This window comes from Zonotrichia leucophrys, chromosome 27, assembly GCF_028769735.1.
Source record: "Zonotrichia leucophrys gambelii isolate GWCS_2022_RI chromosome 27, RI_Zleu_2.0, whole genome shotgun sequence".
NCBI classification, from domain to species: Eukaryota; Metazoa; Chordata; class Aves; order Passeriformes; family Passerellidae; genus Zonotrichia; species Zonotrichia leucophrys.
In genome coordinates this window covers 318,596-389,967 of record NC_088196.1, presented here as the reverse complement: position 1 = coordinate 389,967, position 71,372 = coordinate 318,596, and the positions used below count along the sequence as shown (strand labels likewise).

Here is a 71,372-nt window from a genome sequence, read left to right as displayed (position 1 = left end):
AAGTGCCCTCAGCTGCTCCTCGTGTGGCCCCTCCAGACCCTTCCCCACCCTTGTGTCCCTCCTTTGGACCCTGCCCTGGATTGAAAGATAATGTGTGTATTCTATTTGCCACCTCTCAGAGGTGGGGCAGTTATCTTCTATTCATTGGGCAGTTTTCTTTATCTCTTCCACACCCAATCTGTGAGAGACTGGGTGAAGAGCTCTGAAGATCTGAGATCTCTTCTGTCCATGGCCAGTGAGTGTCCCTGCACAGCTGATCAAATTCCATCATCCCATGGGGAGATGCTCTGCCCAGGGGAGGAGCCAAGCATTCCTACCTGGGTCCAGTCTGAGGTTTGGGACACCCCAGCAGCCTTTGCCCCCTGCATTGCCAGAGGAGCAGCTTTCTGCTGCCCTGCATGGCCAGAGGGAGCCCAGGCCCATCTCCAGCAGCGCTGGAGCTGCAGAGGAAAACTCCCCCCTTGTGCAGGATCCCTGCTGCAGCAGAGCCACAGCTGGCACTGCAGGAGGGCTGAGGCCCCATGGGCTGGGGCTGTGCTACCAGCCTGACACACAGGGGGTCAGGGCATGGTCTGACTCTGTCCATGGCTGTGGGGTTTTTTTGTACTATTGCATTTGTATTTTATTTTTCCTAATAAAGAACTTTTATTGCTACTCCCATGTCTTTGCCTGAGAGCCCCTAATTTCAAAATCATAACAATTCAGAGGGAGAGGGTTTACATTTTCCATTTCAGGGGAGGCTCCTGCCTTCCTTAGCAGACACCTGGCTTTTTAAACCAAGACAGACCCTCTCCAACAGTTTTAGATCTTTCTTACATTGTTGTGCCCAAAACTTCCCCTAGCACTCAAGGTGGGGCCCCCACAGCCCAGAGCAGAGCAGGACAATCCCCTCCCTGGCCTGGCCTCCCTGATGCCTCCCAGGACATGGATTTCCCTCCTGGCTCCAGGGCACTGCTGACTCAATGACCTTGCCATTGACCAGGAGCCCCAGGTCCCTTTCCCAGAGCTGCTCTCCAGCCTGTCATTCCACTGTCTGTACAGAGCAACCCTGGATGTGCCACACACTTCAGAGAGCAAAGCACTTCCCACCCTCTCAGCTTTTTGGGCCATGAATGACATACTCAGAGTTCACATTTCCTGGATTAGGCAAGACTATGCCAATGGCAAGGAGTGATGCCTCCAAATTACTTTAATGTGGAGAAGTGATTGAACAAAGCATTTCACATGAGCACTATCATTTTACCTGTCTCACATTCACTCTGGAATTGCTAAGCATGGTACATCAAATGCAATTTAATTTCAATTACAACTTCTCTGATAAAGCTTATGGCTTCTTTCTCCACCCCCCTTGCAGCACCCTCATGCAGTGCTCTCACAGCACAGGGCACGTGCAGAAAAAATAAAATTCAATATACTTCTAAATTTCTGGGGCACTAACCTAGGAGCTGTGCTGGATCATCGCCCTTCACACACTCATGGCATATTGAGTAAGTAGGAACATTTTTAAATGAACATTGCTCATAATATTAGGACTTAATAGATTCCCATGGGAAGGAGTCACAGTTCTGACTTCAGTGTGATACTTTGGAGGAATTAGAAGGCAGAACATTCCTGTATTTGACTGGCACTCAGCTTGGAAATCTGCAGAAAATTGTGCTGATTCCACTGAGGCTGTAGAATCATTGCAAAGTGTCTGTCTCGAAGACATAGAATGAGTATTTACCCATTCTACAAAAGGCATCTGCAAGACTTTGGAAGTCCAACGTCAGCTGGGAGAGTCAAGGAAAGAAAGAAGTGTTGGCATCTACCCAGATCCATGGCAGATGACCAGGGAGCTGAGAGCAAGAGGAGGGTGCAGGAGGGTGAGCAAGGGCAGGTGAAGAGGGAGAACTCAGGGGGACGGAAATTTGGTTATCTCTGTCACTCAGCTGACCCTCACATCCTTTCAGAGATGACAAGGGAGAGCATTGGAAAGGAAGCGTGTGGGGGCTATCTGGACACACAGGTTTGGCCATCAGGAGCTGCTTGGCTGAAAACTCTGCAGTCAGTGGCCAGGGCACGAGTGATGGCACTTGTGAGCCTCCTCCTGGGACCGCCTGCTGTCTCTGGCAGGGAGTGCTTTTGTCAAGTCAATTAGGGGCAGAAATACACTTTCTAATGCAGCAAAGGTCCTGGAGGCAGCTTCCTGTGGAGCAGAGCAGTTGTCACAGCTGGTCCCAGCTGCGGGGCTCTGCTCTGGTTTGGACCTGGCACTCCACCTGTTCCCCCCAGCACTGCTCTCATCTGATCCTTTGGATTTGATCTTTGCCTCTGGCAATTCCCTCTACCAGGAAGGAAACCACCAGCAGCCTGCCTGAGGCAAAGGGGTCTCTGTTACTGATAAGTAGGGTTTTATAAAAGAGAGGCCTTGTAAAATCGTGGTTCAGACTTGTTACTTTGGCTAAGTAAAAAAGGACTATGGGAAAGAGACTCAGCTGAATCCGGGATGGAAAAACATGTTACATAACCATCACACGTTCACATCGTGGTGTATGGTGGCTGGTTGAATTATGTTTGTCATTATTTAAAAGTATGTAGCTGATAACTGACTAATGGCTTAAAAAGACTGAGTTTTTGGAATAAAGCAGCTCTCCTTGGGCACCTGCCTGGGGACTCTGCATCACTAGGGACCCTCACCTCACAGGTCTCCACTCTGCTCGCAAGGGAGAAGGACCTCTGTCCCAGTGTACCCTGGGGGACAGCCCTGTGAGTGGAAGCTCCCCCATCACCACCAGGGCAGTGTTGGGCATCCAGTGGTGTTGGCTGGTTTGCAATGAGACATCCAGCAGCCACTGTGTGCAGTGGACACTGGAAAAGTCAGCTGTGGATTTTACCTGTTAGGCACCTGTCCCATCCTCACCTGCTCTGCAGTGTCGGGGGGAGGAGGGGACACACTCAGCTGTGTCCAGCTCTGCTTTGAGGAGGTGGCTCAGACTCTGCATTTCAGATACTCTGTCTGGAGCAGAACTGCCTTCAGCCACTGAACTAAAGTCATTGACCCTGAACTCAAGTAAGAACTTTGCTGTGTGGGTGACCACAGGCTGGAGCAAGTCACCCAGGGAGGGTGTGGAGTCTCCCTCACCAGAGACATTCCAGAACCCTCTGTGCCAATCCTGAGCCACATGTTCTGAATTTCCTTGGGCTGGACCAGATGACCCACTGTGGTCTCTTCCAACATAACTGATTCTGTGATTCCTTGGGCCCTCTGGTGTTGTCCAAATCCAGCCAGTCCAGGTGGATGAAGGATGCCCCCTCCTTGGTCTGTTGGTCCCAATGACCTGCTGGTTGCATCTTCCCTGCAAACACTCCATGGTCCTGCAGACCCTCACAGTCAGAAAACCTCTGCAAATCACTCTGGAACAAAAGCTGCTGCTTCCCAGTTCGCATGGGTGAGCCTCCTTTCTCCTGATGCTGGAGAAAAGGTACCAACACCAGAATCCCCCAGAAAAAGCTGGTATTGAAAGAGCAGAAATAGAGAAATGAATTCCTACATACTGAGATATGGACAGAGAGCAGCAAAGGCATCAAGTTACTTCTTTAAGATCACCTTTTTTGCTGGTAGGATCTGACTGAGATTTATTGACCACCAGGTAATACTGAAGAGTCCAGAGATGTACTGTGGCTCCCCAGCATTCCCCAGACCAGGGTTTGATCCCTGGTTGGCTTTCTTAATCTCCAGTGCTTCTTTGATTGAAGCAGCAAAGCTGGAAACCCAACACTACCATCCACCCCAAATTTCAGAGCCAATGATAATCCAAAGTATTTGTTGACACAGCCAGGCTGTCTCCTGCCATGGATCAGTGCCAGTGTCTCTGGCTGGTTTTGCCCCTGTCTGAGGTGTCCTGGTGTCACAGCTGAGCACAGGAATCTCACTCCAGCTTTCACTCATTCACGCTCTCTCTGTCCACTGCTTTTAAGTGGGAACTTAACACATTGCAGCGGGGACCTTGTCACAACACATTAGCAGAGTATGTCTGGATAATTCCCTTCCATCAGCTCAACTAGATCTCATTTTTCAGCAAGGTTTTAGGAAATTTTTATATGTCTTATCCAGAAAATAATTCTGACTTTCTGACAGCAGAGCTTTCTCACAGCAGAGCTTTCTCACAGCCCAGCCAGTCCTTTACTCTGCTTTTGGTCCATTCCTTAAGCCGATTTTTCTCCCCTATATCTGATAACTTTCTTTCTTCTTCTGTCTACAGCTCACTGAGGGTTTGATTTATCTGATCTAACAGATGTTGTTTGGGATGGGAAGGAGTTTAAGGTGACCAGTCCCAGTGAGGACACCTCCATAGTGAAAAATTGCAACCTTTCCCCACAAAGGAATACAAAAGTTAAAACAAAATGAACTGAATGAAAAGGTAAAATATGTCATTTCACTATACGAAATATATCAGTGTCTTTAGAAACCTCTCCCATGCTCAGTACCAGGATACCTTTAGGCCCTTTCCACTGTGAACCCATTTCCTTTGCTGTTGAATGGTGTTTTCCAGCCCCCAAATCATTTTGTGTTAAATATTCCCAGTTCTAGGCTGGTTAAATGGCAGCAGATATCCATAGATCACTCTGTCTCATCCCTACAGCCCGGTGATTACGTGGAAGATGGATGGGCTGGGTAATATCCACAGAGCAGCTATTAGGCTGTCTGGGGCTGCTCCAGGTCCTTTGGCTGGAATAATGAGGTTAATCACACAACCTCCTTTCCCCATGATTGCTTTGGTGGCTTAGGCTCCCCCCTCAGCTTCAGCACAGTAGCACACGCACAGCAGAGACTCCCCTGGGCGTGGCATGGGGGAGATCCAGGCTCTGGGCTTGTCCTGCTGTTGGGAAACAGGATGATTTTAGCTTCCTGACATGGATTTAGGGATGGAAACTGGTTGAGCCATTGCCCAGAATCCCACAGTCATACCCTGGTCTGCATTAAGCAGGGTTTCCCTTCCCAATCCATGACAAGAACTGCAGCCCTAGAAAGCTCATGGCAGAGTAAAACTTAGACACAGTCGAGTGCTAATGGAGATTCCCATGAAATAAAAGCAACCTGGAGGGACCAGAGCAGCACCCAGACGACACCATGGGGAAGAAGGGCTGATCACAATCAAGATGCACAGAACCCTTTTTCCCACCACTGAAGCCAAGTGCTACTGATCCCTGGCTAACAGAGTATCATGGTTTATCCTCTGAGCATGGGGGTTGGATGAGACAACCTTTGAAGGTCCCTTCCAACCCAAAACCATTCTGTGATTGTGTGAATAGATTGCAGAGCCTTACAAATAACTCTGTAATTTGTCCTCTCCCCCATGTGGGGAGGGATGGAGGTGCTTCAGAGAAGCAGCTCCCTGACCTACTGTCACCGACCTCTTTTCATAAAAATCCTTTCTTTAGGATTTTCCTTTCTGGGAAGCTGAGGCCCCAGAAGAAGAATGTAAACAATGGCTGTCTGCTGCTGTGGAATGCAACAGGTGCATCTGTGATTGGCCCATCTTGGATGTGTACAATTAATGGCCAATCAAGGACCGAGCTCTCCCTGGGACAGAGTCGGAGAGAGCTTCTTTGTTTATTCATTCTTTTTCTATTCTTAGCTTAGCTAGCCTTCTGAGAACTTTTCCTTCTATTCTTTTTAGTATAGCCAAAATGTAATATATATCATAAAATAATAAATCAAGCCTTCTGAACATGGAATCAACATTCTCGCCTCTCTCTTCATCCTGCAACCCTTGTGACCACTGTAACAACCTACCTCCCTTCAGCAGAGAGCAGGGTGTTCTCTGGGACTGCAGCCCCTGGAGCACACACAGGATTCAGCTGGGGAGGCAGTTCAGTGCCCTGGGCATGCAGCAGGACCAGCGCTGGCTCAGCATGTTGGCAGCATGACATAAATCATCACTTCTGCTGCCCTTGCTGCTCTGTGTGCTGGGAGTGCAGGACACACATTCCCTGTGCTTGTACCACGGGATAATGAACCTCTGCTCTATGCCCAGAGACACTGACAGATTGGAGACTCCTTTTGTCTTGACCTCCTTGCACATGGAGGAGCTGAGGATTCGGCCCTGGTGGAAGCCATTCTGACATAATTCGTTCAAGGACAAGGACACAGCCCTCCTCTTTCAAGAAGTTTTCCTTTGCTAAGGCATATTTTAGATCCTTTACCCAGCGTCTGAGGACACCAGGACCTTAGAGCATCGCTCAGAGGGTGGACTAGGCTCCCATATAAACCCCAGCATCCCAGAGTGGCTTTTATGCTCATCCTTGCATCCTTCTGGTGCAGAGGAGCAAAATGAACTTGTAGAGGACACCCTGACCTGACCTTGTCCTTGGGGGGAAAAGAGGCCTCTTGGCAAAGCCACAATTCACTCAATCCTGAACCTGTACAAGGTGCTGAGTGGGTGATGTTATCAGAGCTGGCATTGTCTGTCTGGGATTAGCTGTGAGAAAAATAAGCCAGCACCAGTAACCCCAGGAATGGAGGAGAAGCACAAATAACCTTCCTCGAGACTCTGGTGAGTGTCCTGAGCAGCCACTGCACTCCCAGCCTGAGCTGCCTCCCCACCCTCTCTCCTGCCTGGGCCACACAGCTCATTTTGGTTTAAAGGCCTTTTATCAGCTGACAAGCCTCAGAATGCTCCAGGCACTCTATAAGAACTGAGTTGCTCCCCGTGGCTTCCTGGAAGGAAATATTTGGGAGGTTTTGAGGGTGGCAGAAGTGACAGCTTCCCATGAAGCAGCCATAGCTCCTGTGATCTGCCCTTGGAAGTACCAAGGAAAATATCTCCTGGACCAGAACTTCTCAAAGGTTATTTCTGTGCCTCATTCAACCTGTTTTGGCACCTTTAGCTTCAGGGGAGCCTCTCACCTGATGCTCAATGCATCACCCCCACTGACTAGAAGGCCCCAGTTATTAAAAAGTCTACATTTCCATGTGATTTATTAAAAGGAAAAAAAAAATGCACTTTGGGGTTTTTTGGCCTCTTACGTTGGGTGTCTTTGGGTCACTTTGGGCCTGAATTTCCTGTGTGAATGGACAGTGACCATTCATGCAGGGTCAGGAGCTGGAGCGTGAACACAGACCAGTATTTTGGGACTCAGAGTATACCCAGAGTAAACCTCCGTGCCAAGAAAGCAAATAGAGCCAGTTCCTTCCTATGTAGGGGGAATTCACAGGCACAGGACACCTCTCATAGCAGCAGCCAAGCTTTCAAAGGCAAGCAGCTCACTCAGCCTTAGATGGACAAATTCTGCTCAGTGCCTTTGCTGAGCACACCCTCCAGCCAGAGGCAGCTCTGGGCAGACCAGAGCACTGATGTGCCAAGCTGGAGCCAAACCTTGTCAAATTAATTAATTTAGATGCTTATTCTCGAGTTAATTGGAATGTGGAGGCTTTAGCTGTGTTGAGTCATCCTGTGCAGCAACAAAATTCAAGTAGGAAAAGACCCACGAGGCCGTGTCCCTGCTCTGGAGTGGATGTGGCTGTGTTGGGAAGCTCCTGAGCTGGGCTGGGCTGGCAGACTGAGCCTGGCAGAGCTGACTGTGCCTTTCATCTGCTCCCAGGTGAAAGTGCTGCCAATGCACCTTCCTCTGGCACAGGAACAGAGGTGACTGCAGCTGTTTCCCCTTCCCTTCCTGCATGGAAGGTGTAACCCTGCCATTTTCTGTGGGGCTGCTTTCTGAGCTGCCTTTCTGGATAACTGGCAAAACACAAGCAGCAAGATTGATGGTGGGATTGAATTAGATGCTGTGGCTGAAGCTGCATATCCCAGCTCTGCTCCAGGGTCCCAAAACCCTGGAGCCTGTCAGCTGTGCAGCAGGCAGGAAAAATCAGGGGAGAAGGATGGGAGGGAAGAATGAGCTGCAGCAATCTGTCAGTGCAGCCCAGAGGGCTCTGCTGGCAGATGCAATTGCAGTGCTGGGAGGTTCTGGGATGGTGTTCCATCTCCCAGTGCAGCACGGCTAATGCCAGGTGGCTGGGATATGGTGAGGACTGTCCTTGCCCAGTGCAGAGCCCAGTCATGGCAGGGACTAGTGACCTCACATAGTCTGGAGCTGGCCCTGAATAACTGGGAAATCAGGCCTTCCTGCAGCCCTGCATCAGCATGCATGAGTCCAGTGGAAATCATTTCTGCCAGCAGGAATTCCCTGGTAGCGTGAGGTCAAACAGAAGCTTGAATGTGGGAGATGCCTCTGGCTTCCCATCCCAGACAGCTTGGGACCTACACAGGGGAATTGGAGGAGTCAGGCAGCAAGGAGGAGAGATTGAGAAGAGGGAGGTGCTGCTGTTCAGTGAGATAGGAAAGGAGGAAAAGCAGGATTTTTCTCCTCCCCTCTTCTTTTCTCATTTTTTCTTCTACATCCCACAAGGGACCTGCCCTGCTCTGTGGGCAGCTGGGCCCTGTCCCTGGTGCTCCACAGCAGTGACCCAGGCAGTGTCACAGCAATGCTCCCTGTGCCTGCAGGGACCATGAGCTGCCATGCACAAACTCCCCATTCACACATGGTGCCACCACAACACAGCCAAGGACATGTAAGGAAAGGTGAAATAGATCCCTTTCAGCAGAGCAGTTTTGTGATTTCATCTTTCCCCTGTAATAAACTGCAGCCCTTTGGCTGGCCCTTACTTAGTGGTTAATTATTCCTAAAGAAGGAAAAGTCCTGACTGAGCAATGTTGGAGTAAAATATGCATGAGGAATACAGTTAGCAAACTGCTAAAAGCTTAAACTCTCTGGGATAAAACATTACATATATATATATTAATAATATCTGGTCTTTTCATAGACTAAGAGACTTTATAGAAGAAGAGGGCAAACCCAAAGACATCCTAAATAAATGACTGCCCTTTGTCCCCAGCTGAAGCACTGAGGCCTTACAGGATCACAGTTAACATGTGCCTGGAGAAAAACATTTGAAAAAGGATTTTTACCTATGTGACCAAATTATTTTATGACTGCAACTATTAAACAAGGTACTCACACCACTTCCCACATTACCTGCACACTGGTAACAGCCAGAGAAACAGAGATCATGGAAAGCTTTTGGTCTCATCAAATGTCAGGAGATTATCTGTGAGATTATTTTACAGAGAAGATGTGACCCAAACACATAAAGAAAATGAGCTAAGAGGTCACAAAGTGAACAAGACTTTGCCATCCTTTGCCAGACTCTTGGCTGCATGGGCAATCCCTTTAGTGCCAGCACCATCCCAGCAGCAGTGAATGTTTTCCAAAGGCCATTTCAGGAAGATAGAGCAGCATCTCTCCTCAGACAGTGGCTGAGTCCAGTTTGAGGCTGCGTCACCATGAAAGCAGATGGAACTGGGGCCTTGTAGGAGCTCTGCCGGGAGACCAGCAGGCTGCCAGTCTCCATCACACTGAACGGCTGCTCCCAGTGCCAGCCACCTCCAACCCATCCACCGCCTGCCTTTCCTCCATTCCCAGCACAATGGCTCGAGCTGGCTGGTGCCTTCGCACCCACCAACCCTCCAATTAATGCACAAGGAAGGAGAAACCTTCAAAGAAATCCCAGCAACAGCTCTCACAGAAAAGGTTCAGACCAACCTGACCAATTGCCTGATCCAAGTCCTCTTCATCCCCTTCCGTGCATGGTCCTGCTTGGCCTGCCAAGTCCTGAGGACACCAGGTCACTTCATCTCTGCCCTTTGTGCCAGCGCAGAGATGTCTTTTATAGAATTCTACATTGCATTTGGAATTTTATTTCATTTTTATTTTGCTGCTTTTTGTTGTCTGTGTTGAGGCCCTGTGCGTCATCTCGTCTCAGTTTTATTTGATTGCCTTTTGGAGATGAGGAGATTAATATTTCATCAAACATACAGGGAATAAATAACCAGATTTGAAAGACATCCAGAACCTTTCCTGCCTTGATGGGCATTTGCAGACCTGAGGAGCAGGGAGGTATTTTTACCACAAGCTATTTCTGAGGACATCCCAATCCCTGCCACAATCTCTGCAGGACATTTCCACCACCCATTCCATGTCCATGTCCATGGTGCTGTGGGGTTATGCCAAAAGGTGTGAGTGCAACACTCTGGAGATGCCCATTCCTCTGTGGGACAGAGGGAGGGCTCAGCCTGGACAAAAGGAGGCTCAGGGGGGACCTTATGGCTCTCCACAAATCTGACAGGAGGGGGCAGCTGGTGGGGTCAGGCTCTTCTCCCAGGGAACAAGAGACAGGATAAGAGAAAATGGCCTCAAGCTCTGCTAGGGGAGGTCCAGGTTTGACATCAGGAGGAATTTCCTCATGGAAAGAACTATTAGGCATTGCAAGGGACTGCCCAGGGAGGTTGGGAGTCCCTTTCCCTGGAGGTGTCCAAGGAACACCAGGACATGGCACTCAGTGCTCTGGGTTTGGTAAAAAGGTGAGGATGGGGCACAGGTTGGACTCTGTGGTCTGGGAGGTATTTTCCAATGTTATGATTCCATTATCCATGCAAGAGCCTCTGTACATCCTTGTGCATGCATGGAACTCACATACATCTGTACAACACAGCAGAATGGTGATGGGTCCCTGTGCTTCCAGACACAGCCACAAAGAGGCTCAAAGCTGACAGGGCTGTGCATCTTTCTGTCACACACTGTGTGAGGACAGAGCCACTTTCTGCTGGGACTTTGGTGGGATCAGTTTCCAGAATAAAACCATGGAGTTTTTCCCAACCACAAACCACTGTGATCTGTTTGATGGGAAATGCCAACTGCTGATTGGAAAATTTCAGTTGACTTTACTTTGAATGAGAAAAATAATAATTATGACTTTTATTATGATCAGTTTAGCATTCTGCCTTGAGGTTTAATTAGCTGAAGAACAAAAGCTTTTGTGTTTCTGTTCTATTCAAAATTAACACATCCTCCCAAAAGCAATTTGAAAAACATGGCAAATGCTTTTGAGAAACTTGGAAAGCAAATGAGAAATTCAGTTTGATCCCAGATCTTTGTGGGTTTCCTTGAGTTTGCTTGTTTTAGTTTGCAGTTGCCATGTTTTTGTAAATGTGGGATCTCCTATCAATGCACACAGTGTGGGAAGAAGAAATGGCAGGAGGGAATTATCTGTAAATGAAGGAATCAGTCACTTGCTGCATGGAGCAATAATTCAGAGTGAACCCAGCTCCATGTGTCTGAGCTTTCCTTCTCCCAGCAGGACGCTACTTTGTCTTCCTGCATGGCCAACTTCTGCATCTCCAGCAGAGTTTGATGGGACAAACAGGGGTCTGAAGTGTCCAGAGGCCACCCAAGCATTTTGTAAGGCCTTCAAGACCAAGAAAATCTGCCAGCACAGCTCTAAGGTAATACTCACTAAATTAGGTTGGAAAAAATCTTTGATTTCCTTCCCTGCAATGTTACCAGTGAGGCTGTGGCTTCAGCTTTCCTGCTCTTCGTCTCAGAGCAGCTGTGAGACTTGCAGGGTTGAAGCAGGTGATAGAGTGGTCCAATACAACAGGGATACCCACATGTGAGGCATGATTATACTACGTGGTGGGCAGGAATGAGGGAAACTCAGTCCCACCAGCCACTTTCTTTTGTCAGGTGGAGTTTGAGAGTGTTTTCCCCTCATTGCAGGTCTAGGAGGAGGGAAAAGGACACAGGACAGAAAACCTGGAAACTAATTTTAAAAGCAGGGCAAAAAACAAGTCCCCTGGGAGAAACTTAATGTGTTGGGTTGGATTTTTTCTCAGCCTGCAGCTGCTAACACAGCCCCACGTGCTGACAGCCTGTCCTCCCCCAAGCTGCATTCCCAGCTCCTCTCCTGGGAAGGAACAGTCCCAACACACAGGTGAGGAAATCGAGGCACACTGCTGATCTCAGCTGGGATTTCAGCTGAAAAGCCAAACCTCACCCTTCCAGCAACCTGACCTAAATGTCCAGGACACTGAGGATTATTTTCTCCTACAGATGTCCCAGCTGGAAGCAAAGATCTGCTACCAATGCTCCATGCGAGAAGCAGGGATGCGTTTCCCTGCACCCTTTCAGTGCACGGACCAGTCTCATCCCTGCAGTGCAGGAGGGACACATGGAGTTTCCCCAAGCCAGGGGAGGGTTGGCTGTAGGGACAGGGTAGGAGCAGGGCAGTGCTGTAAGTCCCACAAACAGCCTATAAGTGCAGCTGTCATGGAGCTGCTTAGACACAGGACCATCAAACCACATGCAGTTACATGAAATAATAATTTACCAAAGGCAGATAAGTCAGACTAAACCTCTTCCCTTCCTCCTTCCTGGAGAGCTGATATTTCTTTTCATTGTCTCCATCCCTAATACCCGTGTCCCACGTTTGTCTCCGCGCCACACCGAGAAGTTTGAGATTAACCATGACGAATGGACTGATTTCCATGTCTCAGGGACTGTTCTATTATTCCTTTGCCACATCTGACAAGTTGCATTTTACTATAAATCCCCTCAATTAGGTGCTTCAAACAGCACTGCAGCCTTTTCCCTGATATATGGGGAAGGAATTATCTTCATGTCCCTGGCAACCAATTCCTTAACTAAAAATACTTAGCGTTCATTTCTGCCTTCCCTGTATCACCTCACACTTAGGGAACCTGAGCAGAGCATGGCCATCTCACATGTCCCACTTGGTGGCCATGGGCAAGCTGAGATGGTGAAAGACATTCCCTGATCTTGGTGTGGGAATGAGGTCTCTGGTGCTTCCCATTGCAAGGTTCCTTCTGTCCCCTGGGTGCACAAAGCCCTGAGCAGCCCCCAAAACCAGAGTGTGTTTTGTGACCAGGAGCTGTGCCCTAGACCTGCGATGGTAGAAGCTGTCCCATGGCAGGGGGTTGGGAGTACATGATCTTCCAACTCAAACCATTCCAGAATCCTATGATGCACTCAGCTGAATCCAGGATGCTCAAAGTTATTGGGAGCAAGCTTTCTCAAGCCATTTTTAGAAAATTCTGCATTTTCCATGGGCTTATTGAAGTGAGAGGTAACTCAAGGGTGGCTCTGGAGTCTGCCTCATTCCATACCTGTCATGGGAGGGATGCTAAGAGATCTCAGAAACAAAAAGTTTCCTGAATTTACCAGAGCTTTATATATTTTCAGATTTCTTTGCCAAAGCAGTGACATAATTAATTTAACCCAGCTAATGCCAGAAGATTTATGTCTGTGCTGTTTATTCTCCTTACTTACTGGGCTAGGAATATTTACCCTTTGGGGGCCCCCACATGCTGGGGCACAGCCTTGGCCAGTCCTTGTGCCTTGGTCCTGCAGCTCAGGGAGGACCTTGATCCCCTCCTGCCCTCTCAGGTGCTCCAGAGACAAAGAGCAGCTCAGTGAAGATGGATGGAGGCTGTGGCTGTGAATTCATCAAGGGACACTGCCCTCCTATTGATCCATCTGCAACCTGCTGTGGTCTGCAGCCATTCCCCGAGGCAGAGGCTGCCACTGGGAGCATGATCCAGCACCCTGTGAGAGGCTGGTGGTGGATGAACCATCAGCACCTAAGGGAAATATTCCACCCCTGGATGGTGGTCCCATGTTTTCCAGCACCCCCTCCCAGCAGTAGACCTCATTGATCCCTATTTCCTCAAGAAAAGAAGGAAGTACAGTGTGTTGTCTGGCTGTCTGCCCTGGCTCACCTCAGGCTGATGGAGCTTGACTCACTACCTGGACAGGCACAGCACCCACAGCTGGGGCAGCCCCCAAACCTCAGTGAGTACAGAAGGCATGTTCTGAAACTGCCCTGGCATGGGGGAGCAGGTTTCACCCAGCCAGAAACTCTTCCAACTCAGGGATGGACCCAATCCTGACCATGGCAACCCTAAGAGACAGGGGTGTGGGGAATCCCTCCCCAGGGGATGGCTGCCAGGGGACTGCAGGAGCTGAGACACAGAGATATGACAGGAGACCCTTTAAAGCCTAAGGGTTATGCTGGGGGAGAAGGGAAATGTCCAAGACCTCAGGAGCATCATCGAGGCTATCCCACATCACTGTCCCCCACCCTCCCCAGGACACTTATCCTCCCCCTTCTCTACCAGTTAAGCCCCCCTGCTCCTGCCCCATCACCTCTGCCCCTCCCAGCCTGCGGGACAGAGCGCGGTGCCAGAAGCACCCCCAGCTCCTCCGGGTCCGCCCTTGTGGTCAAACACCCCCGCACAGCCCTGCTGTGTTAAAGACCTGCATCCACCTGCCCCATATCCCCGTCCTTCCCTCGGGAGCATTTCCCTCACAAGGCAGGGCTGAAACCCCTTCCACCCCATCCCTGTGGAGGAGAAAAAGGCCTCTGCCCTCCCTTCGTGTTCACTATCCGTTTTGCAAAGGGGCTGCAAGAGCTGACGGGGGAAACCTGGGGGAAACTGGGAAACTTGTCCCAGTTCCTGCGATACAGCCCTGGAGCGAGATCCCCGAATGCACAACGCCCACCCATCCTCATCTTCATCCCCGGCACGCTGCAGCCCCAAACCCTTTGCGGACACAAGGGAAGCCCCCAGGCTCCGCAGGAGAGACCCCACAGCGTCTGCACGATGGGAGTGAGAGGGGTGGAGAGGAAAAACCCCCCGGGAGAGCCGCGAGGGCGGTCCCTGGGCCGGTGGGAAGTTTCTGCTGCTGAGGATGCTGAGCGAGGGAAGGAGAAAGGGGGAAAAATCAAACCGAGTTGGAAGGCACCAGGGAGGTGGAGAAAGGAAAAGGGGAGGAGGGAGAGGAGGAGGGAGGGAAGGGGGAGTGGGAGGCTGGCGAGGAGGGATGCAGCCCATCGCCGGGCGAGCTGGAAGGTGGGCAGCCGGAGCACCGGCTCCGGGGAGGTTATAAAAGGCAGGAGCGGGACGCAGAAGGAGCCGCAGCCTCTGCGCAGCCCCGCGGGGACCCGCCAGGCTCTTTCGCTGCAAGCCCGGAGGATTCTCGCCCCGACGGCAGAAGCAGCCCAGCAGGAGCGGGGACGCTGCCAGCCATGCCCCGCGGAGCTGGGCGCAGGGGCAGCTGAGGATGGTGCCCAGCCTGCGTCTTGCCCTCCTCCTCCTCCTGCAGGTAAGATGCTTTAAGTCCTCTTCTCCCATAAGGGCCCTTCTGCCCCCTCCCCATCACCCCTGCGCCGTGCATCGCCCGCGTTCTCCGCAGTGACTTTTCAATTTCTTTGAAGGGAAAAGTAAAAAGAGAAACCGCAACACAAAGGGCCCTCGGGAGAATTCCTCCAGTCAAGGCACTGGGGCTTGGCAAGAGCTCGTGATGCTCAGAAACTATCGGGGAGGGGGGCTGAAGTGAGTGAAAGGATCATTTAAAGGGGGGAAATTGCAGCCAGGTCCTCCTGAGCTCAGCCCAGGGCTCCCAGTAACTCCCAGCCTTGCACCTCCCAGTGAAACCAGCTGCCACCAGTTCCCCAGGCTGCTGGGAGGGGGTGGCCACTCTGGGGGTGTGATGGATGTGGACAATGCAAATACAGAGTCCAGCCATACCTCCCATAATTAATTTTGTAAGGAACCCTCTCTTTTACCACCCTGCACCTGCAAAGCACAAGACTTTCTCTCTAATTTGCTCGCTGTGGAACTGTAGCCACTGCTAATTTTGCAGCTCTGCACAATATGCAAATGCTTTGTCAGAAGCAATATTCCTTCTCCTTGAGGGCTCATCAAGGAGGGAAACAGCCCAAAGCTTGTTTGAATCCCAAACTCTGGGCAAATGAGATGAAGGGATTTCCAGTGAAATCTTGAATTTTATTTGAACAAGCTTATAGTGGCAGTTAAACAAAATGATCAGGTTTTTGATACAACCTCTGTGTCAGGGAGGGGTAAAAGAGCAAATCTGCCTGGCTGGCTGCAGAATGGTGTCTCAGTGGCCCAGCTGGGACTGCAGAGTTAAAACAGCAGGTAAAGCAGAGGGAGAGCCCTCCCCACTGGCACCACTATGGCTCGTACCCTGCGGGTCATGCGCCCCACTGTGCACCCCACTGTGCACCTCACACATCTGCTGCTCCTCTGGTCCAGGAAAGTTCTCACTAAATGATGAGAAGAGCTGATGTGCACCAAGATACCCCCTGCCTAGTTGGTATTGCTTCTAAAAACTCTTCTTCTGAGCAGCTGCTCTCTCTTATTGCTGCAACCCACTAAGCCTGATTGATAGGATTTATGGGAGCTCTCTTGCTGTTACATCCCCTGGTTCAGGCTTTCTTTGGCTCTGATATAAGAAATAAAGATGAGACAGGGCAGGATCTTTTCCCCCAGCCCAGGTCCTTCTACAGCACAGACCCAGTGCAGTACTGGGTCATGTCCTGGTGGTACAGCCACTGAGCATGACAGCTCCTAATACCCTCAGTCAGCAAAAAGTGGTCCAAAAGATGCCCAAAGGTGTGAGACACAGCTCCCATCCTCTGTCAAAGCTCCTTAGGCTCAGGGGACTCTCGTGCCATCCCCAGGTGTTCCCCAAGGATATTCTCCTTGTGAAGGTGGAGCAACAAGTCCTCACAAACCTTCCAGAGTTTGAGACAAGACCACCCCTGTGCTGGGGCTGGGACCAGGAGTGGGGGGGTCACAAAAACCAGACCAGACAAAGAGAAGCCTCTCCCAGCTGGCTTCAAAAAGAAACAGCCAATCTACAACCATCCCCCCCTTTGCAGTCAAGCTGTCCATTTTTCCTTATAAACATATGCATTCAAAACTCAGATACTTTTCCAGAAGAGTCCCAGCCCTCTCCTGGGGGCAGCATGGGCTAAAGGACCATGAAACTCCAGCTGTGAGTGCATCCCTGCAAACAGGTGTACCTGGATGCAGCAGCATCCTGCCTGTGAGGGCAGAGACCTGCAGCAGCCCAGCTCCAGCCCAGAGCTCAGCAGGGACAAACCTCCCCTGCAGATTCTGGGTTGGCACAGTTTAGGTGTTCCCCATGCACCTGGCTTGCACCTCCACTTCAGCATGGGTTTGCTCATGTTGCTTTACTGAACAGACATGCCTCAGGAGGTCGGACAGACAAACTAGGAGACAGGCAGCCAAACTTGCTGCCAAGTGCTCCCTAGCACCCTGCAAGTCATTAAAACAAACTAAAAAATGTGATTAAAACTAAACCAGTCCACCTGCAGCTCTGTCAGGAGCCAGTTATATTTCTAGGGCTTGTAAAACTGCAAAAGCATTTTATGAAAAATCAGGGATTGATGATGAGGGTGTGATAGTTTCCTTCCCCTCTCCTCTCACTTGACCACCTCCAGCAGCAATAAGCCCAAAAGGCAGCCCCTGCCCCTTCCATACTCGAATCCTTGCATAAGATGCAGAGCTGCAGTTGCAGGACGTGCTGACCCTGGGGATCTCTTCCAGTCCTCGCTTTCCTTAAAAGCTGGGCTTGATTCAGTGTGTATGAAATCATCCCTGTGGTTTCATATCTCCAGCAAAGAAGTGAATGGAAAAGGCACAGCCTGTTCCCAGAATAGCTGCACTGTCACCATAGGATATATAGGAATACAATCACAATATCCTGCATCACCAGCTCAACCCTGCCCTGAAATCCAGCTCTGCTCACCCAAAATCCTGCACAGGGTTAGCCTAGAAGTTCACTGTGAGTGACAAGCTCAAGCTGCAATTGAGTCTGCAGTGTTTAGAGAGGCTGCATCCATGGCTTTGTCTGTGAGAACAGTTCTTGAACCCAGAGAAAGCCCAAATCAACCCCCAAACCCCGGAGTTCCCCCACCAAGCAGAGCCCAGGAGCCATTGTCCGATACTCAGAGCTGTCACTCAGGAGAGGGTGGCTCTTTCTGAAGATGGAATAACATACCCAGGGCCCATCTGTTGTTTTTCCTTTTTTCCCTAACTGTATTCTGAGCTATGAGGAGACCCTCCTTCTCTGCTTTATCTAAAGTCACCCTCCTAGGAGCAGTCGCCTCCATTCCAATGGCCAAGGGCAAACTGTGTTGGTATTTTGCAGATCATAGTCCCTCTTCCACCCTGAAATCTGCACTATCCACCGTGGAAAAGCAGTGGCAGATGCAGCTTTGGTGTGGCCAAGCTTTCCTGAGCTGTGAATGTGAATAAACCAGAAAAAAAAATTATGGGAAATTTAACTGTGGATGTTCAACCCTAAAAAGGTGATGGGTGAAGGAGGAGGTTTGGAGCAGTCAAGATGAGGGTGTTGGGACAGAACTGGAAGGAAAAATGTCCAATCCCAAACTGAAAATATCTGTCAATTCACAGGAGTTCAACATGTACAATCTGTAGGACAGTTTAATAAAATTGCTTTAGAAAAACAGCCCTCCCCAGGCTTGTGTCCATCACTCCAATCTTCCTCAGCAGCCTTTGCCCCTGCAAATCCATATCCCATAGGAGCTGCATGGATTGCGTGCCCTTCCCCAGCTTGATGATGCCTTTAGCTTCCAACACCCAAATGCCATTAGTCATTTTTTCACCTGTCCCCAAAAATTCATGTCTCTCTTGACAGATAAATAAAATCAGAATTATTTATGGCATGCGAGGGAGACCTGAGCTTAATCCAGGAAAACCTTTAATTGCTCATAAATCAGTTTTTACAGGGCATTCATTTAGCCCTGATTGATATTCTTTTGTTAGGATCTGCATCCAGCACACTTGGAGAGAGACTCCAAACAGGATAAACTGTTTGTCTGTGAGAACAGTTTTTGAACCCAAAGAAAACACTCACCAAAGCTCCTGTTTACACACCACAGGGACTGGCCCTCTAATACAGATTAATTAATAAACTCGCAGCTTTTAATGCCAGATGGAGCAGGGAGATGTTCTCACTGTCTGCTCTCCCCCTGAGTAACACCAGCCATGGAAAATCCCCACACGAGTCTTGCTTTGAGCCTTGTTCCATTGCCTGAGCTTTGCCTTGATGTCTCGATGATGGCAGGGCTGGGGATGGGCTTTGGAAGAGAAATGAAGGAGCAGTGGGGGCTTGGTAGGGCAGTGAAGGGGCTTGGAGGAGCCCTGAGGTCATGGCTGGCAAAGCAGGTTTCTGCCAGGTCTAAGAGGGGTAAAGAGGGTTCTTCATGGACCAGATGCTGCTTGGAGGTTTCATTTGGAAACTGTTCCAAATGTTTCCAAGCAAAATACTTCCAAGCAAAAGCCCTCAAGGTGGAGCAGGTAAGGAGCTCCCCAGATGCAGAAAACAGTGCCTGGAAGCCAGAGGAGACAAAGGCAAAGAGATCCCTTGCAGTGAAGGCAGGAGACATGGGGGGGTTGGAGGCACCTCCAGGCACATTTGAGGGGCAGCTCTTTCAGTCTTTCAGGTTGTTGCAGGCCACCTTCAGCCTCCAGCTGCGGTCCTGGCAGGACATGCCGCTCCCTCCCCACACCACTGATGCTGCTCTGCCACCCGAAGTTGGCATCCAGCTCTGTTAACATCACTGTATTTAACAACCAACGTCTGGCACCTTTTGCTGCAGGCTCAGAGCCAAGAACAGGCTCCATCCCAGCCTAATGCTCCGGGGAGCCTCAGCAAAGGTCCAGGGCAGCAGCTGCTCAGCCCTTCCCTGCCCATGTGTTCCAGGAGGTCTTTCCTCTTCCACATCAAGTGTTGTAGTGGGCAGCAAGCCCAGCCAAGCCAGGGAGCAGCACTGATGGGTCAGAGAGGTCCCTACAGCAAGGACACAAGGACAACTCCAGAGTGGATGGAGTTGGCCCCCCTCCCAGGAAGATCACGGTGGCCACCACTGTCCACTGCTCCCACTGCCCTGCCCAGCTCTGTGCAAAGCCCCTGTCTCCCACGGCTGCATGCCAGGCATCAATCCTGCTAATCGCTCTGCTCTCCAATTAAGCCCCTCGGCACTGGACCTCCTAGATTGCTAATTAGGCTACAAGGCATCTATCTCATGCTCAGAGCTGTCAGCCCTTCCTGCCATGCACATCCCCTCTTTTCTGAGGCAACACTATAGTGGTGGGGAGGGACGACAATGACACACACGCTTGTCTCTGGGTAGCACAGTGCAGGGGGTGATATTGCAGTTGGATGTGAATGTATTAATTAGTGTCCGTGGATTGCTTTGGAGAGCAAAAGCACCACAAGGGGACATTAATTCCTAATTGTTATTAATTGAATTTTTCTGCCAGGTCAGTGGCAGGTCACAGAGACTGACACCATGTGTGTGTGATTGTGCTGCTCACCCCCACAGCAACAGCCAGACTCCCAGTGCTGATGAGCTGACACTGTCCTAGTCCACAGTGCTGCATCTCCTGGCCCAGGGGACCTGCCATCGTCACAGGCACAGGAACAGCTGGGGTTTTTTTGGAGCCCTGGGGGCACCAGGACATGGTTGGTGTGTCCAGATTGGAGAAATCTGTCCCACATGATGCTCCACAGCTTGAGTGACCTGAGGCAGGTGGTCCTCAGTGCCTCAGTTTCCCCTCTGGGACAGCCCTGGCACGGTGGGTGGTGGGACACCAACCACAGCAGATGTTTGCTCTGTGTGGGATGCAGGAAACACGGGAGCAGTGTCAGGGTTTTGTGTCTGAGCTGTACAGTGAGGACTGGGGGGGCTGTTCATGCTACAGAAAATGTGGGGATGAAAGGAAGGAGCTGGTGCTCCGTGAGGTCCAATACTAAACCAGAACCACGTCTGTCACAGACATCTTTTCATTAAAATCCTTTCTTTAGGATTTTTCTCCCTTCTGAGAAGCTGTGGCCTCAGCAACAAAATGTAAACAATGGTTATCTGCTGATGTGGAATGTAACAGGTGGATCCGTGATTGGTTTCAGGTGGATGTTTGGATTTACTGACCACTCACAGCAGAGCTGAGTCTCTCTGTTGAGACCCAGACCTTTGTTATTCATTCCTTTTCTATTCTTATCTTAGCTAGCATTCTGAGAACTTTCTCTCTATTCTTTTTAGTATAGTCTTAATGTAATATATATCATAAGATAATAAATCAAGCCTTCTGAACACGAGGTCAACATTCTCGTCTCTCTCTTCATCCTGCAACGCTGTGACACACGTCTGTGTATAAAACACAGATGTTACAGAGCCTGGAAGGGAGCTGGGCGGATGCTAAGGCAACACCAGGGGAGACAGTGGTGGCTCCTGATGGAGAAGAAGCTGCTGGCACCCACGGGGTCCATGCAGCTCCTGGCAGAACCATCATCCATCCCTGTGGGAGCAGCTCCCCTGGCGAACTGTGAGCTCTGTGCAAAGCGGCTGCTTCCAGAGGAGCAGATTGCCTTCCTTCCCGGACAGCTGAGAGCTCAGCTGAGGCTCCCCAGGATTTTGGCAGGCTGAGGGAGGTCACAGAGTGTTCCTGCCTGCAGAGCAGGATCTGCCATGGCTGTGTGAAGGTAGGGTCAGGAGGGTGGAGGAACACAGCCCTTCTCTGGCCCAAGCACGACCCACTGCCGTGTCGGGGCTCTTGAGGTGAGCTTGGCTGCAGCCCGGCCAGGCTGGGCCCTGCTGGGCACCATGTGGCATCTTACAGAGCAGCAATGCTCTGGCACGAGCAGCTCCTCAAGGACAGAGCTCTGACCTGTTCTCTCTGAAAAAGCACAGGGAGGGTTGCACTAGCCCACAAAGAGCAAAACAGGTAAGACAGCAACCAGCAATAAGAATTTTTTTCACTGGGGCAAATCTCCCTGCATCTGCCACCACCCCTGCTTATTCCCCTCAAAGTGCTGACAGGAGTGGGGCAAAACTCTGCCTCTGTCAAGAGCTTTGGCCACACTGCAGTAAGACAAGACTCAGAGCCTGGTAAAAAACTCTTAGTATTAGTTCTGTTTTGGGGATCGTTTTTTTCCTTTCTTTTTTCCTTCTGCAGCTGTTTCAGCTCATTTACAAAGCCTGCAAAGAGCCAGTGTTACTGCTCCATCCACACCCCTCTCTGGCTGTGGCTTGGTCCATGTGCTGCTCAGTGCCAAGACCTCTCCCTGTGTCTGGAAGGAAAATGGGCACTACCAGGCTGGAGCAGGCTGGGATTAGGAGAAACACATCCAATTAACACTTGAAAGCCTATTCAGATAGACAAACTCAGGCATCTTTTGGGTAGAACCTTTCTGTCCCACCTGCCAATGCCAAGAGCCACCAGGTGTGGTGGGCACCAGCTGTGGGCATCAACACAGAGGGGAGAAGACTCCCTACACCTTGATTCCTCCCTGTCTGGAGTTTGTGTGGTCTCAGGTTCTGAAAGGAGACTCAGGAGGTGCTGGGCTCCTGCAGGACCAGCACCCAGGAGCTCCAAACAGCTCTCACACCAGGGCAGGGTTGAGCTACCGGATCCTCTGTGCCATCTGGAGCAGTCACACAAGGCAGCTATTCTCTGCTCCATTTATACGTCTGCCTGACATCTTTCTTGCTGTCAAAACCAGCTTCCCAAGGCAGTAAACAGTTGTTTGGAAAAGAGCAAGTGGGTGCTGAGCTTGTCTCTGTGTCTGAATAAATCCTGTTAATGCCTTGGTAAGGCACGAGGATGGCTGGGTATGCCAGCAAGGGCAGACAGTGTTTCTATGGCTCAAGGACAAGAGGAGGAATGTCTTCTCCGTGTTCAGAGCAGTTTGGAAGGTAAATGGCACTCAGGAAGGGGGTCAGGCACTAGGAATCAGCCTGGCTGATGGGGAAGGCAGAGGTGGTTGCCCCCGAGGAGCTGGGAGCTTTCCTGCAAGCAGGGGAGGTAGAGCCCTTCCTGCCTTCAGGAACACTCAGGGTTGTTCCCCAAGGGATCTGTGTTTGATGTCTTTTGGGGGGGTGCAGCTCTGTCATTTAATCAGTGACTTTTCTCCTGGGGGTTTGGTCACTCGCTGAAGGTGAAAGAAGTGGAGTTGAGTCTCATCCACCATTAGAGAGGGGATGAGCCTGTGTCACCCTTTTCTGCAAAATATCAGGTCCCCTCCTCCCCTTACCTGGCACTGTGGTGAGTTGTGAGACCAACAGCACCATCCCTCTGCCATCTCTGCAATCCCTTCACTCTGGCTATTACCTTTCTCACTTTTAGTTTCCCCAAACTCCTGCAAAGTCACAATAATTCAATAATCATTTTTCCGAAATAGCTCCTTGTGCAGAGTTTTTGCAGAGCTGGGTAGTAGTGGTCAGTGCTTTTCAACTCAATGGGAATGTTGGTGTTTGCTTGACAATTCTCCTAAAAAAAATACTGGTTGTGTGTGGATCAGATCTCCTTAAGGATGTATATGAATATCTTCCCACTGACAGCTTACAAGGCTGTGATTTCAGTAAGGGATTGAAAATCCAAGCGTGGTGTCAGGCTCATCATGTTTCCCCTGTCTGCTCTCAGGATTGAAAGATGGTAAACCCAAAAGTGTTGATTAAAATGATAAATAGCAGAGGTTCCATGATTCAGCAGGAGCTGCAGAAGGGTTTGCTGAGGGGGGTATTCCAGGCAGGAGAGGATCACTGGGTGTTGCTGGGCTTGCAAGGGTTGCAGAATGAAGAGAGAGGTGACAATCTTGACTCCATGATCAGAAGGCTTGATTTATTATTTTATGACATATATTACATTAAGGCTATACTAAAAGGAATAGAGAGAAAAGTCTCAGAAGCTGCTAAGCTAAGAATAGAAAAAGAATGAATGAACAAAGGAGCTCTCTCTGATTCTGTCCCAGAGAGAGCTCGGTCTTTGATTGGCCCTTAATTGTAAACATCCAACATGGGCCAATCACAGGTGCACCTGTTGCATTCCACAGCAGCAGATAACCATTGTTTACATTCTTTTTCTGGGGCCTCAGCTTCTCAGAAGAGGAAAAAATCCCAAAGAAAGGACTTTTCACAAAAGATGTCTGTGACAACTGGGTGGGAAACAGAGAGCTGTCCCCCAGCCTTCAGCTGAGATAAGCACAGTTCCCCCAGGATGCCATCCTGTAAATGGTGCATGTCCATCATGCAAGCTTTTGGGGTGGTACCCACCCAGACATGGGCAAGCTCAGGTCTGACCCAAGGGGACATTTGGGGAAGGGGAACCAGCATATTGCACAGATAACCCCAGCCTGTCTGCTCTGTCCATGCAGGCGTTTCTGCTGTGGGACAGCCCGGTCGCAGCCTCCATCCAGGAGCAGTACTGCGAGAGCCTGCCGCCCGCCACCAACCTCACTGGTGAGTGTCCCCCAGCCCAGCTGAGCCACCCCGGGGAGCCAGTGCTTGCAGGAGGGTGTCAGGGCTGTCTCTGGGCTCATCTGCTGCTGCATGGATCCTTTGTGGGGAGGTGGGACGTGCAGATGCTGCATCACAACCCTCTGCTGGTGCTGCTGCAGCCTCCTTGCAGAGTGACAGTAGTGGCAAGTAGAAGGTGCAGATCTCAGGAGATGAAAACAGAGAAATGTCTGTTGGGCAGAGGCAGAGATGGAAAAAGAGACATCAGGGCTGGCTGCCTGTTCTATGCCATGCCCAGGGACGCCAGGACTTTGGCCCCTATGTCCACCTTCCTCTACCATCCCTCTGCCCAGGGATGATGACTGGAGGTTTTGACTTTTTGTGGAGACCACGCCACCAGTGCAGTGTGGCCACCATGGCTCTGGGCTCAGCCAAATTTTGCCCCCCAGCACTCCTACACAGGTGTCATTGAGCACTTTGGGAGGCCAACAGTCACAAAGAGCCTCTGGGGACACAGCTATGGCCAGGGCTGGCTCAGCCCTGATGGGTGGGAGCAGCAGGGTCATGGACAGCCCACTGCTACTCAACATTGTACATGGGTTTGATCCAATCAGGTCAGAGCTTGTGCCAAAACTGGCTTTTAGCCTATATTCAGGATGTGACTTGGATGTCACCTCAGCAGTGACAGGTCTGGTTCAGTGACAAGTTTTGGGGGAGGAGAAGGGTGAGAAGAAGTGGAGCTCACAGGGACAAGGAGAAAAGTTCTCCCCAGCTCTCGGATGCTGCAGTGTTGATTTTCCATGACTGAATGAGAATCAGAGCAGGCACCAAGGAACTCTCTGTCAGGGTGATGGACGGCCACAGGACTGGGCACTGAGGGATGGCCATGGGGACCCAGAGCTGAAGGATGGCTGCTCACTACCTATTAATAGCAGCATTAACAGCTCCTTTTTAACAAATCCCATCTTGGCACCAGCTGATCCAGTGTCTGACCAAATCCAGGCTACCTTGCCCTGCAAGAAGCTTCCCAAGCCCACGAGGTGGAGGCAGAAAGCCAGGGAAAGCCAGGGAACAGCAAAAGCTGCCTGTGGAATGGCAATGATTGGATGTCTGGTCAGAGAAGAAACTTAGTTGTCACTCATGTGCTTTGCTCCCTTGAAGGTTTCATCACTCTGCTCAGCGAGGGCCTGTCCTTGGCCGAGTTTAGCTGTGATAAATCCTGACCCAGGGCAGCAGGCAGGTCCCAGAGAATCCTCATGCCCAGCTCATGGCCTTTCCCACCCACTGCTGAAACCTCCCAAGCCCAAGGGAGAGGTCAGAAAGGGGGGAGAATTTCTGCTGTGGTTTGCTGATTGATTGCCCTGGAATCACCACCATCCTCAAGCACTGAGTGCTGCTTTCTGCAAGGATTGGACTTTGCTCAGTGGGGATTTATCCACATGATTACAAGAAGGATTTAGTGCACCTCAGTGTCCATGTCCCCTGTCAGGGGGGAGAACATGAGGCGTCAGATGTGCAAATTGTCCATTGTTTCTACACAGGCAACCTGCAATTCCTGAGCAACTCATTTGGATGGGGCTGGCATATGTGAGAGCCATTTCCAGCTGGAGGAGGGGACTTAGAACAAGAGGCAGAAGTGAAACTAATTGTCTTATGTCTGCCTGGGAAGTGGAATTCAGCACCAGTCCTGGTCCTTGGGGTCCATTTAAGCCCTGCGTGATGGAGACAGTGATTCCTATGGAGGGATATTTACTAAACTGGAAACTTTGATTTGAGCTATTTAACATGAAGAGTTGTTACGATGATGCTAATGAGAATTGCAGCAGGGCCCTGAGACTTAATTTGTTAATGTCTTCACAACCCTTGGGAAATGACACATGCTGATAACACAAGCCCAGCAGTCCCCCAGCACGTGGCTCATCAGGGGATCTGCTGGATGCATGGACAGGTACACAGCCTCATGCCTGTGTGCAGCATCCCTCCTCCAAAACACAGCCCACCATGGGCTCTCCTCCTCTCCTGGGTCACCAGTCCCTTAATCTCTCCATTTTAAAGATGATATATAGCTGGACAGTGATGTCACCAGGGTGCCAGCACTCTCCAGCATGTGCACTGAGCTGGAAAATCTCTGCCACAGCAGTGGTGTGGAGGGGGAGCCCATAGGATTGTTCTGTCCAGGCTCAGGGGGTGCAGGTGGTGCAAACTGTCATTCCAGGGCATGGAGCACCTGAGCCTCACAGAGCTCTCCTGTCCTGCCCTCTTATTGTGGCAGCAGCTCTCTGGCCACAGAGAAAAACAGGCATCATTCTGGGAAAGGCTGTGAGAAGATCAGAGAAAATGATGAGAAACAATTCTTATCTTCACTTGCTGCACCTGGTGTTGTGAACATGTGGAATGTGTTGTGGCCATTTCTTCACCAAAGGGTGGTTTCTTAATTAGCCAATGGTGATGGTGTTTAGATTGAAGGACCAATTAGGTCCATCTGTAGAGAACTAGGGTATAAAAAAGCAATGGGTTTCTTAATAAAGAATAATTGATCAGCCTTCTGTAAATGCATGGAGTCTATGCTAATTATTACATGGCTGGGGGCCCCTTTGCACTGACATCTTATCACCATAGTTTTACCCATCTTCCTTCAAGCCCCCAGTGCAGGGTAATATCCCTGGGAATTCAGGCTCAGTGCGATGCTCCAACTTGACAGTCTAGGTATCCATCAAAAATTCCTGTCACTGAGCCCCTGATTTTGGCTGGGACTCGGACACAGGGGCACAGCTGAATGCTCCATCAGAAAGCTGCCTCCCACAGCTGCAGTGAAGAAGGAATATCAGGCTGGACTTGAGGTCAGTGTGGTGCATTCAGGAAGTCAGGTCAGCTGCACCCCCAAACATCTGCAAGCCATGAAAGTCTCAGATTAGGCTTGAAAAGGAGCACAGTGAGGATCAGCATCCCTTGTCTGATGTGGACAGGTGCTGTCCCAAAGGCTCCCAGTCCATGGACTGACTCAGACCATGGATTTCTCTGGCTGATGATTTCAACTCCTCACGGTCTGTGTGCAGCTGCTTCTCGGCCTGTCATGAAGTCCATCAGGGAGGGGCAAAGTCATTTCATCCACTGGGGCAAAGCATTTCCTATAGCTTCAGGACTGCTTCCCTGGGGAGGGAAAGGACAATTTGAGAAGATGGGAAAGCCTCTTCTTAATTAACAATGAGGCTTTTCCAAAGCAGCTCAGCAGAAAGCACTCAAGCAGAACAAGCTCAGAGCACTCTCAAAGGGTTGTTTTGCCATTCGTAGCTCTCAAGCCTGGATCAGCCCAAGGAGTTGCCACCCAATTGCTCTCATCCCCCTCTGGTCCTGACTGTACGATCCACTCCTTTAATCTTGTTATCATGATGAATTCTTATCCTCAATCCTGTGTGTGTGCTCAGGAGAGAGAGGGGAGCACAGAAAATTCCTTGTCAGGAAAGAAACATTTCATGCCAGTTCACCTAAAGCAAAGAAAAATGACACCAAAGCTAAGCAGAAAAAAAGAAATGTCTGTGGGTTTTTAACTGAAGTTTTTTTCAAGGGGGGAAGGGAGTGTAGCTTTGCATTAAATAAGGCAAATCTAATTGTTCCAGATAGAGCAAAATCCTTAGGCTAAGAAGCAGTGAGTGATGAGAACATATCCTTCACAGGCACTATCAGATAAGTTTGGTAACACCTTTCACAGCAGGTGACAATTTGACCAAGAGCCTTTCCACCCACTCCAGCTCAGCTCCCAAAGCACTGACGCTGCTCCAGCAGCCCTCATCCCTCTGCTCTTTCATTCACTCACTGACTCCCTGGGGGTGAGTCTGGAATTTAAATTCATAAAGGTCAAATTCACATCAGTGACTCTTTTCAGTCTTGTTGGCATCTCTCCCACCGAGGCAGAAATATTAACAAGGAGCTGAGAAAGAGTTAAAGATGCAATCTAGGCAGGGACTTGAGGGAGAGACATGGCACTGGGTAGTTTTGGGAAACAAAACTCTCTTTTATATGGAAAATCCTAGAGGATTTAAACATATACTGGTGTCGGTAAAGCCATTCTGCTCGATTATCTGGGAAACAGGGATGCTAACAGCAACTCGCTGATATTCATAGATTTTACTGTAGTGGAAGAGGGAAAATGAAGAGGTTCTCCAGTAGGAAACTGTGTCCTGGCACATCCCAGTGTGAGTAGCAACTACAGCAGTTAAACTGTACTTTGGACTGGATGCAGTGAAGTTACTGCCAGAGACTGTTCAGTTGTAGCCAAACTAGAAGGCTCTGCTGGGAAAACTGCCAGGGAAGGGTTTTGATGTTTCACTCACCCACCACCAGATCCCAGCCAACCCCAGGGAATAAAGAACTTCCTGCCACACTTAGTTATAAAACAACTCCAAACACTCTGTGGTTCATGTCAGGAGACCAAGATAAGCCCCAAACACAACCCACTATATTATATACATTACAAAATTTATACATTATATGCATTATATACATTAGATATATTACAAACATATATATTACATACATATATATACATATATATACATATACACACACGCGCGCACACACACACACATATATATGTATATACACGCACACACATATATATATATGCTGTAAATCTGTACATGGATCATCATAAGTGACAGCATTGAGCAGATGCATCAGATACCAACAGCACAAGCTAGGTTTGGTGCCTTTTATTTCTTTTTCTCCAGAGCAGCAGCAAAGACCCGAGGGGACAGTCAGTGATGGTGAATAGCAACAAGTCAAAAATTCATTACAACGGCCCATAGCTATCATAATGCTTAATTAGCCTGAGCAATTATTTTACATCAAGGAGTGTGTGCCTGGGAGGATTTTTAAGGACTGGAGTCTTACAAAGGTAAATAAAAGCCCCCAATGCCATTGAAAGCAGTGCTGGAGGCAGAGTGTAAGCAAGGATCTACTTTGAGGCAGCCACAGCTGCTCCCAGCCATCCTGAGCACCGACCCCCTGCTCACAGTGAAGGCAAACAGCTCCACCACCCCAATTTCTACCCCAGGTTAATATTAATTCTCCCCCAGTGCCATTTCCCTCAATGCCTCAAGGTGCTACTCAAGCATTTAACATCTGAGTGACTCTGCAGCTCGACCCAGCCACCCCTCCCTGGCACTTCTGCACCTGGAAGTAAAAGCATCCCCCAAAGGCAGCCCCTGTTTTGGGGCAATAAGGTGTGAAATGGGTCTTTCTTCTTCACCACTCTGGTGGAGCTGCCTGGGAGGCACAAAGAGATTTTTGTGCAATTTCGCAGTTGATGCACCAGACATCACAGTGAGTTGTATTTTGATTAGATGTGGAGATTAAGCCCTGATTGCCAAATGCAAATATTGCAGCAGAGACACAGGGGACACTCTCAGGGAGCCAGAGGCTCGAGGCAGCAGCAGCAATGCAGTCACAGAGGACATCAGGGCTGGACAGAGATAACTGTGGTTGAAGAAGAGCTCAGGACAGGTAGTGGTATGAGTTAGCAACTTTCAGCTCTTAGGCTCTTGAGACACCTTAGATAAATAACCCTATCACTCCCAGCCACAGGAATGAGCCTGTAGTTCAGATTTCCATCATCTCTCCTGGCCCCTTTGCATTGTAGAAGGGGACAGAGGCTTCATCCTTCCACCCCTCAGAGTGTCTGTGCATGGCAGCAAACTGGGACATTGTGCTGGTGCACAGTTCTGCCCAGTGTAAAGCAGGATGTGTTTACCAGCACAGTTATGTGCTTTGCTTTACTCCTCTCCAGAGCATCCCAGCAATGGCTTGATGGTATGATAATACTTCAGACCTCCTGGCACCAACTCAAGAGCACTGTGGCGACACGTCTGGTACTGCTGGACCAGGGTAAATATGCTCCATACTCCATTTGGTCAAAATCTCTTGGCAGATTAGCTGGGAGTGGAGAGCTTTACCCTGCCAGGTGTCACACGGTTCCGTGGCTTTAGCTCAGAGCCATCCTGAAGGTCTCTGTGAGTGGTGGGAGCAGGCTGGAGAAGCATGTTTTCTTGAAACAGATGGGATATTGCTACAGTTATCCTGAGACAGTTATTGTGATATAGTTGTCTCAGTGTAAGTCCCTGGACAGACACTTCTTTCTTCAGAAGAAGCTTTATGCTTCAGAGCAGCACAACACAAAGGCAATAGGGTGAGAAGGGATTGGAGCGACTTCCCCTGTGCCACATTCCCTGTCTCGAAGTAGGGCCTGCTCCTACCTCCTCCAAACACCATGTTTCTGTGTGGGAAGAAGCCAAATTAGGAGAATTGAGTGCAGGTAGGAAATTCACTGACCTTTCATGCTGTAAATCTACAAAGACCAAACCTGTGCTGCCAATGGAGCTGAGAAGCTGGAGCACGCGGGTGCAGAACCTGGAGAACAGTCCCCCTGCAGACATGGATGGGCCATCGAGCATGCAAGGAAGCCTTTAGTACTCACACATATTTCCATGCTAAACAGTGCCCTAAATGCTGGGAGGCAGGTGCCATTCAGGGGGAGCTGGAGCAGGGAGTTGTGCTGGGCAAAGGGTGTGATCATGGTCACAAGGGTTTTCAGGATGAGAGAGAGATGAAAATGTTGACTCCATGATCAGAAGGCTTGATTTATTATTTTATGATATATATATAACATTAGGACTGTTTTGCGGAGAAAAGAAGAAACTTCACAACTTGTAAAAGTTGTAAAGCCCGGTATGCTTTATTACGACGCGCGCCAGACGCAAGACTTCTTAAAAGGGCATGCGTACCCCTGAAGATTTCAGACTTCTTTTTATCTCCTTTCTAAATGCATATGCATACAGTTTCACAATAAGTTCATACATATTCATCTTGCATGACACTTAGCACTAATTCTTCTTTATCGGAGGAATTCTTAGGTCGGGGGCAGATTGACTTCGTGGTTTTTCTGTTTTTCTTTCTCTGTCTCTTCGCTGTCTCTGGAACGCGGCCTCTCCTTCAGCTTTAGCTCTACAGACTTTTTACTTCTCTTAGACACTTTACTTAGTTCAGGATGGATATTCTGTCTCATTCCCCCCTTTCCTAGGAAATAAGTAAATTCTTTTACTTAAGGAAAATTTCTACGACTATAAGTGTCTTTTAGCGCTTTACTATGTACATTTGACAAAGAGGTTAGTACAGCTATTCGTTGTAGCATTCTCCAGTTCTAAATTAACAACGTAATACATAATCTTAAGCTTATCTCAACTAATATTAGTAAAACTAGAATAGGGTGGCACAACTTATCAAAGATTCTATTTGCAGTTGGTGATCACTCAAAGATCACATCTCACCAGTGATTATCTGTATTTTATTCTTTGTAGAACTCTGGTTATTTCTTTTGTACTATGTTGGACAGTAATTAAGGTTTTCTTTCTACTTTCTCGGATTTCTTTCAAGACTTCTAATAGGTCTTGGTGCTTAATTAATTGTTTTACTAATGTAAGGTTCACTCCGATAGGGGTAGGTGGTAGTCTGTGATACATTGTGTAATTGGCTGTAATCAGCTGGTGGGATGTTACTGGTACCAAATACAAAAAATCACACTCAATAATCTTAACAAAATTACAAATACAAATACAGAGATTAGAATGGTTTCTACTAGACAGAATAACATCATTGCTATTAATTTGTACAGCAGTACAAGCAGTTTTCAAACATACACCCTTTTCTAGTATATACGAGCACAGTTTTCTGGTCAGTGACTGGATGAATTTCAAAGTGACAAATACTCTGTTCAGTGTCTAAACACATCCTGGGCATTAGCAGTATTGCTTTCACAAATGAATCTCATTTGTTCTCTAGTAATGCAGGATTCTAAGTTTACTACTTGTCACTTTTCATTCATCTTTTTGTGCCCACACTCTATGTTCTGAAGGATAGAGTGTTGTTTCTTCATGGTTTAATCTTAGGGCAATGATGGGATGGATAACATAAACAGTGGCATTACATATGGTAAGCACAAAGGCAGTGGCTACATTAGAAATAGGATTATAGGTGAAATTCACTATAATCTACCAGGATTAAAACTTCTTTTCAAAATCAATTGCATTATCTCATTCAATTTTCTGAATTTCAGCTGGAAAATTACTTTCACTCCTTTCTTATATGATCAGAGCTGCTGTTGCTTGTATTCATAACCGTGCTTGTATACAACTGAAAGCTAAAGACACATTATCTTGAACTATACTAAGTGCTTCTACTATCAATTTGTGGTCTTGGTCTTCGGCTTGTTCATACTTCTTTACTTTGGCAGTACTTTTGAAATCTGTCACTGGCTAGTTCTTAATGCCAGTAGAGATTACTATAAAGGCTGCTTTAATTTTGTTAGGCTACTTGCTGCAGCAGCCAGTTTATTCATCAGTATTTCTGAATCAATTCTATTTAAAACTCTTAATCTTGTCTCTAATATGCCAGTTAGATGTTTGTTATGGGGAACAGGAACTGCTTTCTGTCTATGATCATCCCTCTCTGCCAGAGGGATGTGCTGGGCTCTTACTACAAATTCAGACACACTTCACAAGTGTATCTGACAGAGGTTTAGGTCATACTTGAGACAGATGTTTGTTCTGAAATGTAGAGACTTCAGGGAATCTTAACTTCTCTCTCTCCCTCTAAAGCACTTGATTTCTCAGATGTGTGGCAAGCAGGAATGTCTCTCCTGGTCACTTACTTTGCCCTTAGCTAAGATCAAGCTGTGGACTGTGTTCAGGGCAGAAGATAATGGAGGGGAAATCTTGAGAGAAAAGCCTAAATTCATTGCAGTGCTTCAGAAGAAACTGGGATCAGGTTTCTGCTATTTGAAACACTCAGCACAAAAGTGATGCTCAAAATCTTACAGCCTGCTGCTGAGCTCTGAGGGGGTCTCTCTCTCTCTACTTCTTTTAAGCAGAATCTAACTACTTCAGACTGGGACAATCACTGATCTAAATCTCAGTAGGAAAAGGGATAGCTATAAATAAGGAAAATCACTTTATAAGGCCCCGCTGTGGTAAAAAGTGCAGTGTCCACTTTGAATTCAAATGAAAGTTTGACAGTAACTTGAGCTCAAAGGTAGGTCACTTCTACAGGCTGTGTCAGGGTGAAATTACACTAACAGTCTGATTCACTTAGGTCATCACAGACTTCTTGGTGCTCATATACACCAGGGGAGGTTCAGACACTAATTACATCTGGTCTCTCATAAGCTATCTTATTGATGACTAAGCACTTTACTTTGATTTCTTCTCTTCAGATTCTTTGAAGTGTTTACAGCTCTTGTTCTTGCTATTTTTACTGCTCACATACTTGATTCTCGTGGATTACTACAGTAGATATGTTTAATATAAACTTTCTTTATCTCAAAAGGTTTTCTTATGGATCTAGTATACTGATTAAATGCCAGGGACCAAGGCTATTCAGCATTGCTTTGGGTAGAGGTACTCTCTAGTTCTAAAACTTCAGTTATAATTTCATACAAAATAATTCTGTACACTAAAGTATGAGCTACTCCTGACCGCAATATACTCATTTTGCTCGAATAAGTTTTAGTCTCAGTTCATTGTCTCTTGGTGTCACTCTTGAAGGGGCTTCTGGGCCTTCTTCACCCGAGAGTGATGGATCTAGCATTCTGCTCTTTGATTTTGATTGCAGTGAAGGTGGTGAGAGGTACTTGCAGTGGTCTCTCTCACTGTGGTTCCGAAGTCTTCTCTGTAAGAGACTTAACATATACATCAACTTCAGGCTATCTAACTCTCTGCTCCGAGTTCCAGCCACAAGTTTCTCAATTACTCTGAGCTGTTTGCTTAATGCCACTATGTAAGTGGACATTCTGGACATTCTCCTTGTATTCTATTGTCTTCTATAAGGCATTCTAAAAGGATTCAGCATTCTTTTAGCTCAAAAGGTTTAGTTTGAATTTGCAATAGTGCTAGTGGAAGAGCTTCTTGCCCCAGTCTTACGATTTGCTGCTTAATCAAATGATTCATTCTCTCTCTCTGGCTGCTTGATTGGGGGCAGTATGGGGTGTGAAGTTCTTAATCTATGCTCAGATGGCTACTAATCTGTTGCACTATTTTGGAAATGAAAGGTGATTCTTTATCTGAGGATATTGTGGCTGGAACTCTGAAGCGTGGTATTATTTCTTGTAAAAATGATCTGGTCACTTCTTGAGCTTTGACAGTTCTGGTGGGGAATGTTTCTGGCTACTCTGAAAATGTATCTATTAATACTAGTAAATACTGATACCCCCCTTTCCTTGGGAGTTCTGAAAAGTTGATTTGCCACTGCTGTACAGGCCCATGGTCTCTCTCAGTCTGACTGAGTTTTGGCCCGGGGGTATTTTGAGGTTAGTCTGGAGGCAAGGATCACATTATCAGCTCACCTGAGTGATAGTGGCATATAGATTCTTGACAACGATACAACGATTGTTTCAATCAGATGTGTGTTCTAGAAAGCCTGTGGGAATTACTACTTCAAAGTCAACACTTCATTTCAATGTACTCTGTATCACTCGCAGCCTTGGTCATTTCGAGAAAGGAGCCACACTCTATAAAAGGCTTTAAGTAATTAGGCCCTAGTGTGTTTTCTAGTGCTCTTCTTTTACTAGTAACCACGAAAATGGGAAGGGATTACTAGCTCTCTTTCAATGGTAGCTCACCCCTTGCAGTTGTACGTCTCTTTTGATTAGTATTATTGTATTATGGCTTACCTTCGAGGAAAATCTGTACCTCACTCTTTGCTGCTTTCTTTGCCTCTCTATCCGCCAGCTCATTTCTTTCCTCTAATTTTAAGCTCACTCTCTGGTGTGCCTTAATATGCTTTTTCAGGTAGCTGAACTGCTTCCAGCAGCCGGATTGTCTCTTCTTTCCCTGTGAGGTCTGCAGTTCTCTCTCCTTCTAGATGGCTCCATGTGCATGCACAACTCTGAATGCCTTTTGCTGTTTCTAAGGCATGGGTCTATGCATTTATCTCAGCATCCTGTGCAGAGGTACTTGTTGGTAAGGGTCTACACTCTATTACCTCTCTGCAGGTAGTCACTGTGAACTTTGCAATGTCGCTTTCTTGTCAGTGAACCAGGTCTCTGCATCGTCTGGAGGAGTGTCCTTTAAGTCTGGGCGGCTGGAGTAGGTAGCTTCAGTGGTCTCTAGGCAATCATGGTGTACTGCTTCTCCTTGATTCTACTGAGAAAAGAAGCTGGGTTGACAATATTAGTCACTACTATCTCTCTATCATCTTGCTCTACTATGATGGCCTGGTATTTCAGAAACTTCTCTGGTGAAAAGCCAGTGGCCACCCTTTACTTCTAGTACTACAGACACTGTGTGGGACACTAGCACAGTCATTTTTGTCTCAGGATAAACTTGTGTGCTTCTTGAATGTTCAGCACAACTGCTGCTACAGCTCTGAGGCAACTTGGCTATCTTTTGGCTGTTGCATCTAGTTGCTTAGAGAGGTAAGCAACTGCCCTCCGGTATGGACCTAAGTCTTGAGCCAATATTCCTAGAGCAATTCCTTGCATGGAAAAATAGAAAGAATGCTTTACTTACATCTGGAAGTTTCAAAGCTGGAGCTGACATGAGGGGACTCTCTAGCTGGCGAAAGGCCCGTGTGGTGTCTCTTGTCCACTGGAGATCTCAGTTCTCATTGGCAATAAGAGCATAGAGGGGTCTGGAGAACAGTCTACAATTATGAATTTATAGCTGGCACTACACTGCCATGCTTAAGAAGGTTTGGAGTTCTTTCGTTGTCTGGGGTTCAGGGTTTGGCATAGGGCTTCCCTGCCTTAAAGTCTGCTGCTCAGCACTCACTTCTTACTCTAGGTAGATTACTTTCTGTTTCACTACCTGTGCCTTTTTCTTTGAGACTCTGCGTCCTTGGAGTCTTAGGAAATTCAAAAGGCTTACCGTCCAGGCTTCTCTTGCTTCTCTCGTCCGAGTGGCTACTAGAAGACTATCTATGTACTGCAACAGCCTCTTTTCTTCTTGTGGAGCTTCCTGGGATTCTGGGTCTTTGCAAGCTGTTCTCCAATCGGAGTGGAGAATTTTGAAGCCTTCAGGCACATGGACTGTGTGAGCTTGTGTTTGAATGCAAAAATGTTCTGGCTGGCTTCATGGATAGGGAGGCAAAAGAAGGCATCTCTTAGACTTAAAACAGTGAACCAGGTTAGCTCAGGTGTTAAACAAGTTAGTAAGGTCTATGGATTTGCTACCACAGGGTACAAATTCTGTGTTATCTTATTGACAGCCCTTAATCTAGTACTACTAGTTATTGGACTGATTCTTTCCTTACTTTCCTTTTGAGGGTACTACTCAGTTCTCACTGGTTGTGTTCTTTCATTAAGCTTGATGGGGGAGCATCTCATGGGGGAGCATCTTTCACTCTCTCTGGTGCAGCAGAGGCTCATACTCTTGAAAACACTTATTTACTTATTTTAATATCTCCTTACTAATGTCTTTCTTAATTTCAGTGTCTGTTAATATTAAGCTTAACATCTTTATATTATTTGCCTTCAGAGTAACTTTTCTCATTTGAGAATGTTTAGCAAATTGAGCGAATTGTACAAAAGCTTTTAGGTACACATAGTACACATGTTACTTTAAAGGTTTGCAAAAGTATGCCTTTTCAGACTGGCTAGTTGTTCATTCTCTACACTACAACATAAACATTCTCTACAGGTACTAAAGCTTTATTTAAAACTGAACACATGACTCTTGTGCTGACAAAAATTCTTCTCTTTTGGGAAGGTTACTTTTACTCCTCCTCCCTTACCTTGGGAGGAAGCCTTTACAAATCATATGTACTCATTTTGCGAACTGTGATTGCTTCGCATTTCAGCGTGATAATCTTTGCCTGATTTCATACGTTGCTATCTTATGCTGCATGCTGAACAACATGTTTGATTTGCTTTCTCTTTGCTTTGTTTTTTTTTCAGGGGCTAAGACCAGAGAGCAGTCTGATCTCACAGTCTCTTTGTCATTCTGGGTGATTTCTTAAAACAAAAGACATTTCAGCATACAAAAACTATCTCATTTATCTTCTTATTATAAAACAGTACTAACAGCAATGAAGCACTATAAATCTTTTTATTTCTGAGCTGCTCTTACTGGCAACTTCTTTCCAATGAGCCCCTCTCAAAAGGGGCTAATTTAGGAACTTGTTTGCTCTGGTCAGTTCTTATTATTTATTTCTTCTTGCTTTATCTTGCTTCTATTCAAACTTTTTTACAGACTTTCACAGTAGTTTCTTAGTTTTCTTTTTATACACACAGCTCTAGGTGGCAGGTATCAGATGTGATTCTTACACACAAGCTCTAAGACCTTAGGTTCTGAATCTGCTTGACTAGAAACTTTTAATTTACACTCGGGGCGTGTACTCTGACACTTATTGGAACAGCAAAATAGCAATACTAGTGTTTCTCATAAACACTGCACTGCAATAATACTTGCACATCTAGCTTTTGCTCACAGGCCATTCTCGTGTTCTCTGGGGAGACAGGGCAGCCAGAGCTGTCCCTGTGCCCAGGGCGCAGCCACTGTCACTTCACACAGCCTGCTAGCCTCTTGATGTACCAAAGGCTCTCCGAAATTGCTCACAAAGGCAGGCTATTCGGTTTGTTACAGAGAACCTTAAATCTCTACAGCAGATTGTTTCTAGTAAAGACTTACTGCAGTACTAACTGAAGTCTCATAAATCTCATAAGTCTCATTAACTAATTCATCTCATTCACTTCTTTTATATAAACTCTGTTTTACAAAATATCAGTCTTTTCTAGTTCTCTTCTTGCACAATCTAATTAAGCACTGTGTCTACTTACACTTGTTTTGCTGCTTTGCAAAAAGGCTGTGCTAGTCACAGCCAAAACTCTGATATACTTGCAGACACAGACACACGCACTCACTCTCCCTCTCTCCCTTATCTCAAATTCACTAGAGCCATGGCTTGAATTACTATGAGGGGGAGAATTCTTGGAATTCTTTTAACTCGCTTTATCGAAGTTAAACATAAATCACCGTACTATAGTTCTCTTATGTAAAATGCTACTCTTGTTGCAACAAAATCTTAAAATCTTTACAAACACTACTATACAATCTGAGAATCAAATTACTACAATGCAGCGGAAAAAAATCACTACACAAAATCACTGGGAAAGGGCTTATTTCTCAAAGTGCTCACTTTTCTCAACACAACACAGCACACCATAATTCGGCATTTACTCAAATCAATTTTCCTGGACACAATCAAAATAACAGCACACAGTCTAGAGATCAAGTCTAAACATCTAAGGCAAAGGAACTCTCTGAGCTCATACTCACGGTTAAAATGTACTAAATCTACACAAATCACTACATTTAAACACGATAAATACTATCACTGACATTCTTCTACTCGCTTTTCTGCGGGCACTTCTCTCCTTGCCCCCGCAGCCTGCTGCAGCCGGCGCCTCTGGCTTCACTCGGCTGCTTCAAACACGGGGAGTACTGACCCATCTCCGCACTGTAGGGCACTGTAGATTTACTCTTTTTTATACACTATACACATATCACTTGCACGATCACAAACACAGTGCACTGGCCACACACATTAACTATACAGCAACACAGTGTCTGGACATCACACACACACAAACAAAACACACGGGCTCACCAGTTCTGCTCTATCAGAACTATGAATCTTCAATACACACATACACGGGTTCACCTGGCTTACTCTCAAAGCCGCTAGCGGTCTGCTCTATCAGAACGACGAACCCGGCCTCTAATACAGCTGCTCTATCAGCTGAACTCTGTTTCTAATACAGCTGCTCTATCAGCTGAACTCTATCTCTAATACAGCTGCTCTATCAGCTGAACTCATGAACTCAGACGTTTCTGGGTGGTTTACTCTCTTTCTTTCTTTCTTTCTTCTCCCTGGGGCCTCATACATACCGTATTCTCTTCTGCAGGCCAGCGGGTCGTTGTCTGTCTTCGCAGGTGGCAAGTTGAGACAAGCGGAGCCCCACCAGGAAAAAATTCTGGGGCGCGCCATGGAGGTCCGTCTATCTCCCCTGCCCCGCGGGGACAGAGAACTCCTGCCTGGCTCGCCAAAATGTTTTGCGGAGAAAAGAAGAAACCTCACAACTTGTAAAAGTTGTAAAGCCCGGTATGCTTTATTACGACGCGCGCCGGACGCAAGACTTCCCGAAAGGGCATGCGTACCCCTGAAGATTTCAGACCTCTTTTTATCTCCCTTCTAAATGCATATGCATACAGTCTCACAATAAGTTCATACATATTCATCTTGCATGACACTTAGCACTAATTCTTTTTATCGGAGGAATTCCTAGGTCGGGGGCAGATTGACTTCGTGGTTTTTCTGTTTTTCTTTCTCTGTCTCTTCGCTGTCTCTGGAACACGGCTTTTCCTTCAGCTTTAGCTCTACAGACCCTTTACTTCTCTTAGACATTTTACTTAGTTCAGGATGGATATTCTGTCTCAAGGACTGTACTAAAAAAATAGAAAGAAAAGTTCTCAGAAGGCTAGCTAAGCTAAGAATAGAATAGAAAAGAATGATAACAAAGGAGCTCTCTCCAACTCTGTCCAAGAGAGCTCAGTCCTTGATTGGCCATTAATTGTAAACATCCAAGATGGGCCAATGACAGATGCACCTGTTGCATTCCACAGCAGCAGATAACCATTGTTTACATTCTTGTTCTGGGGCCTCAGGTTCCCAGAAGGGAAAATCCTAAAGAAAGGATTTTTAGTGAAAAGGATGTCTGTGACAAAAGGGGATGTTGCAGCCCTCATGGCACTCTTTGTCTTCACTGTTTTACTTATCACTTCCCCATCAGGAGAGGTTTTTTCTCTCTTTTCTGTATGCTGGAGAGAGCAGAAAGAGCAGCATCTGCTTCCTTCATCAAACCTTTCTCAGTGTGAGCCTGGGAAAATATTGTGGCCACCCACTAGATGAAAACCTGGTGGGACAGAGCTCCAAATGCTGCCAGTGGCAGCATGGGGGTGAAGCACAGGGAGAGGTCCAGGAGCATCCAACAGCCTGGCTGAGCATCTCCTCATCTGACTGCAGCCCCCAATGTCACACCACAGCACCAGCCCGACCCATGGGACAAACAGGGCTAAGCTCCTGGTGATGCTGGTGCACCTTCCCTGTGGTGGGACCAGTGGGACCCACTGGATTTGGTGTCTGGTGGGATCCTGTCATGCTCTAATGGGAGTGCCAAGCAGCATCCCCCCAAGTGCCTTGGAGAAAGGTGAAGATATTCAATCCAGCCTCGAGCAGATGTATCACAGAATGATGTACCTCTGTCTGGCTACATCATTTCCATGAGTCTCTTGGTTGGTTTTTAATGGCATTGCTGTGGGTTTGTTTTACTGGTGGAGAGTATCATCGTTGTTGCTCTCTGGCCCTGCTGAGTTTTAATTACTCACTCTTCCTGTTTGTCCTCCTTGAGCAATTTCTGTTTGCCCCCAGAACAGACCCTGAAACGCAGGAGGGGAACTGAGGCAAAAAAAACCTCCAAGAAAATGGAGTTTGTGCCCAGCCCTACCAGTCCCCTTGAGGGGCTGTGATAGCTGCATGAGCTGCCGTGCCCGTTAGTACTGTGCAAGCCCCATTTTCCTGTGTTATATTGTTCCAAGTGAAGCTTTTCCTGTTCCAGACATTCATACACACCTCAGTGGCTAACAGGGAGAGCACTTGTAATTTACCTTTGTCCTTAATTCAAGTAATTACTGGATGTTTTTTCCTTACAAGGATGAATGCTACCATAAAATTTTTAACTGTGACCCTCTATTTCTCTGTCAAATTTGGGTCTAAACAACAAAGGAGCTCAATAAATTCAAATGGATGCAGAAAGGCACAGACATACATGTGATAAAAGGCACCTTGTTTCCTACAAAATACAGGCTTAAAACAGTTAACGTAAAGGGAACGTTGCCACAGCAACCCTACACATTAGCAAAGCTTAAAACAAAGGTCATTGTTAAAATTAATTTCTTCCTACAAGCTATGGGAGGCAGAAGGTAACACTCACCATGCTCTGATACTTCCCCAGCTCACATGCTTGGAAGCTGTTTTCCCTTGTTAAGATATTTGAAGACTCTGAAAGCCCTGAAAATTTTCTCAGAGAACATCACAAAATAACAAGGAGTCAATTTTTCCGATAATTGATGAAAACAAATATTCCTCCATAAAAACCTTCATCATCATCATCAACAGTATTTTGCTTCTTTTTCCTTTGGTCACTCTTTAGCCAGCTCTATCCATAGGAATTTTTGGGAAAGGCATTCAAATAACAACTACAAATCCAGGGGGAGGGGAAACGCTGTGTTTTCGCACCCAAGGAGCTGTGAATTGGGGTGTTTTGTATTAGGAAGTGGCAATTTCTGTCTCTGTGCAAGCAGCACAAACGTCTCTGGTACCCAGGAGTGTTTTGGACTAAACTCTGCCTCTTCCAGCATCTCCTGCTCACCCATTTTCTGCTTACCCTAGATTGTAGTACATGGATATTGTAGCCATTGTGCTTCCGACCTCACTGTGAGATCAGGCTGGGACATATTTAGCTACAGTACATGTTGTTCTAAATATACACAAATTATACATTAAAAAGCCTGCAATCTGGCATACCTAATGCCTACGTTAGCACACTTGTGTAGCTGGGAAAAGCACACAAATCCTTGAAATCTGAAATAGAAGCAGCTTTGGAGTTTTCTACTTGGGAAAGACTGGAAGAGACCAACGGGAATGGCTGGGAAGGAGATTTTGCAGCCAGGAGGTGTGAGATGTTTGGAGAGACTTACAACCAGACTGGACACACCACTGAGGAAGAGCAAGTCTGGCTTATTGCCTGTTGTGGGGCTGGATGCCAACATCATGGCTGAAGGAAGGAGCAGGGCTGGGAAACCAGAGCCAGGGGACTTGGAAGCCAGGTCTAAAACTAAGTTTGTGCCAGAACTGAGCTTAGCCAGTAGTTTAGTACTTTACTGGCTTAGCCAGTAGTTTTAGACAGGACCAGAGTAATAGTTATTGTAGAATATGAGGTTACAATTGTTAAAGTTGCTCAGGTTATGCTCACCAGAAGGCCCTGTGGGAAAGGCACAGCTGCAGGCCGGACGGTTGGCTGAGGGGTGAGAGGCAGTTATGAGTGAGGAGAGTCAAGCTGGGAGTGAGGTTGTGATTGGCTGGAGGAACACATGGGCAGTGTATGAGTGGGAAGCTGATTGGCTGAAAGAACACGTGGACCGGGTATGAGAAGGAAGCTGATTGGCTGAAAGAACACATGGACAGTGTATGCACAGGAAGCTGATTGGGTGATGGGATGTGTGGACAGCAGCTACTGCTAAACCAGCCAATGGGTGCCCTCTTTCTGTTAGGCCTCGGTTTGGTTTCAGTCATGTCAAGTGGAGAATAAAGGTATAAAAAGGGGCCAATTTTTGCAATAAGGCCATCTCCTTTGATAAGAGGGTCTGTGTTGCTTTGTTCCCACTGCTACAAGTCATGGTCATGATGATTCAACCTTGCAAGTCTTGCACAGGGTCCATCTGGTGTCTGCCATGAGGGTTTCCTGGGGGCTGAGCTTGTGGTGACCCACCAGCTGTTTCCACAGCCCCAGCTCTCCAGGCAAATCCTGACCTTTCAACAGCCTGGAAGCAGCCCATGGTGGCCCAGAGAGCTCTGCTAACCCTGTGCACTTTGTCCTTGCAGGTCCCCAGTGCAACGCCTCGGTGGACCTGATCGGCACATGCTGGCCCCGCAGCGCCGTGGGACAGCTGGTGGCTCGGCCCTGCCCCGAGTACTTCTATGGCGTGCGGTACAACACCACCAGTAAGAGGGGCAGCACTGAGGGTGCTGGGACACAAGAGACAATATACACCTCTGGGGACAAAGCTCATCAACCAATTAGAAAACAGTGCCTCAGGCCCTGGATTTCAGGGAGGGTTGTTTCAGAGACGCAGGTTTATAAGCAGGTCCTGGGAGGAGGAGAGGGTTGATGTCCCCATCCTGGGGACACAGGCAGAGAAGTAATCCTGCCTTGCCCTTGGAGGTGGTACAGGGGCCTGAAGCTTCCAGCTGAGCAAAGACTGGGGGACTTTGAACACCCTCCCTTCCTGGCACAGGTGGTTGCACTGTCACTGCCAGGGACATGCTGGGAGTAGAGGATGTAGCAATATGAAAAGTGCCCAAAGTCATGCCTAGCATAAAGTTGAGTTTCTGACCACCCAAGTGCTGCTTTTGATGAAAGAAACACCTTGCTTCTCACAAAAAACATAGATTTTTCCATCCTGCACATTCTTGCAGGCATGGAGGATGGCACCGACACACAGCTCTGGCTTTGTGGTGCCGCTGTAGGAGCCTCTGTGCATTAATCCCAGCCCCTTGATGAGGCTCACAGCCTCCTGTAATGGTAGCCTGGTCTCACCCCAGTGCTGGCATTGCCCCACTGCTGACACCAATGACAGACTCTCTGGGGTGCCTGGGCCATTCCTTCCTAGTCAGCCTTGACACCTACTGTCCTTCCTGGGTGGCAAAAAAAGCTCCTAATTCAGGGAGAGAAGTGAAACTTCATGCTGCCATCTCAGCAGAGAGCCTGGACTGGCACATGATCACCCAAGCAAACAGCAGAGTGAAAGAGAAGAACTGGAGAAGAACTGGTGCTGCTTCCACTGCACCCCTGTGTGTGGTGAGGAGGTGTTGGGGTCCCCCAGTGCCAAGGGCAGGGCTGCTGCAGACCCAAAGCTCTTGAGCGGGTCTGAAATACTCCAAGGATTTTGGTACTGCAGCTGTGACCAAGGCAGTAGCTGAGCTGCCTTCAAAGCAGAAGATGCCAGGCCTGGCCTGATGCCAGTGCCCTGCATTACTGACAGTCAGGTCACATGCCTGTGCCCATCCCCATGCTCTGTTAACCCTTGGATGGGCATCCTCTCTTTCAGATAATGGGTACAGGGAATGCCTTGCGAACGGGAGCTGGGCAGCACGTGTCAACTACTCCCAGTGCCAGGAGATCCTCAGTGAAGAGGTAGGAGCTTGGGAGTCCCTGGGCTCTTGGCAGGAGTGCAAGAGACAAATGATGGAGTTTTGAAAGGCAACAGCATCCAGGCCAGGAATGGCCCATGGGAGCTGAGGGCTGAGCATGCAGCAACATTCAAGTGATAAAGTTGGCATGTGGCAATTATGACCCCTTCTTGATTTGCATTTTTATTCCCCATCAGAAATAAAGCCATGCCTGTTTCCATCCCCATTAAAAATCCAAGAGGATTGGCAGGGTGAGGTCCCCAGGGCCTCTGGGTACAGATCAGCCCTGTCACTTTCCTGCAGCTCCCTCCTGACACTCAGTGAAAACCCCATCCTTCCCTGCTGGCAGTGAAAGAAAGGAGATATTTAGGACGATGAAAGACATACAAAAATGGGGATCAAGCCCCTGAGCAGATCAAGCCACCCCTTGAAACAGAGAAGAGATATGAGCTTTTCATTTGCAGTTGATATCAACTCTGATATTTAAAATGCTGATATCTCTTGCCATGAATTGTTTTTTCACTCACTTAATTGCTTATTTACTGATTGGATGAGTGCCTAAGAGCAGGAGTGATCAATTAATTCAATTATCACTCACACTTTCCTCTGTCCAAATTCATCCAAGCCTCTCAGTTGCCCCCAGGGCAGTGGGGGATGAACTGAGATATAAGATTCCAATGAGCTCAATTGAGTTCCAGCAGTTTCCCCAGAGGAGGGGTTGGGAAGTCGCAGCATTGAGCTGTCCTGTGAGCTCCTCTGGTACAAGTGAGATGTGAAACCAGGCTGGTGCCTCTCCTTCCCACATTAGCCCCATCTCCTTCCATTCCCACTGTCCTGTCCCAGGGTGAGCTCCAATTGCTTCCTGAAAAAGGGCCCAGAATTTGAGGTGCAGCTGCCAAAGGTGATGTGGTGGAGGAGGTGGGTTTGTGCTAGTACCAGGGCTGATGTTGACCCTCTGCCTATCTCCCCCCCTCCCAGAAGAAGAGCAAGCTGCACTACCACATCGCTGTCATCATCAACTACCTGGGCCACTGCGTTTCGCTGGGGGCCCTCCTCGTGGCCTTTGTCCTCTTCATGCGCCTGCGGTGAGTGACAAACCTGCTGCCGTGTTCCTGCAAGGTCATCTCAGGCAGGGATGGACCCAGCTCCTCTGCTTTGCCATCTACTCTGCCACAGCCATTGCCCTCCAGGCTGGAGGGATCCTGCCTATCTCAGGGTTGTTTTTCTTTTGCTGCTTTTTGAAAGCATCTAGTTACAGAGGCAGAGGGTCCTCCTTGGTGCCTTCCACCTCCTGCTCTTCTCCCTGCCCCCCTCACCCAGGGCATGGTCCCAGCAGGTCACCCTTGGGGTCCCAACAGAGACACTCAGCTGCACAGACAGCACTGTCCCCAATCCCCCCGCTCTGATGGTGCCTTGTTCCACCCCTCTCCAGGAGCATCCGGTGCCTGAGAAACATCATTCACTGGAACCTGATCACAGCCTTCATCCTACGCAATGCCACGTGGTTCGTGGTGCAGCTCACCATGAACCCAGAGGTGCACGAGAGCAACGTGGTAGGTGCAGCTCTTCCAGGCTGAGCCCAGTCCTGAGCAGCTGGGGGGTGTGAGACCTTGGAGATTACAGAAATGCAAAGTGGTTTGGGGCTGAAGGGACCTTAAGGATCATTTAGTTCCAACCCCCCTGCCATGGGACACCTTCACTATCCCAGGTTGCTCCAAGCCCCATCCAACCTGGCCTTGGACACCTCCAGGGATGAAGCAGCCACAGCTTCTCTAGGCAGCCTGTTCCAGGGCCTCACCACCTTGCCAGGGAAGAATTTCTTCCCTAAACCTACCCTCCTTCAGGCTGAAGTCACTAAAATGTGGCTACAAAAGCAATTTCAGAGAACAAATAGGGCTGGCTAGTGACTGGCAGGCACCCCCTGTGTATGAGAAACATGGGTTTGATTGCTCTGCCGGGTCTGTGCTGCTCTGTGCATCGATTGCTCAACAGGCTCCACATCTGACAGGTTTGGTGTCGCTTGGTCACTGCTGCCTACAATTACTTCCATGTCACCAACTTTTTCTGGATGTTCGGCGAGGGTTGCTACCTGCACACGGCCATCGTGCTCACGTACTCCACGGACAAGCTCCGCAAGTGGATGTTCATCTGCATCGGCTGGTGTGAGTGCCAGCCTTCCCTCACCCAGGGGTACCCAGGCTGTAGTGATGGCTGGTGCCCCCTCCACCCTCTGCTCCAGCTCTGCTTGCACTCAAAGAGCTGCAAAAACGGTGCCAGGGGCAGGAGGATGGACACTTGATTTGCATGGACACCTCATCTCACTGGGTGGTTTTTGTGTGAGAAAACCCCTCTCATGGTGTGGTTTTGTGGTGACCTTGCACCTCTGAGACTCACCTGTGTGTTCCCCTGCAGGTATCCCCTTTCCCATCATCGTTGCCTGGGCCATTGGGAAGCTCTACTACGACAATGAAAAGTGAGCCCGATTGCTCTTATCCTCTATTCTTCTTTCTATCCCAAATCCTCAGGGATCAGTTGTGTCAGGAATTCTGTCAGGGAAGAAAAAAAAGGATAATGTTCTTCCATTCTTTCTTTTATCCCACCTTTCACCTCTCTGTAGCACAAGCCCTGCCTCTGCTGGTTTCCCCTCAAAAGGCAAATGTGATTTTTAAAGGGAAAAAGATATTATACCAGATTTCCTACAATAGGTTTGCTAAAGGGAGCTGGGTTTTAACCAGCAGAGATCTTATTTACCCCCACCTGAGCCATTTTCACAGACACTTGCTGATGAAGGTCTTAACAGGTACCTGAGAGTTCATCCCAGAGTGGGAAGTTGAAAGGAGCCCGTTGAGATAAATGGCAGCTTGTTCTGTTTTTCAGAGGTAATTTTCCCTATCGACTGCAGAAGTCCCGCGCTGCTCACACAGGCACTGATTGAACAACCCTGACAAGGTGCTCCCAGGACAGGGATACACCTGAGTGAGCTCCTGCAGGGTTTGCTGAGGACAGAGCTGACCCAGACCTGTGTGAGAGGTTATGGGGAATCATGGAATATCCTGAGCTGGAAGGAGCCCACAAGAAACATCAAGTCTGAGTCCTGGCTCTGCACAGACACCCTAACAATCCCACCCAGTGCATCCCTGAGAACATTGCTCAGAAGCTCCTGGAGCTCTGGCAGCATCGGGGCTGTAACCATTTCCTGGGGATCCTGTTCACTGCCCAAGCACCCTCTGGGGGAAGAACTTTTCCTGATATCCATCCCAAATTCTCCTGTGACACCACCTCAGACCATTTCCTTGGGTCCTGCCCCTGTCACAGGGAGCAGAGATGGGGGCTCCCCCTGGGGAGGAGCTGCAGGCCCTGATGAAGTCTAAACTCATTCACCTCTGCCCCAGCTGAACATTCCAAGTGTCCTCAGTTGCTTCTCATGTGGCCCCTCCAGACTGCTCCCCATCTTCATGTCCCTCCTTTGGATGTTCTCTAATGGCTTCAGATCTTTCTTACATTGTTGTGCCCAAAACTGCCCCCAGGATGCAAGGCGAGGCTGCCCCCATGCAGAACAGAGTGGGGACAGTCACCTCCTTTGTGAGGAGGGTGTCCCTGCTTGTCCTGCAGTAACCAGCTCCCACAGCCATATGGGGCACATAAACACTCCCACAAGTCACATGCACCTCCTTTTACTGAGTTTCCATGAAAGCTATTTCACAATGGCTGCAGCAGTTTGAGTTTCAGTGCTTTCACCTCACAGACAGCAACTTACAGAGATTGTGCAAGGACAGGAGTCTATCCAGGTCACTCCCATGTCAGGCTTGTCCTTGCCTTGCAGGTGCTGGTTTGGGAAGCGAGCAGGTGTTTATACTGACTACATTTACCAAGGCCCCATGATCCTGGTGCTTCTGGTAAGAGGAACTTCACCTTTTCTGTGCTAAATAGAGACCTTCTGTGTGCAGCTGGGTCACAGCTGCTTCTGTACAAGGTATTGCCGCCTTCTTTAGCTTCACTCTGCTGGGGCTGGTTCTGCTGCCCCACAGCAGCACTGCCCCTCATACAAACTGCCCCTTGAGCAATTTTGGTCTTGGGGGCTGCAGAAGGAGCCTGGAAACCTCACTCTGACAGGGGTGACCCATCACCAGCCTCCAACATGCATCAGTAGGTCCCTCCATCCTTCCCATGGCACTGTTTGGGTGTGGGTGGATGCTTTGCCAAGTATTTGCAGAAGCTTGGGATCCTTGACTCCATTACCTGATCCTGATTCCACCTCTCAGTTCCTGGTCACCAGCTGAGTAGTTGTGCTTGATCCAAGAGTCACATGGATGGGGCTTTGTCTTTTGGGGAGGGACAAAGAAGAGCAGAGGGGGCAGGTCACAAGCTGGGGGTCCAACCTGTGTGTGCAGGGAGAAAGCCATGCACAAAGTCCAAAACTATTTCCTCCTCCTTGGCCAATGCTGAGAAAGCTCAAGGGAGTAAAAATCACTAGAATGATGGAATAATTGATCCTGTTTCCCATTTCTTAGCCTGACAGGCAGCCAGGCCACTACTAAGTCCTGTCAATTGTGCTCAGCTCCAAAGACTCCTTCCCATTCCCTCATTAGGAATTCGGCAGCCAAGAGAGCAACCAGGCGGACCCTGGATGTAATGGCAGCCGCTCTCTACCTTAGATTCTTCCTCTCCCTCTGCTTTTTCACCTTCAGCCATTCCTCTAGCACTTGTCCTTCCTTGGCAATCTCCTGGCATGCCCTGCTTCCCTGATCCCCTAACCAAATTCCTAAATCTTATTATTGAAGTGTTTTTTAAAAAGGCAAACATCCTCTCATGGTGCATGGAAGGCAATAGATCAGGTTCAAGAGGAAACTTTCCCATTTGCCCTGGTCCCTCTTCCCCCCCACCATTGCGGAGGAAATACTGAGGGAGCAGACACTAAGCAGTGGCCCTGTTCCTCCAGATCAACTTCATCTTTCTATTCAACATTGTCCGAATCCTCATGACGAAGCTCCGAGCTTCAACCACGTCAGAGACAATCCAGTACAGGTAAGAGCATGAGCGACCCTGCTGGAAGCCAACCTAGGAACTGGGTTCTCTCATGATTAGTGGGGATGGGGAGAGCCCCATTAGCCAGGTAGCAAGGGGATGGGAACATGGAGAGACACCTGAGAGCACCTCAAATGCTCTTTGGAGGCACATGGTCATTAAATCTGGCCAGGGAGAGCCTTGTGATGTGGAGTGTGGATGGCTGTTTCTGCCTTTGAAGTGAACTCTTGGGATTTGAGTATCTTTGCAAAAGCCTTTTCTGGTGGGACCTGATGAGCTCTCCAGGCTGGGAGCTGCAAATCCTGGCATGGAGGTGAGAATTAAATCACTGCTTGACAGAAAAGCAAAAGCTGAGGAAGCTGATGAATCGATGCCACCCCAACACCTCCTTGTAAAGAAGAAGACAGTACTCCCACAGCACAAGGCAGGAAGATTTAACTCCTCCTTGCCTGTTGGGGAATATTTTGCAGTAAGAGGTGCATGGTCAGAGCAGCTCCCCAGAGTACCTGGGATAGAAGACACTTTGGGCTTCATCATTGCCTCTGTCTGGATCATTTTGTGGGCAGGAATTGGGGAATCTCATGGTGTGCTGGGTCAAGAGAAGCTGTTTTGAGGTGGAGGGTGGCTTTTTCAGCTGAGAAAGGAAAAATTCTGGTTCTGTTATTGAGAAAGCTACACCAGTAAATGTGCTGCACTGTAGTTTTCCATCTCCTGTCCTTGGTTCCCTCCAGCTCCTCCATGTCATCAACCCATTTGTGCCAGGGACTATTCTCCCCTCTAAATCAGAGATGCAAAACAGGTCCCAGCCCCCCTCCCTGTCCAGCTCAGACCCTCCAAGGATGACCATCTACTGTTGGAATCTGTCCATTAACAGTATTTTTAAGCAAAAAAGTGATGACTTGGCATTGTTCTTGTCCCCTGATCCAAAGGAATGAGGTTCCAAGCCCTAATCCTTCCCACACTCTCTGTATCAGCACTATGACTTTTCACAAACTGTACTTGTAATTTCATCAAGATATCAAATTAATTACCTGAGATACGGTGTTCACAAACTCATGTTGAAAGGTGTGATTTATTATACCCTCCTTAATTCCTTTTTAATTGAGCTGTAGATCAGCCAAGCAGTCATTCCATGCCAGCTCAAGGTCAGGCCTCTGCACTCCACTGCTCTTTTCTGGGTGGAGAAGCAGAGCAGGGGCCAAGTGCTCAAACCAGCCCAGTTCCTTGGGAGCTGTGCTGGAAAACCAATGGATGGAGCCCAGCTTGGCTCCATCCTCCCCTACTCACTGGTTTTCAAGTCCCAGCAGACCAGTCCAAGCCACGCTGGTGCTGGGAGTGGATGGGCAGAGGCTGCACTATAGCAGCTCAGGTCCCTGTTTTCTCCCTAGGAAAGCAGTCAAGGCCACACTGGTGCTGCTGCCCTTGCTGGGGATCACCTACATGCTGTTCTTTGTCAACCCTGGGGAGGATGAGATCTCCAGGATAGTCTTCATCTACTTCAACTCCTTTCTGGAGTCTTTCCAGGTAATGGTCCTTCACACTGGCTCCCACCCCAGTCCTCTCACCAAGGAGGAGCCCATCGTGGCTGATGCCTCATTCCGCTTCTGCCCCTCCCCAAACCCCAGAGCTGTTCCAAAGCTCCGGGCTCGAGGGCACCTGTTTGCTGTGACTCTGCTGCTTGTCTCCTTCCAGGGCTTCTTCGTCTCTGTCTTCTACTGCTTCCTGAACAGTGAGGTGAGCACAATAGGCTGGGGTTTTTGTGGGGGTCTACACCCTTCCTTGCAAGCAGACAAATTCAGCAAAAGGCTCTATTGCTGCCCAGGGCTTGGAGGGTGCTAGTCCCTAATTCCCCATCTAAAGGTCTTTGGTGATCAAAATTGGTGCTTCACCTCCAGCCCCAGGTACATCTGCAGCCCCAGATTTTGCCCAGACAGGAATGGCTGCTGTCTGTCTCCTTCTATGGAGGAGGAAAATCCACCCCCAAGAACAGATGCTCTCATGGTGCACCTGTGTGATTTGGTGCAGCAGAGCCAAGGGCCCTCCCCGTCCCAGGGAAATCCTTCCCCAGGGTGAGCCCCATACACATGTGGATTGCACATGGATGAGGATATCTCCCAGGCTCTACCCCAAAACACAAAGCAGAAAGCAAAGGAGAGTAGAAGTGAATCCTGGGGCCAGATATTTGGGCAGTTCTTTCCTCTGCCTCCTCCAAATGCTCCCACACCTTTGCTGACTCCGGAAAGTTTACCCTGCATGAATCTGTTTTGTTAGCAAATCACATATCATTAATCCATTTCTGGCTGGAAGAGTGAGGAGGAGGATGGCTGGTGCCCCTGGTGCCTCTGTGTGATGACCAATGTCCCTCATTGATTTCACCCAGGTGCGATCGGCCGTGCGGAAGCGCTGGCACCGGTGGCAGGACAAGCACTCCATCCGTGCCCGCGTGGCAAGGGCCATGTCCATCCCCACCTCCCCCACCCGTGTCAGCTTCCACAGCATCAAGCAATCCACGGCTGTCTGAGCCAGGAGCGAGAGGCTGCACAGGAGCCGACGTCCCCACTGCTGTGGGGAGCCCCTGGAGGGGGGCACGGCACAGGAGCAGGTCCTGCCGGCAGCCCCAAGGAGAGCATGAACTCACTCGGTCATGGGACACCTGCACAGCTCTTGCCCCATGGGCTGGGCAGGCCTGGAGGACAGGACAGGACAGCTGAGATGCTGCTTTGTCATCTCCCTGGCAGCTGTGTGACCTGCTGGTATGGCAGAAAGAGCCACAAGGACCTGGAGAGGTTGCAGCAGCTTTCTGCCAGCTCCATCCTGGGCATAATGTCTCGGGGTTTGGGCATGATTTATCAGGTTTGTCTGCTTTGAGGTGACAGGAAACCAGGACAATGCTGGGACAGCTTATGGGGCTAATTCCCTGGGAAGCTGGGTCAGAGTTCCAGTGAGCACATGCTAGAATGTTGCTGGTGGCTGGGGAACCCTCTAGAGGAGCCAAAGTCCTATGTGTTGGAAGGGAATGGATGGAGAGCCCCAGAGTGATTGTAGACATTGCTTCACGTGGCTGTGTTTTTGTAGCACTGGGGTTGAGTCCTTCTCCTGTCTCTTGCTGTGTCTCCTGGTGTCCTGTAACTGCTGCTTGGTCTGACTAGGTCATTTCTCATCTTGACACCAAAGGTGGGGTAAAGCAGTGGGGTGGGAGAGGGGAGGTAACTCCCCCTCCCATGGGGATGGGTCCTAGAGGCTCTGAACAGTCACATAGAGTTGGTTTGATCTGAAGGGAAGCACAGGAATTAGTTGCATTCTCTGGTTCAGCCCAGATGGATCCACAGGTCTCTGCAAAGCCCTGGACCTCAGGCTGACTCCATGTCCCTGCTCAGAGGGTGGAAAGGTGAGGGAGCCCTGCAGTGGCTGAGGTCCCCAAAGGCAGGGGGACAAGGCCTGGCTCTATCCCCTCCTCCTTGCCCTGCTTTTACCTGGGCAGGTGGGCCCAGTGCCAAAGCTGCTCCTTGCTCTTGTGCAGAGGATGGGACCAAACCATCCCCACGCTGGGGTTAAGTGCCTTGGAGGAGCAGCAGCCTCCTTCCCTCCCTTCCTATCTCCCTCCCCATTCTGGGACTCCAGATTGTCCCCAGTTCCCCCTCTCTCTTTGCCCTCTTCCATGTGGTCACCAAAAGCAGCTGAGCAGAGGAGTGGATTTGCCCTGACCTCTTTGGAGCCACCTTTTACTTGTCCCATACAAGGTCTGGGGATGCCCAGGCAGGACACAGATTACAGCAGGTTCATGGGCTGCCTGCCCTCTGCATCCCAGGGATTTTGCCACTGGGGCCATGCAGGGTCTGGTATGAGCCCCTTCACACTTGTGTGCCTCAGTTTTCCCAATATAAAGACCAGGCATAAATGTTTCCTGCCATGGGGAGATTTAAGCATCTTTGAAATTGCAGTATTTTGTGATTTCCTCAGGATATACCACCAGAAAGGAATAAAATCTTGCATCTTTTTATTTAAAGAGAAGCATAGGGAAAATCCTCTGGGTTCTTTCTTCAAACATTTGTGAAATTCAGTAGTTTAGAGCAAATTCCTCCCACTTCCCTCCCATTTTGATTTTCTACCTGCATGTCTGCAGTGCAGCAAAACTGGAAATATCCCATTGACTCCAATAATCTGCTGGAAGCAGCATCAGTTCCCAGTATGACACAATGACCACAACAAGGACCATACACATAGAGCACATTTCAGTCTTTGTTCAAGTTCTGCCACTGGCAACAGCCTTCAAAAGTGCCCCTTCTTCAAAATATGGGTGTGGAAAAGTACCCTGAAGTTATGCAGTGGTAAAAGTGTGGCAGCTTCCAGCTCTATGGACACTTTCTGCTGGTGCCCTACAAGGAGTAGACTTGTGTCTTCTGTGTCTTGGTTTCTCTGTTGGGTACTTCAGCAGGAGCTAATGATGATCTGCTGGCAACAGAGAAGGGGAAATGTCCCAGAGAGCTTTTTTCCTCATCCCTGTAAGTGATGTTGCCAAAAAATGATGTGCTACATGTTCGACTTGGATTTTTCTAAAGTGGGGTCTTTTGGTGGAAAGAAGCTGGAAACTGAAAAACCAAAGAAAGAAACCCAAACAGAAGCATCTGTGTTCACATCACTGTTTTTCCCCTCTCCTCTTGGTGGTCTGCTCCAACTGATGTGACTTTGCTTTCTGTAGCTGGAGTGTGTATTCTCAGTCTTGTTTGATTAAAAATACTTCAATTCCTCTTACGAGGACTTTTGGAGCATGTTTATCTTTTGGAAAAGACAACCCTGGCATGGTCCCTCCCCAGCTTCCATGGGATCATTCTCACACTGCAGTGGGCTCAGCATCCCACTGGTTCAGAGGCTCCTTTGTCTCCTTTCTACCCCAACTCCATGTGCCTAGACCATGGAGGTGGCTCTCCACAAAGGTATCTACACCAAGAGAATCCCACACAGGTTTTCCAGACAAGTACCATCAGGGCTGGAGAAAGTCCTCCACGTTTTCCCCTTTGCCAGGTGAGCTAATACAGAATAAAAATGTAACATGCTTCACAGCAGGAGGGAGGGCCAATTAAACTCGACTTTCATTTCACACATCAATGTTTACAAGTGAAATTCAGACAGAAACAGATTTCTGGTCAAGCTCTTCTGATGCAGAATTAATTTGTTCATCACACAGAGCCTTGGAGAGCACTGTAATTTAGTAAGCACCATGCACATAAATAATAATTACGGGTTCCTGCTGATTGCATGATTGTATTTAAACTTATCAAGTAACTCTGAAATTAATGACCTGCCAATCCAGTGCCCTTGACAAGACTGAAGCCTCTTGGGATCTTCCTGTGTTAACCCTTTATGTTATCCTGGTACCTTTCAGGGCTGGGAAAAGCAAAAGAGCACTCCAAGGATGGGATCTCATGGTGCTGTGGGATATCCCAGTGGGATGATGCACAGGAGCTTCTCCAGCACAGTGAGATGGATTTTTCTTTAGCTTGTTTATTTGGTTGACATGTTAAACTCACCATGGAAGTTGTTGACAATCCTGAGTCACTTCCCACCCTCAGGCTCACTGCCTGGGATCAGAGTTTGGGTGCCCTGAGATACATCCCCAGCAAACCCCAGCAATGGAGAAAGCCTGCCCTCCAGAGCCTGAATGGAGGCAGAGGGAAGCTCATGATCCTGATTCCCTGTGGAGGATCTGTGCCTTCATTCCACCTTCCAACTAGGCAAATATGCCCACTGCCAGAGGCAGGACCTCTCAGTTCCATGGCATGTAAATCACTGGGTTAATGGCAAAGCGGGGCTGTCATTCCCCTTCCTCACACAACACATATCTGGTGGTCCACAGCTTTGGACCATTCCTGGATGTTGAGCCCTGCTGTACCTTCCCAGGCAGGTAAGGACTCTGGAAAGGGTAGGAGGTTGGGAGGGAGAGGAAATCTCGTGGCAGTTTTACAGTCCAGTGAGTTCAGTTGTGGCTTTCATCACTGTGTGCCCTAGAATGCCCTTCATCTGGGAATGTTGTCCTGTGAGCACTGCCAAACTCCCAAATAAATATTTCATCCTTTAATTCCGATGCCCCCCTCCTTCACTGCTCTCTCCAGCCTTGAGCCTCACGCTATTTGTCACCACGGTTGGAGTTCAATGGCTCTCAGACACACGTGGTGGTGGTAGGAGACAGGCAGCTCTGCCACCCTCGTGAAAATTTCAAAGGGACATATTTTTCCAGTTTGGAGGAAAACTAAAGATCAGAGACACAAGTGATTCCATGGGAGAGCTCATCTGATCAGCCACTGAGAGAATCCTTGAGGAGCCCCTGGGCCACACTGAAGGCAGCAGAGGTGTGTGATCACACAGCCTGCTGAATTGGCACCTGCACAGAGCAGGGATGGGTCAGTCCCACAACCAGGAATTGGTGTGCTCACCCACAGCTGAGTCCATCCTCCCAGCTGGTGACCTCATCCAGGGATTTGCAACAAGGACTGTCCAGGTTTTCCAGGTTTGCTTGGAAATAGTTGCAGTCCCCAACCACCTGCTCCCAGGAGAGCCTCTGCAAGCACCATGGATGAGATCCCTGGCCCTGCCCTCCTCCCTGTCAGGCAAAATTTTCCATGGGAAAGTTACGTTTAGGCTGCTGAAATCTGTTGTTGAGCCTCCTACTTAGTGTGGAAACTGAGGCACAGATTTGCAATAGATTTTGGGAAATGTTGAGCTCTGCTGGCTGAGCTCCATCCTGACAGACACCTCTGCTGCAGAGCATCCTCCGTCCAGGTCTGAGACCTGTTTCAGTGTGAAGCAGGCTTGGGACCCTCCTCAGCAGCCCAGAGCCTCCTTCTGCCCCAAGGAAATGTCCCCAGCACCCCACCCTGACCCAGCCAACCCCACCAAACATGATTGCTGTCAGTTCTGAGCTTCCACTTCCAGCCAGCTGGCTGATGTATCCAGGTGCGCTGCCAGACCTTGATTTTGGGTGCAGCAGGAGAAGGGTCACAACTTCCTTCCCTCAGCACTGTTCCCACAGGGCCAGTACCCCATGGGCCCAATGCAGATGCCTGAGATCCAGATGTCCATGTGCAGTCCTTGGCTGCTTCACCTACTGCCTCCCCATTTTTCATGGAGGCAAATCACCAAGTACCTGTCCCCACCTGCCCTTCTCAGCACATGGTGTTGGTGACATGGCTGTCAAAGCCCAGCCAGCAAAAAGTCTTTGGGGTTTGTGTGCTGAGTGTGGCTGACCTCCAAACACGAGATGTCAGAGCCCCTGGCTCAGTCCCAAAGGATCTTCTCTGACTGCCAGGAACTATTAACATCTCTCTCCTTCCAGAAGGATGTCAGCTTTGTTTGGGATGAAACCAGCGTTTGGAAGAGCAGATGATCCAGTGATGCTGCAAACAGTAGGGTCTCCTGCCCTGTGCTTGCAGCTCTGGACATGCCAGGTGAGGTCTTGGAGGGTGGATGAAGCTCTTCCTGCTGTGGGATGGCTGGAGAGTCCCAAGGAGCTGGTGGCTCTGAAGAATCCTGTGGGGATGTGAAATATGGGGCAAAAAGGGGAGCCCTGGGTTAAGCACTTCCAGTAATCCCAAAAGCAGAGGAACAATTATTGGCACAGCAGGGGCCAGAGAGCTGGAGAAACACAAACAGGGGAAACTGCAGCCTAAGAATGAAACACGAGCACAGAAGCAGGATCTTAGTACAAGTCAGGAAAAAGCAGGGTGACTCTGCCAGCTAATTCAAAAGGAAAACAGGATGAGATATTCAGGAAAAGCCTTGGATTATAGGCAAGAAAAATTGCATCCTGGCTGGAGTTTGAGTGACACTCCATCCACTCAAGCCAGAGTAATAGAACTGCTCATGTTTCTGATTAAAATTATTTGGGTGGCTAAAGGGAGCTATATTTAATGTGTTAATGTGGTTAAGGTGTGTTTAGAGGCTGCACATTGAATAATAATAAATAAGCACATAAAGTAGACTGGCATTTTCCTCTGGGGAATGTCCATTTGTATGCAGGGAGTGCTTTCCATGCAGGGAGTGCTGTGTCCAGCTCTGGAGACCCCAAGAAAGAAAGGACATGGAACCTTCTGCAGTGATTCCAGAGGCCATAGAGATGCTCCTCTACTCTGGAGACACGCAAGAAGAACTGTGGTTGTTCATCTGGAGGAGGCTCTAGGGAGACTTTAGAACCCCTTCAGGTGCCCAAAGAGGCTCCAAGAGAGCTGGAGAGGGACTTTGGACAAGGGCCTGGAGTACCAGGAAAAGGCGGAATGGCTTTCCACTGTCAGAATTGAAGTTTGACACATAAATCACAAACTGGATCAAAGTGCATCTCACCCACTTCAGAAGCAGTCCCACTGCTTCCACCCAGGACTGGGTGCTCCCAACATAACTGAGTCCACCTTGATGCTGGTTTGCAGCTTCTTGGCAAAACTTTCATCAGCTTCCTTGTTTCTTTGTTCAGGAGGGTTCTAACTCCTTTCCTCCTTGTTAGCCCTTGCACACAAACCCAACTTTAAAAAGGATAAATTCTACATATTTTTATTCAGATCAGTTTACAAAGGCTTCATTCATCTCTTTTGACCCCCAGGGTAAAACTTTAGTCTTAAATAATTAATTCTGCTTGGTTGGGTTTGCTTTTTCCAAAGGAGATCTATTTCCTGCTGCTAAATTTCCCACCTATGTGTAATTCCCATATTTTCCATTTCTTTTTCCAAAAGCAGTGCCTCCCCCATAATGTGATAGCAAAGAACAAAACCTAGCCCAGTCCCTGGAGATTTTCTCCTATAGAAGTTGCAACTCAGGCATGGTACACCTAAATTGTGTGGGGAGCTTTGAAGGCCCTGGCATAGCCCAAATCATCATAAATCCCAACCTGGCAAAACAAGATGTGAGTCAAGCACTGCTGGAGAAGAGCAAGTGTGGAGCCAGTGCCATGGCAAAAAAGGGAAATCTATGCAAAATGGAAAGCAATTAAAAGAGAATTAACCAGGCTGCAGGGGGAGAAAATTGCTTCTTTCAAACCATCTTGATTATAGGGCTGCAAAGGCCCAGAGCTCCCATGACTTATCACCAGCATGAATTAGATGAAAAGGTTGTTAATCAGGATTGTCAGAAGCTCTCCCAAAACCAAACATCTTCACTGAAGCAAGGGCTGGCAGGGAACTTTGATGTTCCACAGCTTCCTCTGCTCAGCCCTCACCTGTGAATGTGCTGGCCAGAAGAGGCGAGTGGCTTGTTGGCCTTATCAGAAAAGGGCTGGGGATTTCACACTGGTGGTTGGGAAGGTGGCATCCCTGGTGGAGCTGGAAGGAAATGGACCCTCCACAGCCTGTTCCCATCCCACACAGCCCTTCTTCCCTGACATCCTGAAAGACCAACTGTGAGAAAATGCTACTCACTTTCAGAAATTTAGAAAGGTTTATTAAACCTTATCAATAATACAACAGAAGACTGAATAGACAAAATGTTATGGCACTGGGCGCAAAGGATTTTTCCCACCATGTGCTTGACCCCACAATGGAGGTTGCTTGTAACCCTTTAACGCCTCCCAAAGTTCTGTCCATTGACTCCTCCTTCGCTGTCCAGTGGTGGATGGAGATCACTGCCTTAAATCTTCATTGGAGGTCAGCTATTGCCATAGAAACAAGCCAACCCTCCCAAATGTCCCAAATCCAGCTGCCCCTTGATAGCGTGAGGGGGTACAACATAACTATAAACCTATAAAACTTTTCCTAGCCTGTATATGATATTTGTCTGTTAATTGTGAGAGTCAATCATCACATTACTCATCTATCACACCAATGCTGTTGGTGCTGTGGGGAGGAGTTTGTCAAGATTCTGAAAGCCAAGCTCCAAGCTGTGACATGGGCTGATACCTTGCCAAGGTGGGATGGGGCTAGGGTATGGCTGGCAGTGGGCAGACGTGATTCCTTTCCTTGTCCACCCTCATCCCCCTGGCAGTGACCACATGGACAGTCACAAGGAGAATACAAGGCTTAGAAAAGAACCTGTGTCCAACCAAGGTCAGATTTGGTCCTCTGACCTCCTAAAAGGATAAACCCCAGCTCCGCATCCTCCAGCTCTGGGAAGCAGCTGGGACACCCCTCGTCAGCTCCCTGGAACAGCTCTGCGAGTTTGAAGCAAGAATGGAGAGTGGGAAATTGCTTTCTATTGCAGCTAAAGTGAGCAAGGAGCAGGTGGGGGTGCACAGCCAGGGCTGCACATAGAAACCAGCCTGTCCAGTGCCTGGGGAGAAGGCTACGAGCTGTCTCCTTTCACTGAGCTCAGATAAACCCTGAAACAGGCGCCATGTGATGCCCAGCTGCTGAGCTGCAGCTGCCTCGGTGCCAATTACATACTTTTGCTAATGCCACCGTGCTAATTGCATTAATGGAACACTAATCACACACCTAACGCATATAAACGGGAGCTAATAGCTCTACAGTGACACCGTGCTTCATGCAGAGCTGTCCATCCCTGCAAAGAGCAGCTGTTCCTGCAAGCATCCTGCTGCTCCCAGCAACGTTCAGTCGACAGCCACAGGGCTCTCCCAGTGCCTGAGCCCCAGCACCAGGTGAGCAGTGCTGGACACAGAGTGGCTGAGACATGGGGTTAGGAATTAGAGAGGCATTGATTAGAAATAGATATTGTAATATATGTTTAAAAGTAATTCATGCTTAAGGGGAGAATGTATAAAATAAAAATTGTAAAAAGAATCTAATTGTCACAGGGCTTGCAACGGTTGCAGGATGAAGAGAGAGACAAGAATGTTGACTTCATGTTCAGAAGGTTTGATTTATTATTTTATGATATATATTACATTATAACTATACTAAAAAGAAATAGAAGAGAAAGTTCTCAGAAGGTTAGCTAACAATGGAAAAGAATGAATAACAAATGTCTGTGTCTCAGCAGAGAGTGAGACCCAGCTCTGTCATGAATGGTCAGTAAATCCAAACATCCACCTGAGACCAATCACAGATCTACCTGTTGTATTCTACAGCAGCATATAACCATTGTTTACATTTTGTTGCAGAGGCCACAGCTTCTCAGAAGGGGGAGAAATCCTAAAGAAAGGATTTTAATGAAAAGATGTCTGTGACATCTAATATCCAGCAAGCCTCTGACCGCAAGCAACCTGGAGACAGATTACTACATTGGAATTATGAAACTCCTGGTGGCAGCAGGAGAACAATGCCTAAAAAAAGAACGTGGCCAGCATGGAGATGGGCTTCCTCCAAGCCACCAGGGAGCACCCAAGGGTGATCATCCCTTGGTAGATACCATCAATCAAGATAACCAAAGTTGCCAAGGAACATACATCTGAATATGCGACTTCCCCTGACATGATCAGCGCCTGCCACACTCAGGAAACAGCGATTGTCCAACCCTGCACAGTGAAAGAAACCTTCATACATATGCAGGGTTACAAAAGAAATCAGGGCACCTCTGCCTCAGGCATAAAAAAATGTATAAAACAGCCCCACTGGAAACGCCTTCGTGAAGAGAGGGAGATCCCATGCAATAGAGATTGGATCTGTGTTCACCCAGCGCCATCCCGGGCTCAACGCTGTCTCTTTGGCTGTGGCTTTGGAGGACAGTATTTTGGTCACAAAAATAAAACCTTTTGCATTTATTAATTTGGATTTCTGGCTGATAATTTATAACAGATATTTAGATAAAATATAGTTTAGTATTTGCTGCATTTTACTGTGCCAACTGTCTGTAAAGGGAAGACAGGGTATATGTGGGTGTGAAAAACACCAATCATTTGTTTTTAAAATTTTAAAAGTTTAATGACAATAAAATGGTTATAAGAATACCAATACAGTTAGAGTAATAATAATCTGGACAATTTGGATTAGGACAATATGAGGAACAAAGAGTTATGGATGTCCGAGTACCTCCTTCTGGGCAACATAAGCCTGGAAAAGGATCCACATTTTAACAGAGGATTAACCCTCAAAAGCAAACCTGTTGCATATTCATACATCTCATACATGATGCATAAATTCAGGCAGCTCCAGGGCTGAGCAAGGTGGGAAGAAGTTCATTTCTTCTGATAATGGAGCAATAAATTCTCTTTCTCTGAAAGATTCAAGTGTCCTGTGGCTGCTACCTCGGTGTGAGTCCTTTCTCCAAAATGTATCTTACATTGCATAGTTTCTATTTTAACATTTTTTTTATAACTTAAAACTATATTTAACACACTACTTAAGAAAATTAATACAGCATAACTTTCTAACATAACATATGTAATATTCATTTTAATATTTGCAAAAAGCCAATTATAAAATATGCATTTTTGACAGGACACACAGTATGCCTGGCAAGAGGGCAGGAAATGGGTTATTCCTGCCTGGAAGAAGCAAGCAGGAGCTGGGGAAGGCACTGGCCCTGCCAAGGGGCTGCTCAGGTGCTGCATGGACTGGTTTTGTACTGTTTTCCTATTTCTCATGGCTGGCCCCATGCTCCCTGCACTTCACAGCCACTTGTTAACACCCATCCCTCAGCCCCCCCAGCTCCCTGCCTCTGGCACATGGAAATTGAGCTGGAATTTCTCACAGCCTCAACCACAGCTCCTCTTCCCAAGAGGTATCACAGCCTGGTGCTAAGCAAGAAGGACACGCAGGTGCCTTCCTCGCAGGCTCTGTGGCCTTCTGCTCCTTGCTAGAGGGCAATTAATGCTTCTTGGCTTGCTCGTGTGACAAACTACAGCAGCAGTGGCACAGCGAGGGCAGCAGAGCAGGAGCAGGATGCAGCTGGGTGTCCTGGCTTCAAAACCCAGCCTCAAGCAGTTCAGTCACCCTCGCAGCGTTTGGGATGGGTTTAAACCCGTTTCTCTAACCACGGCACTGCACTAACAAGGGGCAGGTCACTCAGGGGCTGTCTCTTGTTACAGTCCACCAAAGCAGAGCACTCCTCTTAACTTAAATACCCTTAACTCTGCCCCTGACGCTGTTCAGGACCACAGTCTTTGAGAAAGTTGTGAAAAATGCATGTATTTTATGATTGGCTTTTTGCAAATATAAAAATTAATATTATATGTGTTGTGTTAGAAAGCAATGCTGTATTAATTTTCTTAAGTACTGTGTTAAATATAGTTTTAAGTTATAAAAATTGTTAAAATAGAAACTATGCTATGTAAGATACTTTGTTTAAAAGAAAGGACTTGCAGCGAGATAGCAGCCACAGGACACCTAAATCTTTCAGAGAAAAAGAAATTAATTGCCCTCTTATCAGAAGAAACAAACTTCTTCCCGCCTCGAAGGTGCTGTTAGGATTAGAGAGAAGAAGTTGACGATGACCAGACTGAATCCTGTGTTTGAATGGAATTTATGCATCATGTATCAAGTGTATGAATATGCAACGGGCTATTGTTCTTAAGGGTTAATCCTCTGTTAACGGGTGTCCTCTTTCCAGCTCATGATACCCAGACGTCCATAACTCTTTGTCTTTTATTGTCTCATATTGTCCTAATTCAATTTGTCCAAATTGTTATTACTCTAATTGTGTTACTATTCTTTTTAACCATTTTATTACTATTAAACTTTTAAAAATTTTAAAAACAAGTGACTTGCGTTTTTCACAAAGTAAAATGTGTTGGAGAAGGAGGCAAAAGCTTTAGAAATTAGAATTTAGGATTTAGAAATAAAATTTTTCAGTTAATTGGAGAGCCTGTTCAGCAGGTAGGCTAAAATCTTCAGGAGGCAAAGATGCATAGAGGGAGGGACTCGACAAATCTCTTCCCAGGGCATGTGGCACAATAAAGATTGCAATGTATTATATCAAACAGGAGCAGGAGGAGGATAATCATCTGTATTAAAAACAAGAGCAGGCTGCCGGTACTAAAGTGATTTCAGCATTTATTATAATAAAAGAAAGGCCTAAAGCTAGGGGCCCCACGAGCTGAGCAGGAGCGCTCCTGTCGAGGATGCTGGGGCTGCTCAGCAGCAATGGCCCCGATGTTCCAGGTGGAACGGCAGAGATCCAGTGGGTTAGAAGCCCCTTTTAATCCTGTTTTATGTCCTTTTGGATTGGTTTCTTTTTGGATCCTTCATTTGCATGAAGGTTTTAGGTGCTTGAGTGGCTCATTACAGTTCTGTCCAGGTTGGCCGGTTCTGCTTTGCGAGTATGCACTTTACTTAGGTGTATTATGGTACATTGAATACTGTATTTCTTATAACTACACCTTTAACCCCTTTGACAATATAACAACAAAATAACAGTACATGCTTTACAATCTATCAACTATTTTTCTACAGTTTTTAACCTATTTTTAACAATCTGTGTTATGAATAAGAAGCTTGACTAGGCCAATATTCAAGCAGCAATCAATTTATTATTTAATATGCTAAAGTATGAGCAATACAGCGCTGGGTACAGTGGGGGAAGTTTTTCCTCCAACTGCACAGCGATAGTTGATGGTTACAGGTATTTATAGGGGTACTCATCAGGTTTTTTTCAGCAGTTTCTATTTTTAATCTTTTACTCATCTGCAATTTTTATTCCAAATTATTACATCACATTTCTATATGCTATTGTGATTTTAATTTCTCAGGATGTATCTCAAAGAAGTATTCCCAGATGGTGACGGTCCAGTTTCCGAAAGAAGAAAGACGAATCCCATCTGGTGGGGTCCAGCTCCCCAGATGTGTGTCCACCTTTTAATTGCAGAGACTATAAATCTCATAACAGTGATGTCCAGCTTCCCTTTGGTCGAAACCATAAACCCTTGAGGTGATGTTCATCTTCCTTTCTCAAGCTGTTTTTCTCTGCTTCAATAAGGTGTGAGAAAAGCATATTTCCTTTATATATATATTCCAAAGCTATAGTTTCAAGGATACAAGTAATATTCTAAAATTATACTTCAAAGGGTTATTATTGCAGAGTTTTTTATGGATTAAATGCAAGCAAAAACCAACATCTTTAACACCTTAATTCCAATGCTCCTAAATCAACCAGGGTTGATAAACAAAAGATAGGTTCAAAGGCCTTTGTCCATGCTTTATTCTCCTCAGTTATTACTAGAATTCGCAACAATCCCATTGTCGACGTCCACACATTTCGCATTCACAAGTACACACGTCGCCTGTTTGTACCTGACACGAAACACAGCTTTGCATCTCACAACAGTGATTTGGCAAATTTGGCCACAGAAGCTACAGTCCAGAGTTGCCCAACTGCACAAGTTAAAAACATACCTGGGAATCAATTCGTGGAGGAGGAAGTCATAGAATCCTAGAATACCGGAATGTTACTGGGTTGGAAGGGCCCACCCAGTTCCATACCCCGGCCATGGGAAGGGACACCACGGTCCGGAGTTTAGGATTTCCTCCTTTTGTTTTCTCGGGGAATTTTCTCCCATTTTTGTTGCTAAGAAACAATAACGATCGGTATTTAAGAGACACAAAAGAAGTAACTCCAGAGAAGGGGAAGCCGTGCAGCCGGCTTCACTGTGGGGGCTGAGGAGCTTCTCTGGGAAGGACAAAGCCACGAGAGATGGGCTGGGGAGAAAGAGGCTCGGCACAGCCCCGAGGCATCCTGTGCTCCTGGCATTCAGGGGAAGACCTGCGGTCGCTGTGGGGAGAATTCGCTACCACTGCGGGTTCCATCTCCTGCTATAGGAGGAGACGTAAATTTTTTTATCTTACTAGGAGTCCTAGTAAAATATATGTATTGTATTATGTACATATGTATAAAATATATACATATAAAATACATATATTTTAGTACTACAAATAAATGTATTGCATTATGTATATATGTATAAAATATATACATATAAAATACATATATTTTACTAGGAGTCCTAGTAAAATATATGTATTGTATAAGCGGCCTTGCCCCAATCCTAGTTGTTCTAAATGGGCTGCAGCTGTGATGTCCTTAATTGGGTGGCAGCTGTGGCTAATGAAGATAACTAGGATAAAATGGGGTGGGTTGGCCAGTCAGGGAGAGTGTTGGGGGAGTCCTGATGAGGAAGCAGGAGTAATACTGCTGTGAAGAGCTGCGTGTGAGAAAATCACTCAGAAGGTATGGGACTCTAGAAATATGATAACAACAATATGAATACAACTACCTGCTGCCTTTCTTCTGCCGTGAGCAGTGGCCGTGTCACCTCACCAAACAAACAGAGGACTCTTCATCATCTGCTGGAGTGTCTCAGGGAAACCCCGGGATCCCAGAGCCTCTTTCCTGTCCTAGGGAGCCTCTCTCTGCCACTTTTGGGAACCGGGCTGCCACCACCCAGCCCTTCCTTGCTTTTGTGAAAAACACCAATCACTTGTTTTTAAAATTTTTGAAAGTTTAATGATAATAAAATGGTTATAAAAATAGCAATCTAATCACAGTAATAATAATTTGGACAATTTGGATTAGGACAATATGAGACAACAGAAACAAAGAGTTACGGACATCCAGGTACCTTTTCTGGACAACATAAGCTTGAAAAAGGACACACTTTTTAACAGAGGATTAACCCTTAAAAGCAATAACCTGTTGCGTATTCATACATCTCATACATGATGCATAAATTGCATTCTAACATAGGATTCTGTCTGGTCAGTGTCAGCTTCTTCCTCTTAATCCTGACTGCATCTCCAGGGCTAAGCAAGGTGGGAAGAAGTTTGTTTCTTCTGATAATGGAGCAAAAAAATTTTTTTCTCTGAAAGATTCAGGTGTCCTGTGGCTGTTATCTCAGTGCGAGTCCCGTCTTTAAAAAAAAAAGTATCTTACATAGCATAGTTTCTATTTTAACATTTTGTTGTAACCTAAAACTATATTTAACGCACTATTTGCAAAAAGCCAATCATAAAATACCCATTTTTCACACTTTGCCACTGGGGACACTCCCCTCACCATTCCAGCTAGAGCTGCAGAGGTTCTGATACCTCTCGTCTACCAGCCTGGGACGTTTGCTCATTCCTGCCGTTCCATCTTGCTGCTTCCGAGGGTCCTGCTGGGGCACCAGGATCGGCTGCCCCTGGGAGGTTTGTTGTCTTGAGGTGATTTTATGATAACACTGTATTCCCCTACCATTTGCTTTATGCCCAGAAATGGGTCCTGTAGCTTTAAGCTAGGTCTGGAAGTGGGATGGAGCTGGCACAGTTTGTGTTCAAGTTCTCATACTCTCCCATGCTCAGCCTTGCAGCAGAGAGGGAGTTACATTGTTTGCTTTTAGCTAGCTTCTTGTTAGCTGAGGCAGCACATTTTCCTGGACTGCATACTGCAATCCTCCAATGACTTCTGTGGCTTCTTCTGGAACTGTTCACCTTAGCTTCGGTCTGAAAACCAGACCATAAGTGGGAGCCTTGTGGGAAATAGTAAAGGTAAAAATATTCCAGAAAGCTGTAAAAGTAGACTTTGGAAACAGAAAGAACAGAAAACTTAGAGCTAGCTGTAGCTGCAAAGTCTGAAAGTAGAAAAGTTACAATAGTATAGCAAGCAAGGACATGAAACAATAGTTTGAGTTTCAGACTTGGCTAAGATAGACCTTAGGGCTGCAGAAAAATATGCTTAGCAAGATAGTAGAAGGTTTTAAACTTAATAATGAAGTATTGTGTATTGTTAATAGAAAACAGACCCTGTGTGAAGGCACTGTGTGAAGCAAGTATACGTGTGCTTTTAGTGATTGGTTAGAACAACGGTCTGTAAGCTTTAGCAATATGCTATTGGCTAGAAAGTTTTTAAATGCACTGTAACAAAGAAATCTTTGGCTGCTGCTGGCAGGACGTGAGCTTTTGCAATCTTTTGATTGTCTCAACAATGTAATGAGACTGGTGCTGCAATTGTTATAGATGCATAATGAGATTATTGGCTCTCGCCATTAAGGGATGAATATTGTGTGAATATTAAGAGGAGCTTTATTGATGTATAGTTATGTGATTATAGTTTGGATGTCCTCTGTTCTCCCCACAGTTCCCTTTCCCCCTGTGTTGTTGCCATCAGACAGCCTGGGCCGTCTAGGACAGGTACAAAGCAGGCTGCACATGTGCCCCTTGCATGGGACAGCTGGGAATGGAAAAGCTTGGGGGTGCTTAGGGGGTGGGCATGGCAACACCTGACCTCCAATCCAGTTACAAGAAAGCAGTCTCCATCGATAAATGGCAAAGAAGAGCTGACTGACAGACCTTGGGAGAGGCCAGGGTTTGCTGATGCAACCCCCAGGGGTATAAAAGGCCAATCATCCATCTTGAAGTCGAGCCAGCCACGTGGTAGGTAGCTGCGAGGGCAGCTTCCAGGCCTGTTTTTCCTTATTTAGTCCTTTTGTTGTATTTTTGTTAAGTACTAATAAACCCTTTAATTTTTTTAAGTGAGCAGTCATTTCTGACAGCAATAAAGGTCAAGGAACGTATCCTAGCAGTCCCATCTCGTTCATGAAAAACCCCAATACAAAACCCCTGACTCTGTGGACTGCGGGACACCGCATCCCAGCTCTGGACCTCAGGGGAAGCTGGCTAAAGAAAGAACTCTGAATCCACCAGCTTTCTCTGCAGCGAGGAGGTTCAACACTCTTCATTTTTTTCCACATGTCCTGTGGGCACTCTGTTCAATAAACAGATTTTTCACTTCCCTCCAAGATTCCTTTCATATCAGCTGGGGACAGAATGCCAAAACCTACCTTCTGTACAGAAGATGTTCATTCCAGAGAATTTCCCTCCTAAAATTGTCTCAAAACCGAGACATTTGTAAAGCAAGCCCTTTTCCCATCCATTCCCGTCGTGGCCAGGCTGCCGTCGCTGTGTGGGCCACAGCGCCCCCTGCAGCCCCGGGGGAATCAGCGCAGCTGCCTGGCCGGGAGCCAGCAGCGCCCCTGCTGGCTGTTCCCGGAACTGCACCAGAGGGGAAATGCTGGAAGTGCAGAGAACAGACTCTTGGGTTTTCTGGTTTTGTATTTTTCTTTTTCTTGTTGTTGCTGCCATTGTTGTTGTTTGTTTGCCTTGTTATACATATACACACTACTGGAGAATTGTTATTCCTTTTCCTATATCTTTGCCTGAATGCCCCTTAAATTCAAAGTTAGAATAATTCAGAGGGAGAGGGGTCATATTCTCTATTCCAAGGGAGGTTCCCACCTTCCTTGGAAGACACCTGTCTTTTAAACCAAGACAACTTGCATTAGACTAAATTTCTCAGTCAAGTAAAAGCGTTTCTTTACCCCCTTCCCCATCACTTACTCTATTCTTGGGTTAGGAATTCCTTAGTGGATGAGAGCTGATGACAGTCCAAGAAAATGCAAAACAAACCCAACCAAAAAAAAGGCTTTGAAAGTGGCAAGAAAATTAATCCACAAACACCAGACATTTATGTTCAAAAAGGAGAGAGAGGAGTTCTGTAACTTTATTTGAATAAAGGGAGAGGTCATAGGGCATTTCCCATAGGGTCTTTCAAATTGCTAGAGTATGCAGCCTCCTTTTTATCCTAACTTCCCGGTCACATTTCCCTCTCTCGTTCCCCACTACCTGAGGTACTTGAGAGGTACAGAATTCCCAAATGGCCTGATAAAGACTGCTTTCGAATGCAGACACACCCATCTTTTTCTTTGTATCTCGGTTCTTTAACTCCAGGAATTCAGCATGGTCTTGGGTAAGCAACAGTCTGTGTCAGTTAGTGGAATTCCTATGAAATGTATGGTTTCACCCATTGCTTTTCTCACCTATCAGTATCTGGGTTTATCTACCAGCAGGCCCACATTTTGTTTGTAAAGACACTTCCCTCTCATTCCTTTCAAAAGTAAATTTCCATCCAAATCAATCTTCTGGGAAGGATCCACATCATGCAATTTTGAAATATCACAGCAAGATATTTCAAGCTTTAAGGACAAAATAAAAGTCATTATGGATTTTAGGGAAGACTTACAAATTCCACCAGAAGGCCTACATACATCAGTGTGTGCCAGCACTGCTCATAACACAAAATTCTTTTGTCTGAATTCCTATTTCCAGGCTGGGACAGACATTTTCCAGCGGGCACAACCTGGGCAGATCAGCTGCATTTTCCCTCAGAGGAGCATTAATTATTTTCCCATCCCATTAAATCTTTGTGTGTATACCACACTGTGACCTCTCTTTAAGGAAGGGGCTGCATTTCATTAGCCAGCGGAAAGCACTCAGCTTGCAAAGGAAAATCAATACCTGTCATCTGTATTTATGTATGAGCCTTTATTAATGGGGACTTTGGAGCAGAGCTGATGTTCTCTGTCTGTCTGTCTGTAATACCCCCTGCTCTGCAGGCTCTCCCTGCTCCACTAAATAGCCAATCCTGTTTCCAAAGAGATGCACTTTAAAAAGCCTCTGCACTGCTTCCTTTACCCAAGAGAGTAGAGCTTTTTTAGCAGTTCAATAATATTCATGTACAATATAATATTATACAACCATATCCTTGGATACTATGGCCAGCTTGATGGTGTTTCTCTTTTCACCATCATCTTTTTTCTACAATAAAAGGAAAAAATTAGTCAGGGCTCATAAAAAACACTCAGTCAAATACATATTTTTTTGCATTTTGGGATTGATTACTGACTGATTTTTTCCTTAATAAAGTATTTCTTTCTTGTTTTTCTTTCCCACTGGAAGATCAAAAGCCCAAGCAATACTTTACTGGCAAAATGTCCAGCTTTCAGTTGTTGAAAACCTGTGAAGTTTTGGCCTGGAACCAAAATCATGAAAGTATTTCCAAGGAGTATTTTAAAACCTCAAAACTCTTCTTAGTATTTAATGTTTTCAGTTAAGATTTATTTTTTACAAGTCCTAGAGCAGATGTAGTCTGGGAGGGAGCTGTGCATTCATCACCTCTGTCTACAGGTCGTGTGCTCTCATGGCTGTGGCAGGGCGAGAGCTGAGGATCCCTGGCACGTTCTTCCATATCCCAGCTCCTCCTGCATAGTGACTTACGCGTTAATTTGAAGCTCTGAGCTGGTTTCACCTTCCCTTAGCCCAAGAAGGGATCTCAAGATGGGACATATTGGCAAGGCATCTGTTTTGGGTAGCAGTAATGCATGAGTGGAGGCAGCTTCCTAATGTGGCATCTCTCCACAGCAGCAGTAAAAAAAAATTTTAAAAATTTAAAAAAAAAAAAAAATTCTGCCAGCCAGAAGCGGGGCGGGTGAGTTTTGTTTGCCAGGGAAAAGGGCCGTGGTTTGTGTTGGGGGCCTGTGGCTGGGAGTGGCCGGCTGGCTCCTGAAAATCCACGATACGCAGGATGGTTCCCAGATGAAAGGTGGCACCAGTGCCAAGTCAGGCTGGTTTGATAGAGGCAAGTGGCTCCTGCAATCTGCCAGGTAGAAGATGGGCAGGTCAGTTTTACTTCCAGGGAAAAGGGCCGTAGTTTGCAGAGACTGGAGTGTCTTCTGCCTGCAGCTCAGCTGGACCTGCCTTTCCCCCATGGTTCCTGATAATGTTTTGAAGTCCTGGATATTCCTAGCCACATCTGGATCGTCTTTCTCTCTTTCTTCATTCATTCACGGCCCAAGAGTGGACTTAACCTGTGGAGCTGCTGATTTCTTGTGAAGAATTACTTGATTTAAACAGCCTCATTCATTGATCCTCTCCATGTCTCCAATCCCTCCCAAAAATAAAGCAGGAGATGGAAACCACTGTTGGCACCAGGCTTGGCATGCATAGCACAGACAGCTTGGCATGGGAAAATGGGCCACAGCAGCTGTGAGAACCTCAATCACCTTCAAATCGAAAATTAATGACTGAACCTCAGTGTCTCAGAGCTGGAGAGATTTTCTTCTCATTTACTCAAAACTAAAAAGGAGAGGCAAGGTGAGGTTTGCTCACACAGATCCTGGAGAAAATTGATTTTCAAGGGGCTTCTCATTGTGTTGCTTTCCATGAAAGGAATTTCTCAGCAAATACTGAATGCTGAGAAATTCATGGAGATGTGACCCCATTCATTTTCTCTATTAAATTGCTTTCACCTCCATTAAAATTCTTACAAAACTAGGGGGTTTAATTCATCTGGAAAATTCCCTTCTGGTCCTTTCAATTGAAGGAAAATTGCTGGGGAAGCTTCTCATTCATGTAAGAAAAGTTGGAGGGAGACTCAAGGCATGCTGTTCTCTTTTCTGGGGCATATTCATGCCCCACCAATGCACATCTGCATTGATAAGAGACTGGCAGCTCTGCAGTGTCCTGTGTCACTCATTGTCCTGTGTCATTGCAGCAGCTTCAGCTGCAATGGGGAGGAGGGGAAATGCAGCTTCTGGATGATCCTGCAGCATCACCAGATATCACAGAATCATTAAATACCCTGAACTGGAAGGAACCCAAAAGGATCATCGAGTCCAACACCTGGCCCTGCACAGGCATCCTAATAATGGCTCCCTGAGCATCCCTGG

The 71,372-nt window shown here is 47.5% G+C and overlaps 1 protein-coding gene across 1 annotated transcript; it reads left to right on the top strand.

The window, feature by feature from the left end:
* The first annotated feature begins 14,693 nt into the window (after nucleotides 1–14,693).
* On the top strand, nucleotides 14,694–53,773 carry CRHR1 (corticotropin releasing hormone receptor 1). The gene is made up of 13 exons (XM_064733660.1): nucleotides 14,694–15,003; nucleotides 23,908–23,992; nucleotides 42,695–42,814; nucleotides 43,921–44,006; nucleotides 44,981–45,087; nucleotides 45,435–45,555; nucleotides 46,011–46,164; nucleotides 46,415–46,475; nucleotides 47,826–47,898; nucleotides 48,942–49,027; nucleotides 50,416–50,551; nucleotides 50,720–50,761; nucleotides 51,408–53,773. The coding sequence occupies exons 1-13, from the start codon at nucleotides 14,962–14,964 to the stop codon at nucleotides 51,546–51,548; spliced, it is 1,254 nt and encodes a 417-aa protein (XP_064589730.1). The 5' UTR covers nucleotides 14,694–14,961; the 3' UTR covers nucleotides 51,549–53,773.
* Nucleotides 53,774–71,372: the final 17,599 nt, after the last annotated feature.

Coding starts and splice junctions, on each gene's coding strand:
- CRHR1 (XM_064733660.1), top strand. CDS start 14,962: ATGGTGCCCAGCCTGCGTCTTGCCCTCCTCCTCCTCCTGCAG. Junction 23,993..42,694: donor GCCCGCCACCAACCTCACTG/GTGAGTGTCCCC, acceptor TTGTCCTTGCAG/GTCCCCAGTGCAACGCCTCG. Junction 45,088..45,434: donor GTCCTCTTCATGCGCCTGCG/GTGAGTGACAAA, acceptor ACCCCTCTCCAG/GAGCATCCGGTGCCTGAGAA.